At 42.4% G+C, this 72,089-nt stretch overlaps 1 protein-coding gene across 1 annotated transcript; it reads left to right on the forward strand.

Annotated features, from left to right (window-relative positions):
- The first annotated feature begins 2,872 nt into the window (after positions 1–2,872).
- GRPR (gastrin releasing peptide receptor) lies at positions 2,873–40,776 on the forward strand. Its single transcript, XM_038375894.2, has 3 exons — positions 2,873–3,796; positions 33,328–33,679; positions 38,640–40,776. The coding sequence occupies exons 1-3, from the start codon at positions 3,378–3,380 to the stop codon at positions 39,030–39,032; spliced, it is 1,164 nt and encodes a 387-aa protein (XP_038231822.1). The 5' UTR covers positions 2,873–3,377; the 3' UTR covers positions 39,033–40,776.
- Positions 40,777–72,089: the final 31,313 nt, after the last annotated feature.

The raw sequence follows: 72,089 nt of genomic DNA on the forward strand, positions 1-72,089 counted from the left end.
ACTAATAACAGAGGCTGATAGAGATTTTGTGTGTGTGTGTGTGTGTGTGTCCATTTTTCTGGGCCAAATGCATGAGTAAACTTAAGAGTAAACTTTAACTTTTGTCATACCTTTTTGTTTCAAATGGGCACAGTGAGATTTATTTCTTTTCCTACTCTCTTCCAGTAAACACTGGGGCCCTGCTTTGGCAAAGCAGTCATTCATGTGCTTAACTTGAATCATGTAAGTAGTCCTGGTTAAAGTGAAGCATGTATTTAAGTTAATTTCTGAATCAGGGCCTGAATGGATAGCAGCAAAGCTAGCATCAAGTGCTTACGTAGATCACATGGTTGAGTCAAAACCCACTTATCTATACGCTACAATGCTCCCACTGACCCTTAACCTCATTTTAGCATGCAACTCATGAGTATCTGGCAATTAAAGTTTGTCCAATTATATTTCGAAATATTCAGCTCAATCTAATGGTCAGTATTTATGCTTTTTAGCAAATGTATTATTTGATTCACCCATCCCTTCTTGTGAATAATTCTGGTAATTGATAGCTTATTGTTTTACTTGCAAAATTACCAGGGTGCAATCCAGACCAGTCAGGGACTGTATCACCACCTGCCCCATAACCCTCACAATGCTTTGCTGCTATAGCTCCTAACTTGGGCCACTCACAAACAGCCTGACAGCATGCAGGTCATACCCTGAGTGTCTGTGTATAGCATAGCCCTGGTCCAATATCTCTGACCCCAAGAACCTGTCAGCAAGCACCAGCTGCATTCTGACTTCCAACAGCCTTGATTACTATCTGCAGGGTGAACCCAACCCACTCCCAGTTCTGCTTTTCCCAAAATGTGTGTTATGCACTGTCCAGTGCTCTCCTGGGCAGTTTGGATATTAGAGGTCCACTGCCCTTGTAAAGGAGTCAATATTCAACAGTTTGCTACTTTAACTGGAGTTACCACACAGCCCAGTTTAACCACAACACTGGCTTAGTTTAGATTAAAAATAAAACAAGTTTATTTCACTACGAAGAGATAGATTTTAAGTGAGTACAAGTACAAGGTATTAAAGTCAGAAATGGTCACAGGAGAAATAAAGATAAAACGGTTCCTAGTAGCTAAAACTTAACAAGCTAGACTTGATTCAAGGTAAAATCTTTACCACAGGTTCCCAGTAACATAGCTGAACAAATTCTCAGGACAGGATCTCCCCCAGAGTCATCAAGGCTGGTTCCTTTGTCTTCTTAGGTGAAAGAGAAAGAGAGACGCCTTGGGATGTTTTTGCTCCTCAGTTTTGTAGTCCAGTCACCCTCTGACGTGTATTCTTCTGAGGATTACCCTCAAATCAAAGGTTTCAGAGTAGCTGCGATGTTAGTCTGTATTCGCAAAAAGAAAAGGAGTACTTGTGGCACCTTAGAGACCAACAAATTTATTTGAGCATAAGCTTTCGTGCATCAGATGAAGTAAGCTGTAGCTCACAAAAGCTTATGCTCAAATAAATTCGTTAGTCTCTAAGGTGCCACAAGTACTCCTTTTCTTTTTTCCTCAAATCAAAGTGTATTCAAACAGTAAAAAGGCAACAGGAAGTCTCATGGAGAAGATGGCTCCATGCTCTTTCTTCTCCCCTATGAATGCTGAAATGCAGATTTCATTGTCTTCTGCCATTTCACCCCTTTTGCTGTTTCAGGGACCCTGTTTACTACTTATATGTAAATTGAGGTAAACACACATTCCTTTGTTTAGGATAGACCTGTTTAACACCTTTCTCCTAGTCAGGGCTTTGTGGGTTTGAACATGTGCTAACAACAGCATGCAAGGAGAAGTCATAATTTTACAAATAATGTTCCTACATATATTTCACCTTGATATTATTGACCAACAAGTTATTAGTTTTCAAATGATACCTCACAAGGCATATTTTATACAAAGATTATTACAATAGTGGGTAAGAAGTGAATATAGGTGTGCTTTCGGTCAAAACCAGTTGCAAAGGTAACTTTCAAATTACATGACATCATTGAATTTTGTAGTGTGATTTAAATTTACCCTCATTCCTTCAGAAGACAGAGTCCTCATATTGTGAGTTGCATTTCTGTTATAAAGCAGTGAGGAATTAGTCATAATGGTCCCTTGATTAATTTATAAGAAAGATCACCGGCAGTACTTGGAGTGACCTAGATACATCATCCCCATGCTTCATCTAAATGTGTATTAGTGTTCTGTGTATACAATTACATTGAAGAGAAGTGTTTGGATCACTAGCATGAAAAGCACCTCAGAAATAGAAATTCCTGAGTTAAACAGTAAAATTTACCACTCCCCATGGTTGCCATGGAATTCCTCAATTATAGCGACGTTTCCACTAATGTGCAGATTTCAGGCTTATGGCAGTTGCTTAGTTTTCATAAGCGTCTACCTAGGCTAACTATAATATTGATTTTGTCTTCATTGGTCAAGTTCAGTGGAGTTGTCCTGGGGGATGATTTTATTTTATTTTATTGAAGCAGATTGAATATTAGAATGCCAGCACTCTCAGTTGCAAAGGAATAATTGCTGGGCAAACCATGGTATTTGCAGGCTAATTAAACAGTCGTTTTTCTAAGGCATTCCCTGAACCACACCCAAGAGTGAATTAAATGAGACAATGAAGCTCTTTTTGCTTATAATACTGAAAAAAACAAGGGGTAACAATAACAGTTTTATTGGTCTAAAGAGTTAACAGTGACTTCTTTTGTGATCAGGCAGTGATTAAATTGTCCAGCAGGTGGCTGGCATTCTCCAGCAGAAGCCTGCAGCTTTCATACTATTACTGTAATCATTTAAGCAAGCTTGCTATCCTCCTACAAAACAGGGAGAGTGTTGACGTCCAGAGGTTCCTGCCTATAGGATCAGAGTCTTTAAAAGAGCTGTTCCCTTCCCTCACATTTAAACCCAGCCTACAGCTGCAGGTTCTGAGAACCGGAAGAGACTGGGAAATGCAGTTTGACAGCCACAATCAAAAGTTTTTGCAAAATGTAATTCATGTAATTCAGACTGAACTCTGCTCAGAAACTGTGTGCTGATGTTGAGAATTTAACTAGCCTGGATTCTGAAAATGCCTTGCGTCTATTTGTTTCTTAATTTGGTAAATGGCCTTTTAGAACTGAGTAATACGTATTCACAAGCCAATGAATGAGAGGGAGAAAAGTTCAAGGATCAAACTGATTCCAGATTATGGAAATAGTTCTGTTCAGTGACTTTTTTAAAAAAAATCACACAGTGATGTATGACGTTCAGTCTCTTCTGTCTATTTAAAACAAGCATACAGCAAGAAAACTCAACTCAAGGACCTTTATGTAAGGATTTTTGAACAAGAAAATTATCTTCCAGTAGAACTGAATTCAGACAATGGCTTCTGAAGAGTGTTTTCTTCTAGACTTGGAAGTGGATAACTTTATTCTTTGCAACATCTCCATCAATCAAAGTGCAAATCTTTCCATCCTGAGTGATGATTGGTTCTACCCAGGTTTCCTGTATGCTATTCCAACTATTTATGGAATCATCATTTTGATAGGACTTATTGGCAATATCACTTTGATTAAGATATTTTGTACTGTGAAGTCCATGAGAAATGTTCCTAATTTGTTCATCTCCAGTCTGGCTTTAGGAGATCTACTCCTCTTAGTGACCTGTGTCCCTGTGGATGCCAGCAGGTACCTAGCTGATGAATGGCTCTTTGGTCGGGTTGGATGTAAACTTATCCCCTTTATACAACTCACTTCAGTGGGGGTGTCAGTCTTCACACTTACAGCTCTCTCAGCAGACAGGTGAGCTTCCTACCAAAAGCCTGAAATGTGATCTAGACTTTTATGGACCCACAGGCGATAAAAGGTACAAATGCAGATAGGTAAAATATATATTGTTGCCAATCTAATATAGTAGATTAATGCAATTTCAGTTTATTTCTGGTGTTCATGCCTCCAAACACGAAAGTTTTCTGAGGCTACACTGAGTCTTTGTACAGATTAGTTAACATGGTCAGTTTTATTTAATGCAAAGAAAAATGATAGCAGATTAAGATAAAGTTAAAGCCTGGTGAGAAAAGTATCCATTAGTGAAAGATAATTTGTCCTAAGGCAGTATTACAAGTTTTTTAAATAATATGATTTAGTCACAGGTGTTCACCAGGTCATATTTCAAGAAGTATGAAGAGACTGAAGTAGCAATTTACTATAGGTGAAATAATTTCTCTCTGACGGTTCAGCTTTCACACAGCTGATTTTATCTGAGGCAACAGTTTATCATGTATGTTCAAAATATTCAAAATTAAGTGCCTGACGTTAGGGACCTAAATCTGTATCAGACACCTAAGTGGTCTGATTTTCAGAGATCCTGCCCTCAAAAGATTTTCCCTGGTTCACTGATTTCCCATTATCTAACCAAAACTGATCTGTGCTATAATTTCTGGCAAACATTTTTTCCAGTTAGTGTTCAGGTTAGCTATAACATTCTATCTATCTATCTATCTATCTATCTATCTATCTATCTATCTATCTATCTATGTTTGACTTCTTAAAACTGCGGTGAGTGTAGGAATCAAGCTGGTTTAGATTTATGTAAAGCTTTTTGAACCAATTTTACAAACTTTAGTTTTCAAAAGTCAACAGACGTTTGAATTGTAATATTACTTGTAAGGATACAGCCTACTTTTCTGATATATTACAAGAATTCACTTGCAGTACAGCTGTTACATAAATGCATGCCTATGTCAAACAGCCCAGACTGTCTTATTTGCACTCTGTGCTGCAGAATTGAAGTAACAGATTAATGAATACTGCTATACCTGCTTTAAGTTCTTAAACCTCACAAAGGTACCAACTCTTCCAGTAAGAAAAATGGTGTCAATTTTGTTCTGCACAGAAAGACATTATGGGTGGTATTTTCCTTTTCATAAGGAAATCAAATATAAGCTGCTGTGCGAAGATAGAATTAACCAGGTGACAGTCTGATTGGGTTTTCCTTCAAAAATCACTTCAAATATTTTCATTTCACTGTAAAGGGAGTTTACACATCGACTTCTACATATGCTCTGTGGCTTTAAAACAAACAAACAAAAAAAACCAGTCCATGACATTTCAGAGCATGGTTGGATGTCAGTGAGAATGGAATACAGTTTTGTAGTCACAGTGATTCGACAACTGTATATTAGTGCACACATAAAGACACCATTATCAGTGTCAGTTCTAGATAAAACATACACCTTCATGAAGCCAATACTCTCGCTGTAAGAGAGGCGAGAAAATGAGCAAAGCTATACAAATACACCAGAACAGGATCCTATCCCCCTGTGCTCTTCATTTCTATGTGACAGGCAACTGGGCTCTTCACCTAGCACAGCTCATTTGAGAGGTTACTGAAAAGCAGGGATCTGTCATGATAGTATTTCTTTCTCGAGAAACTATTGAAAACTAGTATCCTTTCTATGGGTTTAATATAAATCACTCAAAACATGTCAGGAAAAGAAGAGTTCGCTGTAAAGAACAAATTACACCAAGGGAAAGATTTGTTGCTACCTAATCAGATGCCAGTAAAAGCAAATAGTGTAGATGTTTTTACTGAACAATCAGTGAACACAAGCTACTGCTGGAACAAGGGAGCTGAACAGAAAACTGCAGCTGTAGCAAGCGGTTTTCCAGAAATTGAAACTCTTAATTTCAGCCCCATTTGAACTCAAAGCCATTTGCCCATCATGCTGTGCTGATAGTTGAAAATTGCACCACATGGAAATGTCATTTTGGGAAAATGACTTAAGGAATTAAGGCACCCTTCTTTCTGGCACAATCTGCCCACTCTCTGAGGTAGATTTTGAACTCACTGTATGAGGCTGTATCCATGAAACTACTATTAACCTTAATTAGAGTGAAGAAACTTAAATCCTGTGCATCACACTGACACTGTTCCTTTAAGGGCCTTTTCTGTTTAGTTTACTAAGATTTTTATTTTGGTTATTGTCAGTGCTGCTGGGACAATAAAGTTGCAAAAGAAAGGAAGTCACATTGGCCAGTTTGCAGATGCTTAGTAATATATTGTTTATTTTCTGGAGACTGTCAGCTTATGTTCCAGAATCCAATTAAAACTTACAGAATGGTTTAAAAAAAAAAACCCATCTCTCTAGACTCTAACCCTCATGGGCGCAAAGAAAGCTGTCCAAGTGTGAACTACCTGTAAAGCAATGCAGTGATCTCTGCTCTGAATCAGCAGCCAGACTGAGATGGTAGCTTTGATGTGTATGAACTTTGTCATTCATCTCAGTAAAGTGTTGACTCTTAAACCCAGTGATTACAATTTCATTGTTTACTATTTCAGAGTTGATCCAAGTATGTTAGGAAGGACAAGGAGGGTCATATTTACGAGGAGCTGCTCTATCTACTTTGAGCCGCATCCAAGCCCCACTAAAAGTAAGCTTAGTCCACAGAACTCAGCTGGGCATCTGAGCCTCACCAAGGAGGAACATAGCCCAAGGATTCCAGCAATGTATGCCATCCACATGAAGGGGAACCAAGTTTGAGGGGCCCAGTAGGGCATCTGATGGTCACTAAGGGGAACTCAGGAGAATCTGAACTCCACTGCCCTGTTATACCAAAGCTGTGGAGCCAGGAGAGCATGAACATCTGCAAAGCCTGTTTTTATGTCTCCAGTGGAGGGGGTTTGTCATAGCATCACAAACTTTTTTCCCCAGTTCATCTTTTGCATAAGAGTAAACTCAATTCTAGTGTACCTCAGGCACCATTAGCAAAGTTGCACAGTGTATTGACAGTTAGAAAAAATACTATTATTATTGTCTATTGAAGTGGTGCCTAGACGCTCCAATTAGGGATCAGAGCTCCACTGTATTAGCTGCTGTAAGAACATATAGTAAAAATAGAGTCCCGTGCCCAGATAGCTTACAGTCATCCGATGAAGTGAGCTGTAGCTCATGAAAGCTTATGCTCTAATAAATTTGTTAGTCTCTAAGGTGCCACAAGTACTCCTTTTCTTTTTGCGAATACAGACTAACACGGCTGCTACTCTGAAACCAGTCATATCTTACAATCTAAGCACACAATGAGAAACAATAGGTAGAATCAACAAACAGATTGGGGGGCAGGAGTCACAAGGAAGCAGTGAGATGAGTATGATAGTATAATAAGCAGTAGTCACAGCACTCCATTGTGTAGGCATCATGGCAGAGATGAGTTTTAAGGAGATTGGAGAGAGGAGGGTGAAATGATTGGGGAGCTGCTCCCTTGCAATCTTGCTCTAGTATTTACATTGAGCTAATTTGATATGGAAATCGGGGATAAGGAATAAATAGGAAAACTCAGATGTTTGACCATAATGACTCTTTAACCACTGAACCACCACACTATTTTAAGCTGCTTTTAGTAGAAAAACCAGAAGAGTTACAAAAAACGTAATCAGATTGAGTGCCACATAGGGTGACCTGATTTTATAGGGACAGTCCTGCTATTTGGGACTTTTTCTTACATAGGCACCTATTATCCCCCCACCCCCCTCCCAATTTTTCACATTTGCTATCTGGTCACCCTAGTGCCACAGAGAATTTTATATATTTATTTACTTTACTGATTTTCTTTTAATTGCCAAATGCACTGAATTTATCAGGCAGGAAAAGTTTAATGAAAGTACAGTGTAGAAGGAAATGCAATTATTAAGCTCAAGATAAAATAATTGAATGAGTTGATTCAAGTCAATTTAACATACCCTGTGCTCAGAGAAAGAGAGCATCCCAATTAGCAGAGTCCATGACAAGCTTACTGCAGCACATGGCAATAAATAACTCTTTAACCTTGACAGCCCTACACACATACACACACACACACACAGATTTTTTTTTGCTAAGTGCAAAGTGAAATCGCTATTTAATGACAGTAAGAATGATGAAAATTGCACCAATGAAATGTGACTTTTCTTAACTTTTTTTCATTAATGAAAAATTAACGTTTGTATTTTATGGGCAAATGTTCATACTTCTCTGGTTTTCTGAAGTTAATTTTAACATCAGTTAATCTATGGTTTCAGCACCTCATGTGATCGCTCTCATGTCTTTCCACGCTGTTGAAAAATCCATTCCACCAGTCTCCAGTTAGATCTGGAATCTTTAAGACACAGCCCACTCAAAAAAATGCCACTCATGATAAGCTTTCAATGAAGTGTTCTTCTGTGAAAGGTCATTTTGACTGGCTTGGAGATATTTGTATTTCCTTTTGGCTTGGTAGCACCATAGTTTTATTTTTTCTTTAGGCTCATTCTTCCTTTTGAGCCTGTCATAAGGAAGAATGAGTTCACTGGGACAGTGGCATGAAGTTTGTGATCTTTAAGCAGTTTGTTTAGCATTCCCTAGAAAGGATGAACAGAACTTCTCTGATAAGTGACCAGTAGTGATCTCAGGCCACAAAGAGACACAGTTCAGCAGTGTAAGAAACAGAATGTTTTAAAGCAGGGGTGGGCAAACTTTTTGGCCTGAGGGCCACACTGGGGTTGCAAAACTGTATGGAGGCCCGGGTAGGGAAGGCTGTGCCACTCCAAACAGCCTGACCCCCACCCCCTATCTGCCCCATACCACTTCCTGCCCCCTGACTGCCCCCCTCAGAACCTGTGACCCATCCAACCCCCCCACTCCTTGTCCCCTGACCGCCCCCTCCCAGGACCCCCACCCCTAACAGCTCCCCGGGACCCCATCTCCATCCAACCCCCCCCGACCCCTATCCACCCCCCGGGACTCCCATGCCTATCCAACCCCCCCCCCCGCCCACTCCCTGTCCCCTGACCCCTATCCACACCCCCACCCCTAACCGCCCCCCAGGACCCCACCCTCTATCCAACCCACCCTGCTCCCCAGCCCCTGACTTCCCCCCGGAACCCTCTGCCCTTTATCCAAGCTCCCCGCCCCCTTATCAGGCCGCTCAGAGTGGCAGGAGCTTGCAGCCCCGTTGCCCAGGCAAAGCCAACCATGCCACCACGATGCCCCACAGGAGCAGTGAGCCAGAGCGCTGGTGACACAGTGAGCTGAGGAGGTGGGGGAGAGGGACGGTAGGGAAGAGGGGACAGTGGGAGGGGCTGGCGCAAGCCTCCCTGGCTGGGAGCTCAAGGTCTGGGCAGGACGGTTCCGTGGGCTGGATGTGACCTGTGGGCCATAGTTTGCCCACCTCTGCTCTAGAGGAACAAGCACAGGACTAGGAGCAATGAATTCTTGCTTTCTAATGGTAAATCTGATGTGGACTTCCTCTGTTGACGTAACTATGTCACTTAATCTTTCTGTTGTAGTTTTCCCATCTGTACAATAGGGATCCTACCACATAGAGTGTTTGCAAACTACCATATGAATGCTAAACTTCACTAACATACACACAAACTCCTCCAGTGATTTGCCCTCCAGAGACCTACAATTTATTTAGATAATTGAACTGTCACTTGCAAAACTTCTGGCATTGTTAGCAGCTATGCACAAACACCAGGACAAACTTCTGAGCTCTATTTCTCCTACAGTAAGAGACTAGGATGGGAGCTGAAAAGCCCCTACCCCCCCAAAAAATTGAATTGATTAAATGTGGTTGTACCCTGAAACAGGGGTTCTCAACCTTTTTCTTTTGGAGCCCCCCCCCCAACATGCTATAAAAACTCCATGGCACAGAGGGGGGGAGGGTGCTCTGGGATTCAGTTGGGGAAAGGGGGACTTATGCCCCATTGTGCTGGGGGGAGCTCAGGGCTTTAGGCCTGCAAGGTGCGGGGCTTGGGACTTTATCCCCATGGGTTGAGGGCTCCGGGTTTCTGTCCTGTGGGGAGCTTCTGCCAAGGCTCAGGTCTCCGGGCTCAGGGATTCTGCCTTGTGGGGCGCCAGGGCTTGGAGCTTCTGCCCTGTGGGGCGGCTTCTCTCAGGGCTCGGGGTGCTGGGGCTCTGGGCTTCAGACCCACAGGGTGCTGGGGCTTGAGACTCTGGGCTTTAACTCCACAGGGGAGTTAAGACCCGCAGGGTGCTGGGGCTCAGGACTCCGAGCGTCAGCCGCCAGGGCTCAGGACTCCAAGCGGCCCTGCATGGTGGACCCCCTAAAAGGGATTGCAGTCTCCCAGTGGGCCGCGGAGCCCCGGTTGAGAACCACTGCCCTAAAGAATCATCTCACAAACTATCCACTAAACCCTTAAGCCCAACCTATGAATAATAGTGTGATCATAGTAAACAGGAATCAGTTAAGTTATAGGATGTGGGGAAATTGTTTTGCTGGATGAGATGGGGCATGATACTGACTCTTTACTATTTATTTACTCTTTGTGTTCCAGTAAAGCCCAGAGGCCCCAATCAGGGTCACATCCCCATTGTGCTAGGTCTGTACAAACCAATAATAAATTCTTTAGCGTATAGACTGTTTAAAGAAAAGACACAACATTTGAATGAGAGAACAAGTGAGGGAGGGGGCACAAGGAAGAGGTAACAATAATATGAATGTGTTGTCAGGTTGGCTACACTGTGCACACATCTGCTCAGCTGTGTTGGGTATGAGCAAGGAAGGTTGTATCCTGTGCAGTTTGGCTTTGTATCTACCTGGGTGGCTTCTGGTTTCCTTTGAGCACTTCAGGAGTGCAGGGGCAGATAGGAAAGTGCTAAACGGTGTGGGGTATTTGAAGCTGTGCTCCATGGCCTATCAGGCACCATTGCTGGATACGGAAGAACAGGAAAATAAGTCGTGGCTGTGGGGTGGGAGAGAGATCAGGCTAAAAGAAACTTGGTGAGTCCTTGGAGAGAGAGTGTGTATGTTTTCTAAAGTCTGTGAGCGAACCCCGCTGGAGGAAAGCTGTTCATCAGGGTTATTGTCCTGTCTTGGCAAAGGACAGGAGTTTTTGTGATAGTGTTTATTAAATCCCACACAAGGACCGACTTTGTCTGCTTGGCTGTATGCTGGACACAACTATGTGACGAGAGCTCACACGTGTGACACTGGCCCAACCAGAAAAGTCAAAACTGTCTGTGTAGGTGATGCTCTGTGAACTAAGAAAAAAGGCAATTCATTTTATTGTCCCTGTCATTGGAGATTTCTCTGTTAATTTGTAACTGAGTTTTCCCTCTGAGCATGAGGCTGACAGGCATTTCACCTTTTTTTATTTAAATGAGCTGGGCTGCCATGCACTGAACACACACTCTCAATTTTTCAGAGATTGTTAAAACAAATGTCAAGGTTTTCATGCAGTGAGTTACAAGCCTTTCATCTTCCCAACATAATCTTGTTTTCACAAAACACAGGAGGAAGAAATGTAGTTGCAGTGAGTTTGCAAATGGCATATTTATTTTAAGCATTCTAGGACAATTTCAAATGGAGGTGCAGACCCCTTTGGAAATCTTATACATAATCTTCGGTCCCCCAGGGGTCCACAGACCACAGGTTGAAAAATACTGTTCTAGATTATCAAGGTGTTAATACTGGCAGACTGCAGGGTTGTGTGCCACTCAGTTCTTTCAAAAAGAAAAGGAGTACTAGTGGCACCTTAGAGACTAACGTATTTAATATAAATAAAATAAATTTGTTAGTCTCTAAGGTGCCACTAGTACTCCTTTTCTTTTTGCGAATACAGACTAACATGGCTGCTACTCTGAAATCAGCTCTTTCAGAAAACTGCATCGTTATAGAATACAACAGCATTTGATAAATTTGTATGCAGGAGTTACAAGCATACAGTGATGGGCTAAATCTACAAATGGGACTCAGGGTCACCACTGCAATGTCTAACTTTAGGTGCCCTGACACCTGATGGACTCCACGGCCCTGAGTTAGGTGTCCAGGTTCTCTATACAATGCCTGGGAGAGTTAGGCACCTAAGACTCCAAATTCACAAAACCCAGCATGCTAAGTGGGGAGCTGTCTAAGATAACCAATAGGAAGGTGAGGGGTGTGGCCCAAGCTCCACCCCTCAAAAGGACTTGGGCAGCTTCCTTTGCTTGGGATTCTCAGCTGTGAGCCCTATCCTGAAGTTAGGTGCATAAGCCATATCAGCCCTTTTTCACAAAAAAGTAAGGAGGTAGACCCCCATCCCCATAGACTAATGTTTGAACACTCTCTCAGGCTGAAGGAGACCTGGGTTCTAGTCCCTACTCTGCCTGATTCAGAGCAGAGAGCTGAACACAACTCTCCCATTTTCTAGTTGTGTGCCATATCCACCAGACTATTAGGTATTGTGGGATGGGGCTCTCTCCTGTTGAAGCTGTTCCACTTAGTATAACTATTGATTGAGCATGAGGGTGATGCTATGCTCCACTGGTGAGGGCATCCTCCCGTGATGGGGGAGAGTCAGGTTCAAGGCTCTCTTCCAATACATATTTAATTATTTATACAAAATGGAACAGCTTCAGCAGGAGACCTCAAGATATCCAGAGCCCAGAGGTTCAGGTACTCTCCTAAGAGGTCTGGGGTCATTTCTTGCTCCATGTCAGACAAAGAAGGGATTTGAAACTGGTTCTCCCACTGAGTACTCCCAGTGAGTACTGTAACCACTGGGCTATGGGGAGTGGAAAGGGACTTCCACCTGTATTTTGTGGTTGCGTGTCTGATCTGGTAGGGATGCTCTATGGTGGCCCCTGAGCAGTCCTTCCATATTGGGCTCTGCAGGCAAGATAGGTGGGGAAATGCCAAGTTTGAGAAGCTGCTGGGACTTGGGCATGCACAAGGCATCAGACCTTATGTAGCTGTGCAACACTGGCAGAAATGTAGGTACCTAGGGGACTTTTCTTGATGGAAACTCAGTCAGTGATGGGAGTTTAGGTGCCTACTGGATTAGGCGGCAGCTGAGTGGAAGTTTTGAGGATCGGAATTTTGGACTTAGGTGCCTAAAGTGGTAGTTAGGCACCTAAATCCCTTTGTGGATCTAGACCTTGGTTGTTTACAGTTGAAGACAGTGGTAGCTGCAGTAGTTCAGGGCTTTGAAAATCAGGCTTGAGGTGTCTAAAGTTGGGTACGCACAAATTGAGGCCACTTTTGAAAATGTTGGCCCTAACACTTGACTTTGTGTTGTCTTGGACAGCTGCAGAAATGGAATTAAAACTCAGACACACCTGACTCTCTGTCCTGTGCTTAGACTATGTTGTGTCCCTTACAGTAAGTGTGACTATACAAACAATGTGTGCTTCTCCTATCTACTGTTATAGCAGTTTATTGATCTCAAGAAAACCATGGAAGGAAAAGAAATCCATACCCTTTGGGAAGATATTTCCAAGGACTGAAAATTAGAGAAGCCAGTCTCCTTACCTGTTGAATTAACCTCTCCTGCTCCCTGTAGGCATACAGCATACTTTAGTAACTATATGTATAACACCAGAAGAAAGGGTAATGCCTGTAGATCCATTCAGCTGTCCAGTTTTATTACTAGTGGACTATAGTGTCTACAGTGGGATTAAATAAAACATGCCACAGGAAAATAAAACCATGTGGCTTGCTTTTCTACTCAGATTGGATTTCCATGCTATTATTTTAAAGGTTTGATCTTTTGTGGCTGAAAAAAGCTTGAAATCATTTTTAGCATGGGTTATAAAACTTTGATGTGCATCTGGGTTACGAATGTATTCCAGGCAATCTAGCAATAACAATTCGTAAGTTAGGTATTGCTTCCAGGGCACTAAAGCACTGTTTTCAGATAATCTGCTTGTTGTGCTATAATTTTCTGTGTAGTAACAGAAAGCTTTTGAGTAAAGTCTTAATAAACCATTTTCCGGAATAACAAAAGATTACCTGTTCAAGCCTACGAAAATTTGCTGAATGGTCCCTCACAATTACTTTCTGGATTCAGATATGAGAGCTCTGAACCTGAACGTTAACACTTCCAGTTCAGATAAGAAAATCTGAACCTGCTGAATGGCTTAGGGTTTGATCCAATACCTATTGAATTCAATGGAAAGTCTCCCTTGACTACAGTGGGAGTTGCATTGGGCCCTTAATGAATTGTTTCCTCATGATTGCTTTTGAATAGTTCTTATTATGCTGTATGCACGGTATACATGTAAATATGCATATCTCTTTTGCTTGATGTACAAAATCTTACATCCTGTGTTGCTTTCCACTGTGTCAACACAATACAAACCCTTATAACAGCCATGGTTTTAGTTTGCATTAGCTCAGTTCCCTTGTCCATCTGCACCAAGAAAAACAGCTCAAACTGCATGACCTTTCTTAATATTTTGATTACACTTCCAGTTACACCGGATGGCTTAAGCATGGTGGATCCAATTCCATTATCAGAAACACATACAATGGGACTTGTGGATGAAAATCTGAGGGCAGAATTGGTGCTAATGGGCCAGTGTGTGTCAATATTTAAGCAACAGTGGGTTATGGGTGGGTTATTGTTTAATATTTGATGTTTTTAGGCATTACTGTAACACAATCAGGAACCCTGGCTCCATTCTGCTAGGCACAGTCCAGACAATTACCAAAAAGAGCCCTGTTTCTGTCCCAGGGATCTCACAATCTATACATCAGATGGAACACAACAAGGGATAAAACAGAAAAATAGGATGTAAGTGAATTGGGAGGGTGAGCATTCTGTAAAGGGAACAAGTGTTTGTGACAGATATTAGTCATGGCCATCAATTTACTACTGGAAGGCACTTATGCCTGGATCCACAAAGAGATGGAGGCATTGCAATGCTCAGCAACGCGGCACCTAGAAAATCCAGGGACAACATTATGATCCACAAAGTCTGAGCTAGGTGCCCTATACAACAAATGGGAAGAGAGAGGCACTGTAGAATGCGATCCACCATAAGCCAGCATACAAAGCAAGGAGTTACCTAAGCTAGTCAATGAGAGATGCCAAGAGAAAGGGTGTGTCCTAAACCCTGGACCTCTCTCGGACTGAGGTGCCTAAGTCCAGGCTTCAGGGAGGTGCCTATCTCTGCTTAGTGTTCCATAAACCAGAACCCCTCTCCTGGAGTCAGACAGTTTCAGCACCTAAGTAGTTTCTTGTAGGAATGACTTAGGTGGCTGCTTCATACTACACAAAACAAGTGTTCCACTGTGGATTAATACTTACAATAGTCTGTTGGCCAGAAAGAGTGGGAGCGAGAGAGAGAGTAATTCCATAGCCTTGTGGTTAGAGCACCCACTTGGATCCTGTCCCCCTGCGCCAGTCACTCTTTCATTATTTATCCAGTGGAACAGCTTCAAAAGAAGAGACAGAGGAAGCTCCAACATTGAAATATCCTATAGTTCAGTGATTAGAGCACTCCCCTGCGAGGTAGGAGACCCCCTTGTTTAAATCCTTTCTTCCCCCACTTCCAGAGAAGGGGGATGGGGTCTCCCGCATTACCAGGGATGGCTCTAACCACTGGGCTAAAAGTTACAACATGGGCACCACCTCCTCCAGCTGGATTGTGAATGGGATTCTGCCTTTTCCAGACAGATTTTGAATGAGACCCAATCCAGCCCGCAGCCTCTGAGTACACCTAAAGCAGAGGAGTTAGGTAGATGAGCAATATCTTCCTCTGGTTCATGGATAACATAACTCTAGGGTTTAGGCAGGAGGTAGGCATCCATATGCCTAGCATGAAGCACCAGTGCACATGCCCAGAGACAGAAAGTTTGGTGCTGAGGGAGCTTTCACATGTGAAAACTTAAATGCCGAGTGAGTGTAGGTGCCTACACGGCACAGTGGGAGTTTTGTAGCTCACAGTAGAACCATAAAACTTGGATTTAGGAACCTAAAAATGAGACTTGTGGATCAGAGCCTTAGATACTACTACGATGAGGGAGGCTTAAGAACCTACCTGAAATAGAAGAGAGTTTAGCAGAAAATCATAAGCATGCAATCATGAAAAATGGACTTCCATCAAACATATTGACACATCCTGAACAATGGATAGGCACCATTGTTTTAAATTGTGATTTCTCTCTGAAAAGTGACTTTAAACATGGTATTGTGGGGGTTCCAGTGGGCTGCTTTTCACTGGTTCCATATCAGATGTGCTTATTTTACAAGTAAAATGATAGGCTCTTTCTAAATGTGATCCTTGCAAATTCAGTCTGGGATTTTAAACTAACCTGTATTTTCCTTCTCATTTATCACCACCACTAACAAAGATTCTTCAGGTTTAATTAGGCTGTTAGCTGAACAAGAATCTCTTTTCTCTTCTTTTCTTTTTTTATTTTACAGTTATTTTTATATACTCTCGTATCCATTTTTACCCATGAAGAATGCAGGATCTGTGGTTTCATGATGTGGAATGGATTGTTAATCTTCATTTGAGTGACTGTGGTGCTTGTGCAAGATACCATATGGTCAGACTAAAACAGAGTACAGGCCTCCATAAATTAAGAAGAGCAAGAACAGGGGCAGTGTAAGCTTCTCCACCACGCCACCAATGCCTAAAAACTGTTCTAGAGCAGATCACTTCCAAGAGCAGAAGGCCATTTTTGTCTCCATGCTCATTCAGTTCTTGGCCTCAGTGCTAAGACTGCCATAATTGCTAAGACTTCCAAATTTTATTATGTTTTTAAATATATGGCTACAATACCTACTACGACCTGGACTGAGACCACATATCTCATTTCACAAAAGACAACAAAAAGCTATTAAAAGACAAACGATGAAACCCTGGCTTCTTTGAAGTCAGTAGAGTTTTACCATGTACTTCAGTGGGACCAGGATTTCATGCAAAGACTTTTGACTGATAATCACAAGTAGACAGGTTTCAGAGTAGCAGCTGTGTTAGTCTGTATTTGCAAAAAGAAAAGGAGGACTTGTGGCACTTTAGAGACTAACAAATTTATTTGAGCATAAGCTTTCGTGAGCTACAGCTCACTTCATTGGATGCATTCACAAGCAGAGAACAGGTTTCAGAACGGGGCATTATTTAGGTGGGACAGGGAGGTGTGCTCCCAGACGGAACTCTTAACAACAGCACTGCATGTATGTGGAATGTGAGTTATGCAGAGAGGTGCTGCTCCCAGCTTGTGCCCCTGGGGCAGGGGCGCAGTGTTTTGTTTACAAACAGAGGCAGGGTGCAATTAAGAAAGGGCTGGTAATTAAATTAAAGATCTGGAAGTCCTTAGATGAGCCTGTAAAAAGAGGAATCCCTCTGCAGGGGTGGGAGGTGTTGAAGAGAGAATGCAGGGCACTCCAAAGGAAGAAATGCAGCCAAGCCCTCTGAGCTGAAGTTACATTCAGAAAAGAGGGAGATTTGAGGTGTGTGGGCCAAAACCAGGGAACAGCCAAAACCCAGGGAAGTTCCCACTCTACCTGTGGTACATATGTGGCCTCATCACCATAGGGTCTAAACGCCTCACAATATCTAACCTATTTCTCCTCACAGCCCCTCTGAGGGAGAGCAGTGCTGTTATCCCTATTGTTCAAATGGACCACTGAGGCACAGAGAGACTAAGGCTCAGATTTTCAAAGGTATTTAGGCACCTAATGGGATTTTCAAAAGCACCTAGAAGGTTTGGTGCTTTGTAAACCCCACTAGATGTTTAGCTGCATTTTTGGGTGCCTAAAAACCTTTGAAACTCTATCCCTAAGGCACCAGCCTGAGGTCATTCAGGAAGTCCCTAGAGGAAGTAGAACCCAACCCAGGTCTCTCAAGGCTAACTCCCCACATGTGCTGACTTTCTTCTTTCTGGGGGGGGGGTGAAGGAGGGGTGCTCCATCCTCACTCCACCCTTTCCCCCAAGGCTCCACCGTTCCTCCACCTCTTCCCATCTCCGCTCTGCCCCCTCCCCCCAACACCTCCCACACACCACTGAACAGCTGATTGGCAGGTGACTGGTGGGCGCTCAAAACTATTTCTTTTCCGTGGGTGCTCCAGCTCCAGAGCACCCATGGAGTTGGCACCTATGTAGCTCCCTATACACTGGATCAGCCTATCTTTCTGCTGCAGGCTGCAAAAAAAGAAGACTGATAGATGGGAGCAAAACCAAGAAGGCAAGTTCTCTGAGACTCCAGCAATCGTTCCCAGGCGATTGGGAAGGATGTCATGGTTGACACCATGAAAAGCAGCACAAAGGTCAGGAAGGATGAAGAAAGAAAGAGAACAAGAGTAAGATGAAAGGAGATCACAACCCCCCAAGGGGTGGCAGGTTCTGCCCCAGGCTGGGTGGTAGAGCCATGGCTCCTGTGCAATTTTAGATTTTAACTTAAAACAATTTTGTTTTGTCATTTTTTGTTCTGAGTTTGAGAAAAGGAAGGAATGAGAACATGTCATATTCTTATACAACATGAGTATCAGCTGTGTTTATGCCGCAAATTCTTAGGGTTTCAGCTGTACCCAGGCCAATTCCAGAACAAAGAACAGAAATTGCATCCACAGAGTCCATAAAGTCAAAAATTATTGTCATGGTCTGTATTATTTGCAGGGCACCATCTGTGTGCTCAGCACTGTTCAGCATATGCCAGAATATGTAGTCCCTGAGCCAATGCATATAAGATGCATAACTCTGGATAAGATGGCTCAGATATTTAACTCTGAAATGTATAGTTATTGAGGACATGTTAATATCTGTGAGTGGAGGCACTGATGGCAATAGAAGTTTTATTTAATTAAGGATTAGAAGATTTCAAGAAGAAGAGCTGCTCAAAGGTCCTATGCCAGTGTATTTCCCTTTCCTGCCTGCAATGGCTCTGATATACCTCAGAAGTCTCAATATTTTTCTCAACTTTAAACTGTGGAATGTTCTTGATATTTGGAATGTTCCTAAATCTTCTCCTGTGAGAACTTAATCTCAATCACTGTAGTGCTGTGTTTAAAAGCCTCCTGGAAAGTAATTAGCCTTTAAACAGAAGTGAAAGCAGTGTTGTCAATTCAAGATTTTTTCATGAGTCTCATGATAATTATTCTTTTCCTTAAAGCCCCAGCTCCTGGAGTCAAGTGGAGATGTGATGATTTCAGCCTTCATTCTTAAAGAAAAATGAGGTTTCTAGCTCTTGTGGCTGTGGAGAAAGCTTCAAAATGTGATCCTAGTGCATCCTAAAAGCTCATAAAGCAGAAGGGAAATAAAAATAACGCTGAATTGATTATTTTTACATAATCTCATGTTTTTAAAGCTAATCTCTTGATTGTTGGTGAGCCTGATTAATGATTTTGAACATTTGGGGTTGGCAATACTGTGAAAGTGACTTGAAACGGTCAGTTTCATTCCTGTTTAAAGTCAGTTTCTTGACTATTATTTGTAGGGGGGTAACACCCTTAGAGCCCCAGGCAGTTGCAATATAAACTCACGGGCTCTTGCTCTAGTAGGATGTTTCCAAAAGTTAAATAATTTATTCCAAATTTGGTGAACTGCAAAAAAGTGATAGAAAGTAATCTGGATTTTTCTACAATTGTTTCAATTGTTGAATTCAAGTTAGTAACAAAGTAAGAATATACATTAAAATTTTAAACCTAACCAGTGTCCCTTAAGTTACTTGAAACAAGATGTCAGAACATGTTAGTATTAGAGCTGCGTGGGTCTAATATTTATTACATTTTCTTTCTTTATATAGGAATTAGATACTGTGCTCCTGTCAGCTAATGTCTAAGTTAGTAGAAAGTAGCTGCTGGAATCACGGTTAGAATTGCCCCCCACTACCAAAATCTGAAATGGTGTCCCTGGTAGAGAACTATTGAACGGTTTGCTAAGGAATAGACTGTCCCTAGAGCTGCCATTATTTCAGTGCAATAAACTACTTCACCTCTTCCACAGATTTGTTTTCTATTTTTTAAATTAATTTGGGATAGATTTGAGTGCTCATGACAGGAAGGATCTAGAGCAATGATGTTAGCCAGGAATAGTGCAGTCACTGTTAATAGTCACTATTAAGCTCTCCTTCCCAAAATACAAATGAAATGTAATTCTGCGCTAATCACTTTTGCTGTATCAGTCCTGAGCCATTCCTGAACTGAAATTGCAATTCATCCAGATTGTACGGTGATTTTGTAATGTGCACAAGTGAGGAGTAGGATTTGAATTCAAGTCTCAAGAAGTGAACAGTACCTACTATGCTAACTCTGCCATTGAAATATCAAGTCAGTGGAAAAGGAAGAGGAAGTGATTGACATTCCAAAACATTAGCTGCCTATGTATTCACTTGTCCCAATAGAGATGTACAATTTATTAAAATCAACAAGCTTCAAATATGGATTTCAACAACAACAAAAGTCCACCCTGGAATCAAGCATTATAACCACAATCTGTAGCAAAGCCCAAGGAAAAACAGGCCCACTATGAATTGCTGGGCAGCTGTCAGGAGTGTCTTGGTGAGTTGCACAGTCTAGCAACCATGTGTGGAAATATATCTATTTAAGAGATTTGCTGATTTACTTATCTACAGATGTATAAATATTCATACCGTTCATTCCTGAAAAAAAACAAAAAACAACAACAACAACAAAAAACAACCCAAGGTTTATGGTATTGTTCTGCTCATTGCTGCTGCAGATGTCCAGTCAGATTTCTTTTTAATTTCTCCTGTGAAATGCTACTTTACTATCAACAAGACTCCTTCTTATATTTAATTAATATAGTAATTCACACATGTATTAAGATTAAACTACTTTCCCAACTGCTCACGGCCTTTTATATATAAATTAAGCTAGCTGGAATAATGCCAATACGTTACATTTCATGTTTTCTAGGGAACTCTTGCACTGTGACAATAGAAAACTGTAGTTACATATCTTTAATAATTTTTAAATTTTCCCTTTATATGCCAGAGCTCAGCTTGGGGTGCACATATTATGTTTAGCAAAAGGGACAGAGGGGCCAGTTCAGGTGAAATTTTAAAAATACATTGAACCTGAGCCTTTTTGACCTTTGGAAAAGTTGACTTTTTAAAAATTGTTCTTTTTTTTCTATTCTTTTCAGCTGGGAGCTCAAATATGGGAAGACAGTAATAAGAGTTGTTTTTTGCTTCATTACAGCAGGACACACTAGATACTTCATGGGAGTTTGTTTTCTAGATCTGTGCAAAACTTAGCAGTTTCACTTCTCAGAAATTCACCTCAACATTAGTGAACACTTCAGTCCACCTGAATTAATACCCTATCCCCTGAGTTTTTTCTTTAAGTTTCAGGATGAAATGAACCCAGCATCTCAAAGTAAAACTCAAACTGTGTGAGTTAACATTAAAAAATAAAAAGACTCATGATTTCAATGTAAAACCTGATACTAGCACAAAATTGGCTCCAACTCAGCCTGAAAGGTTCACAAAGTATTCAGCAAACCTGGTATAGTCTGAATGTTGAGTTTGTATTAAAACAGAGGCCAGGCAAATTTTCTGGAATTTTGTTGTAAACCTTTTGCCCAGGAGTCCGGACTCCCTTGCCCCCCCCCCAACATACCCAAGTTTTCTGTCCAATTTATAAATTGTAGAGGATGGTCTACAGTTTTGTTTTATAGACTGTCCAAAACCTAGCAGCAATAGGATTCTTTTTAGCTGGTAATATTTGGGCCTTGTTCTAAGACCTTCCTACAGACCCAGCCCAGAGGAATGCTCTGTCTAGTAGATATGATGCAGAGTTTTCTCCTCATGTCTCTCCCCAAGATGCATGCAGAGTCTCAGAGTTCTGCCATATAGGAGTAAGGCTTCAACCCTGCCTGTGGTGGGAGGGGAAAGGCCAGGGGAATGGTGTTCTGATGGGAAAACCAAGTATCTCTGGAGGCATTGGGAGACAAGAGACCAGGAGTCTGTAAGGGCACATGTGTACCCAAAATCTGGTGGAGTGTTGGAACAAGTGCAGTCTGACCTAGCAGTCACACTCAGTAAGGCAGATATGTAATGCCTGAGAAGGGGGACATTACTATGCATGGCTGATAGGGGACTGGTGCAGGAAGTAGGTGGAACAGAGGTTCTGGGAGGGGTCTGTGAAATGCAGCAGGCTAGGGGACAGTACACTACATGTTCTGATCATCTATTCTGAGTAAAGATCATTTCCTGAGCTAGATCTCCAAACGCCTATCATATCAGAGGGCAGATGCAATCTTAGATACTGCCCTTTGAATAAGCGTAATGAGGAAATTTTTCTGGTTGCCATCAAGTCAGTGCATGTTAGAGGGAGATCTCTGTCTAATTGTCAAATTGAAAGGAAGTGTGACTTCTGATCAGTAAGATGAGCTTTTAGTACACTAAATAGGCATCGTTCTGAGACACACTGTTGAACATGTTTCAGAGTAGCAGCCGTGTTAGTCTGTATTCGCAAAAAGAAAAGGAGTACTTGTGGCACCTTAGAGACTAACAAATTTATTAGAGCATAAGCTTTCGTGAGCTACAGCTCACTTCATCGGATGCATTGGTGGTTTTCCACCAAATGCATCCGATGAAGTGAGCTGTAGCTCACGAAAGCTTATGCTCTAATAAATTTGTTAGTCTCTAAGGTGCCACAAGTACTCCTTTTCTTACTGTTGAACATCTGGCTCACCTTCCATTGTGTGTTCTTTACTGGAAACTACTGACTTTGGGAAACATTTGCTGTTATAAATTCATATAAAGCTTCATGACAAGTCATATTTATCAGGGAAACTGTAGGCTCCAGTTGTTTATGGGGATAAACCAGGGCTATGAGTAATTTGAGATTTGTGAATCCGTGATATCTTATACATGTGTACCAGAATGGAGACTTTGGAATGGCTGTATGGCTCCTATGCACTCTGAGTGTTTAAACTAAGCCCTACCCAAGCCTCCATTTTTGTAAGTAGGTGTGTAAATAGTTGTAGGCCCCCATTTGTTGCCATGCTCGTTTGTACCCACAACTTAGGTTGCTTGGAAGTCTGTGTCTTTGGTTGCATCCACAAATACGAAATTCAGACTTAAATTGTGAGCAAAAACAATTGCAGTACAAAATTACATCTTCAGTTATGTGCACACTCAGAAATGGAGAGCAGTGTCCCGATGGACAGAGACTTTGGGTAGTTTAATATGGACACTAATGACTTCAGCTTCTCTGAGATGAGGCAGCCAGACTCTTCAACGAGCTGACATTGTTTAGTCACCTTAGAGAGGTGCCACAAGTACTCCTTTTCTTTTTGCAAATACAGACTAACACGGCTGCTACTCTGAAACCTGTCATTTTTAAGTTATTTTGCAATGGATGCAACATCCATAGGTAGCTCCTCAGCTGTAAGTAGTGAGGAAAAAAACACTAGGGACTTAGATTGCGGCAGCAAGGACAGAACGTCTCTCTCATTGCTGTGGAATAGAAACTGCCCCTCAAATCTCTACAGTTAGGGGTGTCTGAGCAATAATATACTGGGGGGCAGATCCTCGGCTGGTGTAAATTGTCTTAACATTGTAGAGGAGCACAATGGAGCTAAGCCAATTTATACCAGCTGGCAAGGAACAGAGTTCCCAATGTGGAGATTTGTTACAATGAGTGCTTTTAGAGAATAGGTGTGCAGTTCTTTTTTCTTATGGCACACATATTAGTCTGTTTGTGTCTATAGGTGCTGCATTAGTGCTGTTTGCATTGCACTGACTAATGTTTGTGTAGCTGAAGCTGGAAAGTACATCAGTGGTGGTATTATTATTGGCAGTATTATTACATATAGGAATGATAACACAATTTCCCAACGTTTTCCGTGACATATTAACCTCAGTAGGAAAAAACCTAACCATGCAGATCCCTTGTCTATGGCATTTATTAGAAAGGTAGGGCAGTTTTAATGGTTGGAGAAGCAGGAAATAATTATCTAATCATCACAATACAGATCCAGCCAGCTGCAAATAAACAGAGGCCTGCTGGAAGTCAGTCCAGACTAGTAGGGTGGCCAACCCTCCAGGATTGCCCTGAGTCTCCAGGAATTGAAGATTCATCTCTAATTACAGATGATGTCATGATACGAAACCTCCAGGAATATGTCCAACCAAAACTGGCAACCCTAGTCTAGAGACACATACTTAGAGAGATCTAAGTACTGTTGTGTCCTCAACAGCCTGTCTTCTATTCTTCTCCCGGCGTGGTTTTCAATTCTGGCAGTTATAACAAATTCAGAAGACCCAAAATTAAATAAATCAGACCACATATTGGAGGGAGTCAGTTAGCCACGGCTCACGAAAAGGGGTGAGGCTAGGACTCTCGGTGAAACACGACCGAATATTGTATGTGTAGCTATTATCCTGCTTCTAGGGCAACGACAGGGACTACACTGGGTCAGGTTTCGCTAGGCAGATTCTTGTCTTGTTCAAATTTGAGAAAAATTCATCGTACATAATTCAGTCAGACACAAGTTTATTGGCATTTAGAGTCAGTAGGCCAGATCCTGGGCCTTGACTGGGGAGAGCTGGGTGCAGCTCACAGGAGAAGATACAAAAGGGACCTTTTAGATCTTCCAAGTGGCGACTTCAACACTAGACCAGCCCCCTGGCACACATTAGAGTAGCCATGTTCTAAACTACGCTGGCTGCCCATGACTCTCCCAGGCTGTTCTAGCAGCCAAGAATTGCCAGGGGCAGGGACATTCTGGCCAGGCCCCCTTTGAAAAGTCCAGAAAAAAGGACTAGCGCTGAAGCTGTTGTAGCAGCTCTTTGCCACCCTACGGGGTGCCTAGGGAGGGGAAAGTGTGAAATGGGCTAGCTGAGCTGGCTTTAGGGTAGCTTTGTACTGCTGCAGCACTGGCTGAGCATCCAACCCTATGTTTTCATGATTGACTGCTTTCCCGCTATGTATGGTGCCTGACGAATGGGTTTTAAAAGAGTAATTGATTTTGTTTAAAGCCTCATCTCTGATTTCTTTGTCCTGGTAGATAATAGGATCCCAAGGCACATAGCACTCAGGCAGCCATCCTGCATATGAAGTCATTAGTGGCTTCTGTGTGATTCTCTGTTTAATGCATTCAATGGGTACAGAACAGTTCAAAGTCTGAACAGAAGCATAGGTCAGTCTCATTCATACTTCCAATTGAATCAGCAATCCAGGCTTTTTCCTTTGTGCAGATTGACAACTTGGAGTGCTTGGCACTGACTAGCATCAAATTTTATGTGATTGAGTCTTCAAAAGGCATGTTCTCCTTTCCAAATGTTGGACTTTATTACCGCCCATGAATCATCTCTTGCTTTTTAATCCTTTGTGGGAATTCCTTTAGGCGTTTTTCAATTGAAAAATGTCAGTATCACACAATAATTAGGGATATTGAATTTGAGAGCAAACTGGGGTAGCAGCACCAGGAAGGTGGTGGCTAGATTTGTTACTGAGATCTGAATGGTGCCGAACGATGCACACCTCAAGCTGCCATTGAGTTGAGGGAGTTTGTGTGCTTGTGTATGTATGTATATAATGGCAGGATCAGGCCCTGAGTGTGTGTGTGTGTGTGATGACAAGATCAGGCCCTTAGTTTCACTGCATGGATAGCAGAGAGCACATTATATTAAGAGCTTCAGTTAGGCCCTGCTTCAGCAGGGTACGTAAGCTCACGGCTAACTGTCAATATTACCACTGAAGTTCTATTTGAAATTAATGAGACTACAGTGACCCAGGAATCTCTCAGTGCCAACTGGCAAGGGACACAGAGGGGGTGTATGTGGGTTACAGGAATCTTCTGCCCCAGCCCTGAGCCCCCTCCTGCACCCCAAAACCCTCATCCCCAGCTCCACCCCGAACCTGTACACCCAGCCAGAACCATCACCCCCACACCCCAACCCTCTGCCACAGCCCTGAGCTCTTTCCTACACTCCAAACCCCCCCAGCCCCACCCCCACCCCAGAACCCTCACCCCCAGCCAGAGCCTTCACCCCCTGCACCCCAACCCTCTACCACAGCCCTGAGCTCCCTCCTACACTCCAAACCCCCCCCAGCCCCACCCCCATACACATCACCTCTATATTGGTGCACATAACAAAATTCATTCCGCACATGGACATAAAAAATTAGAGGGAACATTGATCTCAACCAGGCTTGGCTGAAAATGCTGGAGAGACCTTTGGGTGAGAAACTTCTTTAGACAGGAAGTTAACCTGTTAGTTAGGTCTAAAAAGAAAGCATGTTATGATTTTATTTTACAATAAACCATTTGAATCTCTATTCTTTGATAGATAGATAGATAGATAGATAGATATAGTGAAAACAAGAGTAAGTGTAAGTGCTGTGGTGTTAAACCAGCTGGCGATCCTGAGTGTATTGTGACTTTGGGAACAGCTGACCTGGTAATTAGGCAAGTTTCCAGTGGATCAGGGACGGAGCACTGCAGGGAATGCTTTGAGGGCCCAGAGGTTGGTGTGTGCCTATTGCTACCTATACAGAGAAGGCGAGGCCTGTGGAGGCTGGTAGGCAGTGCTTGTGCTGTCAGAGAGCTGATCTACAGCAGGCACAGAAAAGACTGCTCCATGCTAAAGGCAGGTGGTGGTAATGGTGAGGGGCCTCACCCCGCTGGGTACGCTGGGGAGTGTCACAATTACTCCCATGCTTAAAGTTAGGTATGTGCTCAAGTACCTCGCTGTCTAACATAGAGAGTAGGAGAAACGCAGATCCCCATTATCCCCTGTGGTCAGTTATTTGCTGCGCATGTGTTCTCGCTGCATGCCGCACTGGTTCTGTCCAGATAGTCCGTACAGCAGGCTTCGATCAAACTGCCCCAAAAGACCACAGACTTCATTCAGTGGCAGAGGCGCTTGGCCAGGTTTATTGCCAAGAAAGCACAGTATTAATGCCCTATACGTGCTACAAGTACACTTAATACATGTATGCACATGACAATGGATCAGCTCAGTGAATGGCAGGACTTTCAGTTCCCCCCTCAACCATCCAAAGACATCCCCTTTTTGACCCCTCTTTTATACGCCGATACAAACAAATTACGCATTGCCCCTCTGACGTGGTTAGTTGCCACCCTTTATCTTGTACCTGTTGGTTTGATCAAAACATCTCTAGCCATCACCCTGTCAGCCGGACCTTATCTTTAAGAGGGGGTCAGTGTGTCCATGTATCATCTTCAGGGAGCGTGTTTATACCATAACCTTGTATCGGAGTATTCTGGTACTAGCCTTCTGGAATATGTTTACATAAACTCTTAGTGCCTAGAAATGCTTGTGGTTTTGCAATGACAGCTCTGGTCTTGCCAAGTTCATATATCGGATAGTGAACCTGCAAGCAAGCATCTGCTTTGTAACAGGGCCTGACTTTTGCTCATAGCCAAACTTTTGCTAACTTTGCTTTATATCAGCAGTGCCTGACTATTTTAGTTCAGGCCTTAGGCCTTACACCAGGCCCATTATACCAGGCCCTATGTCTCAGGCTCTCTCTTTCTCCTACATCCCGCCAAATATGTGGTATTAGTAACCATAAGAAGCAAAGATGTTGATTCCTGTACTTTTACCCATTCATGCGTCTGATCCAATGTCTTCCCACTGATTTCAGTGGGCAGACTCCCATTGACTTAATCGTACATTAAGTTAGAGACAAAAGGAGCCCCACCGTGGTTTGGGGCAATATATCACTGGCTGCACAACAGTCAACGTGGATGTGTCTGTAGATATTTTTGGGTAGAGACCATTTTGAATCTAGTACTCAGCTCTGAAGAATGTTTACCTGTTGAACAGGTGACCCAACAAACAGGATGCTATAATGCTGACTGACAATGAAAGATTAAGAAAAAGCCTTCAAGAAACTTCATGAATGGTCCCTCAACACAAATGTTCTAGCATGGGTATTCAGTGTTGAGGGTTTCCCATCTGTAGATCTGGTTACAACTTGACAGAACAGGAAGTATACCCACTTCTGTTCCAGGGTAGGACACACCTCAGGATCAATATCAGACACTTTTCTGTTTCCATGGAACAAAGAGCTCCTCTTTGCCTACCTGCCAGTACCCCTGATTCCCAGGGTCATTCTCAAGCTCAAGCAAGATCAAGGCAAGATGATCCTTATAGCTCCAGCCTGGCTGAGACAGATTTGGTACACAGAGTTCTGCAAATTGTCCACTCATGAACCTTTATTGTTATCAATAGTCAGAGATCTCCTGACACAGAACCACAGCTGGGTGCTACATGTTATGGCATGGTCCATCAGTGGCTGAATGTAAAGGAGGCACATTGCTTAGTAGCAGTTCAGGAAGTGCTCCTTAATAGCAGAAAGCCATCCACAAGAGCTACTTACCTGAGTAAATGGAAGTGTTTTTCCATCTGGGCCATCTCCCATAATTCTGGACCATTTTGGGTATCTTAAGGAGTCAGATCTAGCCCTTAGTCAGGGCGCATCTGTCAGCCATCTTGGCATTTCACCCTTGCACAGATAATCAGACTGTTTTCACTTGCCCAATCACTACCAGGTTCCTTTAGGGTCTTGATAGATTGTTTCTATTTGTCAGAGACCCAACACCTTCTTGAGATTTAAATCTGCTGTTGTCTTTGCTTATTGACCCTCCTTGTGAGCCTTTAGCATCATGCTCATTTCAACATCTGTCAGCACAGATAGCCTTCTTAAAGACCATTACCTCCATCACAAGGATGAGAGAACAGAATGCATTGGTCACAGATCCACCCTCCACAGTCTTCTACAAAGACAAGGTTCAGCTGAGAATATACCCCAGGTTCCTTTCAAAAGTGGTGGCCAATTTCCATTTTAATTGGTTTATTCACTGGCCAGTTTCCTTCCTAAGCCACATACACATAAAGACAAGGAGAGGCTCCATACTTTGGACATTCAGCAAACATTGGTGTTTTACCTAGATAGAAAAAAGCCTTTTTGTGTCTCTTCCCAGCTTTGCATCTTTTATGGAATATATGAGAGACCACCCGATTACAACTCAGACTCTCGAAATGGATCACCAGCTGCATTACAATGTGCTATACTGGCAAAGGAGCAATGCCTCCTGAGAAACACACAGTGCACTCAACAAGAGCTCATTCGAACTCAGCAGCATTTGTGGCACAATCCCAGTTATGGGCATCTGCAGAGTAGCGACATGGTTTCCATTCATACACTCTCCAAGCATGTCAATTCATAGAAGCATGCCAATGTTGGGAAGCAGTTCCTCTTCCGATGAGACTCCCTACCCTGCCTCTTGGGGTAATATCTTGGGAGTCAACTAGAGTATAACAGGCATATGCAAGCACTTGAAGAAAAAATGGTTACTCATCTTCTCATAATCATTGTTCTTCACGATGTTCGAAAGCATGTGTCCATTACATGACCCACCCTCCTTTCCTGATGCATCAGAGCCTACTATCGGTTCCTGTGTGAAGGACCTGAAGGGGGGATGGGGCAATTCCACCCTTTATATGCTTGCTTCAGAGTATGAGGAGCCCGGCAGTGGGCAGAGCCACCCAGATGGGTACCACTACGGAAAACTCTCCAGCACCGGTGCACGTGATGTGCAGACACCTAAAGTGTAATGGACATATTCAACACACCGCGAAGAACAGTTATGAGAAAGTGAGTCGCCATTTATGTTTTATTCTATGATGACCACTTAACCCCTAACTCTATAGGGATTCATTTTCCATGAATTCTTTTAAAAGGGGATTGGGCAAATAAAAATATCTAGATTTTAAGTATAGAATAGGATATAAATTCCATTATCATGAGTATGATTAATTGAATAATACTGTATAAAACCTGTAGATATTATTTCCTAAATGCCATCTGTTACGTCTCATTTATTCACTTTAAATATATTTATGAATTGTGAATTTTTAAATGCACCCATTTCAATCTGGAGTTCTTTTTATATGTGGCTATTTTGTTATATGGGCTTTTCATTCTACATACGAGCTTCAAATATATTTTGCTTGTGTGCTGAATTGGAAATTCAAACTTTTAAAAAAGTTTGAAATTTTGGAAGGAAAAAGTGTACAGAAACACAAAATCTGTTTCAGAGTAGCAGCCGTGTTAGTCTGTATTCGCAAAAAGAAAAGGAGTACTTGTGGCACATTAGAGACTAACAAATTTATTAGAGCATAAGCTTTTGTGAGCTACAGCTCACTTCATCGGATGCATTTGGTGGAAAAAACAGAGGAGAGATTTATATACACACACACAGAGAACATGAAACAATGGGTTTATCATACACACTGTAAGGAGAGTTTCAGAGTAGCAGCCGTGTTAGTCTGTATTCGCAAATGGTTCCCGTAACCCACCCAGCAATATTGTTAATCTATCCAACTATACTCTTAGCCCAGCGGAAGAAACTGTCCTATCTCGGGGCCTCTCCTTTTGCCCCTCCACCCCCACGAACATGATACAGTTCTGTGGTGACCTAGAATCCTATTTTCGATGTCTCAGACTCAAGGAATATTTCCAACACACCTCTGACCAACATATTAACCCACAGAAACCTTCCTGCCAACACTACAAAAAGAAGGATTCTGGGTGGACTCCTCCTGAAGGTCGAAACAGCAGCCTGGATTTCTACATAGACTGCTTCCGCCGGCGTGCACGAGCTGAAATTGTGGAAAAGCAGCATCGCTTACCCCATAACCTCAGCCATGCAGAACACAGTGCCATCCACAGCCTCAGAAACAACTCTGACATCATAATCAAAAAGGCTGACAAAGGAGGTGCTGTCGTCATCATGAATAGGTCAGAGTATGAACAAGAGGCTACTAGGCAGCTCTCCAACACCACTTTCTACAAGCCATTACCCTCTGATCCCACTGAGAGTTACCAAAAGAAACTACAGCATTTGCTCAAGAAACTCCCTGAAAAAGCACAAGAACAAATCCGCACAGACACACCCCTGGAGCCCCGACCTGGGGTATTCTATCTGCTACCCAAGATCCATAAACCTGGAAATCCTGGACGCCCCATCATCTCAGGCATTGGCACCCTGACAGCAGGATTGTCTGGCTATGTAGACTCCCTCCTCAGGCCCTTCGTTACCAGCACTCCCAGCTATCTTCGAGACACCACCGATTTCCTGAGGAAACTACAATCCATTGGTGATCTTCCTAAAAACACCATCCTAGCCACTATGGATGTAGAAGCCCTCTACACCAACATTCCACACAAAGATGGACTACAAGCCGTCAGGAACAGTATCCCCGATACTGTCATGGCTAACCTGGTGGCAGAACTTTGTGACTTTGTCCTGACCCATAACTATTTTACATTTGGTGACAATGTATACCTTCAAATCAGCGGCACTGCGATGGGTACCCGCATGGCCCCACAGTATGCCAACATTTTTATGGCTGACTTAGAACAACGCTTCCTCAGCTCTCGTCCCCTAATGCCCCTACTCTACTTGCGCTACATTGATGACATCTTCATCATCTGGACCCATGGAAAAGAAGCTCTTGAGGAAATCCACCATGATTTCAACAATTTCCATCCCACCATCAACCTCAGCCTGGACCAGTCCACACAAGAGATCCACTTCCTGGACACTACGGTGCTAATAAGCGATGGTCACATAAACACCACCCTATATCGGAAACCTACTGACCGCTATTCCTACCTACATGCCTCTAGCTTTCATCCAGATCATACCACTCGATCCATTGTCTACAGCCAAGCGCTACGATATAACCGCATTTGCTCCAACCCCTCAGACAGAGACAAACACCTACAAGATCTCTATCATGCATTCCTACAACTACAATACCCAGCTGCTGAAGTGAAGAAACAGATTGACAGAGCCAGAAGAGTACCCAGAAGTCACCTACTACAGGACAGGCCCAACAAAGAAAATAACAGAACGCCACTAGCCATCACCTTCAGCCCCCAACTAAAACCTCTCCAACGCATCATCAAGGATCTACAACCTATCCTGAAGGACGAGCCATCGCTCTCTCAGATCTTGGGAGACAGACCAGTCCTTGCTTACAGACAGCCCCCCAATCTGAAGCAAATACTCACCAGCAACCACACACCACACAACAGAACCACTAACCCAGGAACCTATCCTTGCAACAAAGCCCGTTGCCAACTCTGTCCACATATCTATTCAGGGGATACCATCATAGGGCCTAATCACATCAGCCACACTATCAGAGGCTCGTTCACCTGCGCATCTACCAATGTGATATATGCCATCATGTGCCAGCAATGCCCCTCTGCCATGTACATTGGCCAAACTGGACAGTCTCTACGTAAAAGAATGAATGGACACAAATCAGACGTCAAGAATTATAACATTCAAAAACCAGTTGGAGAACACTTCAATCTCTCTGGTCACTCGATCACAGACCTAAGAGTGGCTATACTTCAACAAAAAAGCTTCAAAAACAGACTCCAACGAGAGACTGCTGAATTGGAATTAATTTGCAAACTGGATACAATTAACTTAGGCTTGAATACAGACTGGGAATGGATGAGTCATTACACAAAGTAAAACTATTTCCCCATGGTATTTCTCCCCCCCACCCCCCCCCCCACTGTTCCTCTGATATTCTTGTTAACTGCTGGAATTAGCCTACCTGCTTGTCACCATGGAAGGTTTTCCTCCTTTCCCCCCCCTGCTGTTGGTGATGGCTTATCTTAAGTGATGTGAGCTGTAGCTCACGAAAGCTTATGCTCTAATAAATTTGTTAGTCTCTAAGGTGCCACCGGTACTCCTTTTCTTTTTGCGAATACAGACTAACACGGCTGCTACTCTGAAACTCTCCTTACAGTGTGTATGATAAACCCATTGTTTCATGTTCTCTGTGTGTGTATATATAAATCTCTCCTCTGTTTTTTCCACCAAATGCATCCGATGAAGTGAGCTGTAGCTCACGAAAGCTTATGCTCTAATAAATTTGTTAGTCTCTAAGGTGCCACAAGTACTCCTTTTCTTTTTACAAAATCTGTTATGCATATTTACATAATGTAGCATGTAATTTCTTTCTTCATAACTTGTCTTCTATAAATCATCACATGCTAGTTAATTTGGATACAATTAATTATGGACAAATGGAAACTGTGTCCTAGACCACACATAAGTAATTTAAATGGGTAGAATATCTGTTACAATTTTGAAAACACAAGGTCTGAGTTTCAGAAGTGCTGTGTACCCTCAACTCCAAAAGAAGTCACAGCAGCTTTTACAAACTCTTTAAGCAATATCTAGTCTAGTTTCCTTGAACAATACTGAATGAAGTACTATTCTATTTGTAGTAGTAGTACGGTGTTTGTGCTTTAAAAGTACACTCATTTGTTTTACTTCCTCTTAATGCCACTTGTACACATACGTGGATTTCAGAATATATCTGTACATGTTCAAAATCAATACATCTGAAATTGAATTAACTGGTGACAAGTTGAGCTGATTGCAAAATTTCAGAAATGTTAAAAATTTCAACCAGCACCAGTTGAAAACTGTTGTTGGGATTTTCCAAAATGAAAAGGGGACTCAGTGAAAGGTTGAACAAACATACATTTGACCCAGTGTGACTATTTTCAATATCATAGTTAGTAACAGTTTTTTCTCTTTGCTCTTAGGTATAAAGCGATAGTGAGACCGATGGATATCCAAGCCTCCCACGCGCTAATGAAGATTTGTGTGAAAGCTGCTATGATCTGGATTTTATCCATGCTGCTGGCCATTCCTGAAGCAGTGTTTTCTGACTTGCATCCTTTCTATGACAGAGACACTAACAAAACATTCATCAGCTGTGCTCCTTACCCACATTCTGATGGACTACATCCAAAAGTTCATTCAATGGCATCATTTCTGATCTTTTACATCATTCCTCTATTGGTCATTTCAGTGTATTACTATTTCATTGCTAAAAATTTGATCCGGAGTGCTTACAATATACCTGTGGAAGGAAACATACATGTTAGGAAACAGGTATGAATTTATTTTATTTGAAAGTATATTACCCTTGTGGACGACATCCACCTTGATTGCATTGGCCTCGTTAGCACTACAAAAGTACTTTTCTCTCTCTTGATATTCACCCCTTCTTGTCAACTGTTGAGAATAGGCCACTTCCACTTTAATTGAATTGGCCTCATTAGCACTGACCTCCCACTTGGTAAAGCAACTCCCATCTTTTCATGTGCTGTAATATTTATACTGCTTACTGTATTTTTCACTCCATGCATCTGATGAAGTGGGTTTTAGCCCACAAAAGCTTATGCCCAAATAAATTTGTTAGTCTCTAAGGTGCCACAAGGACTCCTCATTGTTTTTGCTGATACAGACTAACACAGCTACCACTTTGAAACCTGTTCTCATTTAGTGGCTGGAGATTTGTGAATCTACTACTGCTTCCAGCTAAGGGCACTTAAGGTATATTTATACTGGAGATGGCGTTATTTCCAGCTCAGGTAGACATACCCTTCATAGCTTTGATCAAGATAGAGTACTAAAAATAACAGTGTCCATGGGGGCACAAACAGTGAGCTGCGCTAGCTGCTCCAAGTACAATCCTGTCTGAAACCCTTGGTATGTACTTGGGGGACAAGTTGCTTGCACCAGTGTGGCTCCACTCCTATTTTTAGCACACTAGATTGATCAGAGCTAGCACAGGTATGTCTCCTTGAGCTGGAAATGACCCCTCCAGCTCCAGTGTGCTGCTACCCTTAGATCTTGTCTAAATGAGAAAGTTACACTTCTTTAACGTGAATTGCTTTTAAACTTTTAAATTAGTACAGCCCCCTGTGTGGACTTTCCTATTTCAGTTTACATGTGGATTATTTCAATCTGGCTTAATTCCCACTTGATTTCAAGTAAACTAGTGTAAGCCATGCTTAAACTGAAATAAGTGTTAGTACAGGGTTTTGCTCCAGTTTCAATAAATCAGTTTAAATCCTCATCTTAAATTGAGCTGGTGCAACTTTCTCATGTAGCAAGTTTCTTGCTACTTTAGCTCAATCAATAGAGGCTCATGCTTTTATGTTTTAGGCTCCAAGACTGCTGTTAGCCTGAGTGGGGTCAGTTGTACAAACAATGACTTTACCCTCTGTCAGTAACAGATCTGAACTGAATTTTTTGAACCTTTAGAAATTTTCCCATCACTGGTTGAAATTTTCCCACCACAGGTAGCACCATGTGGGTGAAAAGATGTGCTTTCAGCATAGTAAATGGGGGGGATTTCACAAAGGACATATCTTACATTACTTTTGAATGTTTATAAGTCTTTCTCCCACCACTCCCACCTTTCTGCCTGTTTGGTGACTGCTTTGATTACCCACTAACATGCACGAGAAGTATAAAGAGTCACTTCTCGTCTGTCCTTTCCCCAAAGGTTTGTATACAGAATTATAAAGATAGCAAAAAGTGAGTCTGCTCCAGCAAAGTCAGTCAATGATTTCACTCCTGCAATGCTTTCAGTAGTGATAGGTCTCTGTCTTAGATAAATGATATTGATTTCTTTATTGCATTGTTTCCTTTCTTCATAGTGCAGATGTGGGCCACAATAGCTTCAGTATCAAATTAAGGATACATTAAAAATAAATATGTACAGTTCACTCATGAGAGACTTATCCCACAGGGTTTAATTTACAGTTAGATCTTTGGGGACATTTGACTGTCATCTGGTACATGTCAATCTTTTCTGAATTCAATAGCTAATTTTCAGCTTATGCAATTAAAGGAACACAAAATAAAGTCATGACGTTCTATGGCAGTGTTCTGTTGCCTGCTTCGTGTTTGCTTCTATCATGGGAAAAGATCTGCTTTTTGTGACCATCTTATTCTCAATTTACTTATAATGCTTTGGGATATGACTATCTGACTCAAATCTTTCATGTGAGTAATGAGAATATAGCATTTGCCACATTGGGTCAGAGCACAAAAAGCCTCAAATCTTGCCTCAAGCAGTGCCAAGCAGTACCTAATGATTGTTCAGTGCTATACATTAGGGGTGTGAAAAGGAGCACAAGTGTGTAAAGGAGTGGCTGATCCGACTTTGATACACTTTATAAACATCTATACCTCAAATGAGACCCATTTAACTCTCCTTAAATTTTACAGAGGATGAGAGCTGGGATTCTGAATATGACTACTCAGCAAAAGCTGTGCACAGGCTAGTGTATACCGGTGTTTCTCTACCAGGGATACATATACCCTTGGGCAGGGGAGGGCAAACTATGGCCCATGGGCTGCATCCGGCCTGTCAGGGCTTTCAATCCGGCCCATCACATTTCCAGCAGCCAGGCCCCCGCCTGCCCTGGCCCCGTGCCACCTCCCGGAAGCGGCCAGCACCACGTCCCTGGTGGGGGGGGAGGGTGGGCAGAGAGCTCCGTGCGCTGCCCTCGCCTGTAGGCACCGCCCTCCACAGCTCCCATTAGCTGGGAACGGGGAGCTGCTGCCAATGGGAGGTTCAGGGGTGGTACCCACCGGTGAGAGCAGCGTGCGACATGCTGGTTACTTCCGGGAGTAGCACAAGGCTAGGGCAGGCAGGGAGCCTGCCTTATGGCCGCTGCACTCCGCTGCCACCCGGAGCTGCTCGAGGTAAGCGGTGCCGGGCCGGAGCCACACCCCGAACCCTTCCTGCACCCTGTACTCTCCACCCCACACCCCAACCCCCTGCCCTGAGCCCCCTGCCACACCCCACACCCTTCCTACATCCCAACCCCCTGCCCTGAGCCCCTTCCTGCACACCGCACCCCCCCCACACACACAGCCTGCACTCCCTCCTGTACCCTAACCCCCTGCCCCAGTCCTACATTCATGGCCTGCATACAATTTCCCCACTGAGATGTGGCCTTCGGGACAAAAAGTTTGCCCACCCCTGCCCTTTGGGGTACACACAAGTCTTCCCAGGGGGTACATCAACTCATCTAGATATTTGCCTAGTTTTACAACAGGCTACATAAAAAGCACTGATGAAGTCAGTACAAACTAAAGTTTCATACAGACGTTGACTTGCTATACTATACACTGAAAGTAAGTACAATATCTATATTCTAGTTGCTTTATTTTAGAATTATATGGTAAAATGAAAAAGTAAACAGTTTTCAGTAATATTGTACTGTGATACGTTTGTATTTTTATGTCTTATTTTGTGAGCAAGTAGTTTTTAAGTGATTGATTGAAAGATTGAGAACCCCTGATCTATCCAAGCTAGGAGGTAACAAAAGCAGTGAAGACACCGCAGCAAGAATTTGAGAGCAGGTAGTGAGACTCTGGGTATGTAACCAGCTTGCTAGCCCATGCTGTGCTGTCTTCCTTGCTATTGTTACCTACGCCAACTGAAGTCAGGCATGGGTAAGCGAGCCTGTGGACAGCTTTTGCTATGTAGTCATACCCATAGTTTCATCTCTCACCCTTCTCAACTGAAGCAACCAGAACCGAGCCCATTACTCTGCAAGGGCCTGAATGTGCCCAGCTGCTGCCCGGATACGGAAGAGCAGGGAGGCCCCAAGTGGTGTTCACAATTTCAAGACTTACATGCAGAGCAAGTGGAGCTAGCGGCAAAAGCCACTCTAGGAAGGGTGGGGAGGAGGTAGGACATGACCACAAAGCGGCATGCATACAGCAGCCTCTTAAGGCAAGTGGTAGTGCACTGTCTGTGCCAGCAAGGTCCAGGAGGCATTGCATCTCCCATGATGCAATACTGTCTAGAGGTTCCCTGGGTGGAGCAGCTGTATCTTCCTCTTTTGGATGGTGGGTGCCCTCTAAGGTCTTGTCCTCTCTAGGGAGATAAATATGTTTTTACAATGAGAGAGAGAGAACACATTGTATCACCCTAGTGCAGACTGGGCAGGTTGTAGCTTTACTTAGATTTAGCTGCTTGAGGTGAACCCTAGGCCCCCCTCAGGATTTCCCCTTCACCTCTAAATCAATGTAAGACTGTAGCTTGTCCTGTTTGTGTAACACGTTAGCTATCATGTGGTAAAATTACAGCTTTTCCTAGTGTAGGCCAGGCCTCAGGGAGTTTGCCCTTTCATTGAGCGTCGGCCTTCTCCCATCATGGTTTGAACTGGAAGATTGGCACAGCCATTTCTGAGATGGCCCTGTGACAAGTTGGGGGTTCTGTCTGTGCAACTTATGAATGGTGGATGATATTATTAAATTGTATCATGAAATTTCTGTGTCACAGAAAGCCTATATGTATGTGGATCCATCATTGCTGACAGGACATGCAGCTGGTACTCACTAGATGAAGGACAATGGGGAATACTTAACGTTAATGATGGTTGTTTGATCATACAAAAGTTATCCTAAAGAGTAACTGCAACTTAGGGAAAGCCATTTTTACCCTTCTTCTCTGAGGGGAGGGTTTTTCTGGAGAAAAGTTACTAAACATAGAACAAAGAAACCCAGGAGACTAGGAGTGGTTTCAATAAGGAAATATACAAGAAGCTTGGAGGAGGAGAAAGGAAGGCTACAGGAGCTGGGGAAGAAGACTCCATGAAGGAGAAACAATGATCCCACCTACATGACGAGCAGGGTCTGCTGGCATTATATACGTGTATGTTTACCACATGGCCCCAAGTAGTAACATATTTGTACTCTGTGAAGTATGCTAGGTAGCCCCTATCATGGCTAATATGTTGCTGATTTTTGGATTTCTATAGACCATGCTGGGGTTAGTGATACTCTGTCACTGAGCATTAGGTTCACCTGAGTTTTATCTTTAGGATAGAAGAGATGTTTTAGTTGTTTGGTTTCTTACTTTTTGGGCAGCTGACTCGCTCAGTGCTAAAGTCCTGTTCAGTCCAGACTCCCCTGCAGTAACTATCTCATTCCCCCCCCATCCACTCCCTGGTGACAGGAAAAGTAATTAGCTTCCAATTTCACCATCTTTTGCCAAAGTGAAGAAGATTTGCTAATCTACTTTTCTCTTTGTTCTTTTCAGATCGATTCGCGTAAGCGTCTGGCCAAGACAGTGTTGGTGTTTGTGTGCCTCTTTGCTTTTTGCTGGCTTCCTAATCACATTATCTATTTATACCGGTCCTACCATTATTCAGAGGTAGACACCTCAGTGTTGCACTTCATCACCAGCATCGGTGCTCGAATCCTGGCCTTTGCTAACTCTTGCGTAAACCCTTTCGCGCTCTACTTGCTCAGCAAAAGTTTTAGGAAACAGTTCAACAACCAGCTGTTGTGCTGCAGAACCCATCTCCTCATCAGGTCCCAAAGCATGGGCAGAAGCACCACTCGAATGACCTCCCTCAAGAGCACCAACCATTCAGTGGCCATGTTCAGCCTCATCAACGGCAACCACATCTGTAATGAAGGCTGTGTATAGGGTACATAGCAGGGGACAGCTTTGGAAACTGTTGTGCAGGGTAGTTAGCATGGCTGGCTGCTCTGTTTTGCGGGGATAGTGCGTAGCATACATGCATAGAGAAATCAACTGCATACAAGAACTTCCAGGTACTTTAGGGCCTGACACCGTCATAGTGAACATCTCGTGTGATGTGCTGAACACCTTCAGTGCCCACCGATTTAACAAGAGTTGAGTGCACTCAGCCCCTATAAGATCAGCCCTTCATTGGCTTGGAGTCAAATCTTGAGATCCATAGTTTTGCCTCAGTTCTGATTCAGGCAGACTCCAACCATGGTCATATAAAAAAACTGTAAGGGACTCAAGATTTGTCCCTTTGTTTGCGGAAAGAGCTTCATGGAGTTTTTTTTCTCTGTCTTGTTTATTGGCTGAAGTAAATTCATCTAAATCAGAGAGAGACCCTTTTAAAAAAAGTGAAGTGTAGATCATTTCCTAAAGCTGTCAAATATTTATAAATGTTTGAATACAGTATTCATAGTGTAAAAAGATTTTCACAGTGTTTACTGGGGTGTGCTGGCCCCATCTGAAATGAGTAGTATCTTGTACACTATCAATGTACCATTTGAATAAATGTGAGTTAGAAGATGTTTACAGTTTGAGTGTGCACATTTTGCCATATTGCAGAGGGAAAAGCACAGCACTTTGAGAGTTACTGACAATTCTGCTCTTCTCTTCGGGGGCAAAATAATGGGGGTTACATTATTAAACATGTAATACAGAATTTGAGTTGTGTTTGATTAAGGATGAACAACAAATGCCAAATGAAGCACAGAAGTTCTTCATGGGGATGTATTCTAATATGGGGATGTACAGTGAATGTCATTACAAACTCAGGGCCTGGTCTCAAACCCATTACAGTAGATTTATACCTGTATTTCCACTGAAATCATAAAACTGGTGGAGAATCAGGCCTTCAGTATTTTCCACTGCCGAGTGGTTGGGACACCATGGCATCCATTATTCTCAGAATAGGAAGATAATGTGCCACGGACACTGCAGATTGCAAATCCTGCATTAACATAAGGCAAAATCCAATTCTTATTGAAACAGGTGGGATGCAGATCAGGCTGTACAGTTACAAGCCACTTAAAGCAAACTGATGCAAGTGAGAGCAGAATTTGACCCTTGGAGCAGTGAATGCTGAGTTAATGGTGCATCTTGTTGGGGGAGAGGGAAGAATCAAAGACAAAGAGAGAATGAAACCAGCAAAACGTTGTGGTAAATTTGTTAGGAAAATGCAAAAACATAATGTAATGGTTGGGGTATAATCAGAGCAAAACCTCCCCATGCCCATTGAGTTCGGTAGGAGGTGTCTGCCTGCCTTCAGGGGCAGATATTGGATGTTCAGCAGTTCACAAGGGTTGGTTTCCTTCTGTTTCAGTCTACGGGAGTGCATGTCCTCTAAATTTTAGTTAGGGGGTTATATTAACTCAGCATTCACAGCTGTAGAAACTACTTTTGTCTGGTTTAGATGTGAAACCATAGATTGTCCTGGGATCTCATGACTAGGGCCCTACCAAATTCATGGCCATGAAAAATGCGTCACGGACCATGAAATCTGATCTCCTCCTGTGAAACCCTATACTATACAGATTTCAGGGGGGAGACCAGTATTTTTCAATTTGGGGGACCTGACCCAAAAGGACGTTGTAGAGGGGTCACAAGGTTATTTTAACGGGGTCGCGGTATTGCCACCCTTATTTCTATGCTGTCTTCAGAGCTAGGTGGCCAGAGAGCAGTGGCTACTGGCCGGGCACCCAACTCTGAAGGCAGCATCCCACCAGCAGCAGTGCAGAAGAAAGGGTGGCAATACCATTCCATGTCATCCTTACTTCTGTGCTGCTGATGACAGTGGCTCTGCATTCAGAGCTGGGCTCCCGGTCAGCAGGCGACGCTCTCCAGCTGTCCAGTTCTGAAGGCAGCACCGCTGCTAGCAGCAGCACAGAAGGGTAGCAGTACCGCAGCCGCCCCCAATAACCTTACGACCCTCTCACCCTCCCAACTCCTTTCTGGGTCAGGACTCCTACAATTACAACACTGTGAAATTTCAGATTTAAATAGCTGAAATCATTACATTTATGTTTTTTAAAATCCTATGACTGTGAAATTGATCAAAATGAACTGTGAATTTGGTAGGGCCCTGCTCAGGAGATTGGGCCCATGGTCTGGGAACCTTTGAGAGACTCTGGGTTGCATTTCAAGCAGTCCAGGAAATACCAAATGAGAGGAATATATGTGGTTTTGGATTTTGCAATGAATATTTTCCATGATGTAGCACAGGGGTGGACAACCTGTGGCCTGTGGGCCGCACTCAGCCTATCAGGGTAATCTGCTGGCGAGCCGTGAGACAGTGTTTACATTGACCATCCACAGGCATGACCACTCGCAGCTCCCAGTGGCCCCAGTTTGCCGTTCCTGGCCACTGGGAGCTGCAGGCGGCCGTGCCTATGGACAGTCAATGTAAACACTGTCTTGCGGCTCGCCAGCAGATTACCCTGATGGGCTGAGTGCGGCCCACAGGCCACAGGTTGTCCACCACTGCTCTAGTAATTAAGTAAATTCAACTAATGTGAATTAGTAAACACAATGAGGAAACTGTTTAGAGCTTAACCGATTTTGAGTAGTACTTTACAGCATAAGTAGTCCCACTGACATCAGATGGACCTACTTGTAGATCAGGGTACTACTTAGGCCTTGTCTACATTACAGGGGGGAGATTGATCTAAATTATGCAACTTCAGCTATGTGAATAATGTAGCTGAAGTCGACCTGCTTAGATCTACGTACCGTGGGGTCCACCCTACGTGATGTTGATGGGAGAGGCTCTCCTGTTGACTTCCCTTGCACCTCTCATTCAGGTGGAGTACAGAAGTCGATGGGAGAGTGATCTGCATTCGATTTAGCGAGTCTTCACTAGACCTGCTAAATCAACCGCCGATGCATCAATTGTTGCGCATTGATCCCCCGGTAAGTGTAGACAAGCCCTGAATGTGAATAACCCATCAGACTCTGGTACTAACTGACTATTGTTAGTTTTCACCTTTCTACTGCAAGTACAGGTACTGATATTGATGAGGGCGGCAGTGGAGAGATTTGCTGTTCTGATTTAAAAATGCTTTCCTCAAAATGCAAACGGCAGGTAACAGTTTGTTCTTCAAAAGCAAATGCATTAATTTTGGTGCACAAGATAGATGGGACAGTATAGTGAAAGAAGAGAGTTCTTTCTAGTTACAAATTCATGTATGACAGTCTGTTACTATATTCTCCTGATGTCTCAATTTTGTTCTTCACGTCTAAAGCTGGTCAAGGGTGTGTGTGTGTGTTTCTGCTGAAAATTTCAACTTTTCATCAAAAATTTGAAAACCTGAAAAAGTGTTTGGTATTTAGCAACTGAAAACCAAAATAGTTTGGATGAAAACTGAAAAGGTCTTGGGGTTGGGCAGAAAAAAAATCAGGCTTTGGTTTTCTGCCAAAAATATTTCAGAAAGCATTTACTTGCCTCAAAATAGTCTCCGTTTAGTCAAAAACCCAGTTTTCCATTGAAAAAAGCTTTGATCGAAAATTTTCAGATAGCAAAGAATTGAACTGGGCTGGCCCAGACAGATTTCTCAAATGTGTTTTCTTTGAAATTTGCAAAGAATTTTTTTTTTCTATCAGACAAAGAACAAATTTTCTCTGCAGCTTTCTTGCCTGTGTGAAGCTGGCATTTGTTTTTGGCCCGTTACTGTGCTAAAGTAGCAGAAAAACACAACCTGGGACATAAGGAAGGACAGGGACTTTGAGAGGGCTTTGTTTGTTTGTCTGTTTGTTTGTTTTTAAGGATGATGAAATATTTGGGGTTGTATTTTTTGTATTCTATTACTTGTCTCATTACCCCAGTTTCAAAAACATGATGCAATTTGTTACAGAACTGCAAAGGTCTGAATCCTGATCTCATTGAAATCAATAGCAATTTTATCATTGATTTCAGTAAGCCCATGGATTTGGCCCAAGATGTAGTTTCAGGAAATTTTGGTTTTTGTTTTTTGTTTTGCTTTTTTAAAAACAAATGGGACTTTACAAACAATTAGCACTAAAGAGCAACCTGGGGTTACACAAGGTATACATCAGGCCGAAATATTGCTTAATCAGACTGTCATGCTTTACACAGCAGAGGAGTTTTGCCTTTGACTTCAGTGAGGCCAGGGCCAAGATTTCATCTTAAAATTGCATTGTCTTAGAATTATTCTTTTAGAATTGTTCATAAGAAAAACATCAGAAACAATCTAAAAAGACAAGAAAACCTCTGTGATTGAAAGGTACAAATCCAGCTCTCTCATTTGCCATGCAGCTCTGCACCAGTAGTACAATTGTAACCCAGTGTTTCTAAATATTGTATTAGGTCAAATATGTAATTATTGACCCTCAAATGTTTGTGCTGCATGGCAACAATTACTAATCAAGCATATGGTGGAATATAAGTGTGATACTGTTGAATCCAAATATTTATTTTGGGCAGAAAAGACTGCCATTTTACCCTGAGCAGTGACTTCTAATTTTTCATTTAAAGGAAGTTTTTTAACCTAGCAAGGAAACGGGAAATATGGCATATTGATAAACATATAGGCAATTTTCATAATTAATTTGATCAGTATGGAACTAAAGCTATGGCCATAGAATAGAAAGATGACATTTTCCATGCATGATTTGGCAAAAGATACTTCCATTATTGCTTGTGCCTCTGTCCCTCTGACAAAAAAATCCAATTTTAAAGCAGAAAATCTGTGTTTATTCCATGAGAAAAAACTGTCTTTCAGTCTAGCTCAGGTTTGGCCTCTAAAGGCATGAAATTCATTGCTGCCTAACTGAGCAATAAGCAATCCATTGAATGTTGAAAGTGTGGTTATTATTGCCAGTGTTATGCATCATTATCACAGTGCAGCTTAGAGTACAGATTCTGTGGAGTCACATAAGATGTGCCTATATAGTTTTTTAAAACATTGTTTAACCCATATATAGTATTGGTCAAGAGCAAAGAGGCAACTGTTCAGGGATGCAGTGGAATATACAGAGGACATCGTTTAAAAATGGAATGCTTACCGCACCTCTATGGCAGTATTTGTGATAAACTCTACACTTCATCCAGTTTCTAATGGTACCACTGTATATAATCTTTCATGATAAAACACGTATTACTTAGCCAAGGAACCATACGAGATTACAGTTAAAGAGGTAGTTGATTTGAGGGTCACTTAAATCTGTATTTAGGATCAGAAAAACACACAATTTGCCATTACTGTGAGGATGTGGTTTGCCAAGTATTTGTATTTTAGTTTGTATAGTTCATGAGTCAGTTTCTGATTTTAGTTACACCAGTACTATTCACACAAACGTAATTAAGGCTAGTTTAGGGCTATAAACTGTAGACCAGATTTTGCTTTCTGTTATGTCAGTGTAACTGAGCTGGGATTTATAAAACTGACCCAGCCCCAGTTACATTAATCAGTGCCAATCATACTAACAGAAAACACGTGGCCTTTAAATTACTAGAACTAGGTGTGGAATCTGAGTTATAGATATTGGGTATAGTTTAAGCCCTCAGTTCTACAAAGATTTACATACATTTAACTTAAGGCACATGCACAGGTGTTTGCAGGATCAGGACCTAAGAAATGATACTGTATTGAATCAAAACATATACCACATTTGTAGAACAATTTGATAGATCAATGTTAATCTTTCTATGTTACATTTAATAATAATTAGTTCACTGGGAATTACAAGTCTGTGTTGTGCCACAGTTATCAAAGAGACTTTTTTACAAGTCTCTATAAAATCACATTCAAAATCTCTCATTTTTTAAAGTATATAATTGCTTGTTTCTGGAAATAGCTACTTTATATAATGCATGTGATTAGTTTGCTTGAATATTTACAATAAGTGGAGCCACGATGATAGAATTCCTATGGAATTAAGGATTAAATCCATTTTAGTATAAATGAATTAATTATACTTCAGGCTAATTAATGATGAATATCCTTTTGCTGAGAAGTGTTGCTGTTTGTTTGCAAGACAAGTCAGACTCTAGGGCCCACACAGTATATTGATTTGAATGAATCTTGTATATTTGTGAGCACTTTTCACCCTGGAGGCAGATGAAAATGCTATTGATAACCCGATCATCACAGGACATAAGCATTCAGTTACAGGGACCTGTTTTCTCTTGTTGTTGCTTTTTACTGGAAAGTTAATGTGAGAAGTCTGTGCACCAAGAGGCAGACTGAGGGCTTGTCTACCATTCTTCGACACAACCATCCTTGGTGTCATTTTCTGAGTTTAGATGTACAAGTGCTGAAAAAAACCCGTACCTATCTCCAGGTGTGTATGATTTTAATATCTACTTTGAATATTTATTGCCTTATAAAGTAATATATGCATTATTAAACCATCTGGCTAGGATTACCGTATTTTAGTTATTGCGTACAGAGATAATGACATTTATTTTATTTGAAACATGCATCGCTTTCTCTTTTCCAGAGTGCTGTGTAGTTTAGATGTGAAATCTGTTTACCAATTATTTTTCATATAAAAAGAAAACTTGCATTGATTGTAATGTTTCAGCTCCTTTGAAATAAGACTCAGAAGCCAATTTTTAGGAAAAACAAATGCTAAAATATGTGTCCTTAGTTTCATTTGTATGTTTCTGAAATATTTTCTAGTTTTAAATGTGCTTTTTAAATGCTTATGAACAGCCTATACATAAATGTGGACTCAAATCAAATGCACTATCAAAAGATAAATATTGAATTACATTAAGTTTTGATTGAACAGCATCCCTGTAGCTAATAAAGCATGACAGATGAAATAAAAATGTATCTTCTCGGTTTAGAACAAATCTCCTGTTTGCTAAGTGTGTATTGTGTTCAATTTACATCAGCTGTCAAGCATTTCAGTGACTTTTCCAATATTGATCAAATGTGGAAGTTAAAGGTTGGATCACATAAAATCCTTAAGCTTTCCTTTGTCACAGGGAGTTCTTACATTGGGGTGAATTTGGTCCATGTGTCCATTTTATCTATGATGCTGATTTATAGCAGCTGAGGATCTGGTCCTTAATGTTTTACTTTGCTGGTAGTAAAAATATGCCATTTTAAGGATTATTAAAACTAAGCATTAAAGTACTCCTTAGGTGGGGTCCAGTTGGCTACCAAATCTCTGACAGCTGTGGTTGGCATCTAGTCAGAAGAATGGCATTCATTAGAACAATTGAATTTCCATGATAATCAGTTACAGGTAGCAGAGTTTAACTGAGTTAGTCTGCTTGATTAATGGACAAGGCACCATTCTACATTAGGGAAATTGTCAGTAGCTACACCAATGGGAGTCTTTCTATTGACTTCAGTGGGCTTTGGATCAGGTCTACTGAAAGAAATTGATCAGCCTTTGTTTAACTTTTATTCTGCTTTGACTGACCATCCATTGCATAGCAATTTCGGCTTTTGTAGAATCAATGGCAGATTGTGTTTAACAGAGTCCCTGTTGACCCCTGATGATCAAGAATGCAATAATGTCCTTCACTAAACATTTCCCACACTTGATACAAAACAACACTGTCAACTGGACTCAGAAATAAAGAGTGAAGGAGGCTGCATGGCAGTAGAGTATCAGAGTAACAATACAGTTTGTTCAAGTCCTGCAGATTTCAGTCCCTTCTCTTTGGCATGGTTTGATTCATGTTTATATTCCAGCTCATACTCTTTGTTCCACTTCTAACCTAGTAATTCCATTTGTATCATATACAGCATCCAGATACCAGGTTTGTTTTTTGAAGGCATTCTCTTCAATACAGTATTCACACTAGCTAGTTTACCTAATTTTTTACCTTTGAACAGTGAGCATTACTGTTGTGTGCGCTGTATTGCTACTCTTTTATATTGCATTTTGATACTAATCAGGGTGCTTTCAAATTAATAAGTGCTATAATATATAAGAAGAATACTATATTTGAAGTGGAGTTTTCAGTCAGCATATGCACCCAAACTAAGATATTTCAATGTGTGTGATGTGAGGGAATATGAAACTTGATAGTCACAGATTCCAGGATCTTTTTAAACGCAAATTTAATTCAGTGGATTGCACAAAACAGAAAGCCCCTTTTACTCCATGAAACACTTACTTTCTGCACAGAGGTGTTGCAAGCTTCCTCATAGCACAGCACTTGAAGAAGGTCGATCTTTGGAACTGTAGAGGAAGATCAGATTCTAAGCTTATTCCATCCTGTTCCTTTCTACTGAGACAAGCAAAAGTTGTGTCATTATGGTAGTGTTTTGGTAATCTTGTGAACAACTATCTACTTGGAATTAAATGAACAGTCACCTACGGCTAGATTTTTAAACAGGTATTTAGATGCCTAAAGGTGCAGATAGGTGCCTAGTGGGATTTTTAAAAGCATCTAGGTACCTAACATCTATTGAAGTCATTGAAAGCTGACCCCTAGATACTGTGATGATTGGTCCATTAGAAATGTCCTGATAGATTACAGCAGATAAAATTAAATTGACTTTTGAACAATCTTATGAAAAGTCTTTGATCCATAACATAGGTAAACTGTTCTGGAATTAATGTATCTATAGAGATAATAAATACAATAAGAATTGCCTGAGGTCAGGTTAAACTACTTTGTGACACTAGAAATGCACAAAAGCTAGGGATTGACCCTAAAAGCAGAACACTTAATAACTTATTCACTAAGCATTACTGAACCCTGATGTGCAGCTGATCTACTGGTGAATATGTTGGAGTTCAGTTAACATTAGTTAGTAGTACACATGCATTTATTTCTGTATGATAGGTGTTGTGAACTCTTTCCAGGTAACAAGGCCTGGATTCAAAGCTAAAATAATTTGTTAAATGTAGGTATTTTCTGCAACAAAATTTGGGATATATTATGATTTTAGTTGATGGGATTTGGATTTGATATTTAAAATGTCAATCTAGCAGTCCTCAGATTAGATTTCTGCCAAAAGCTTAAAACAAATATTAAATAGAGTCTAGATCTAGTGATATTTATTTTTCAACATGATCTGCATTAAGCTCTCCATTAATTAGTACTAACAGGGCATTGATTCATGGCTATTTAAATAATGGCTGCATTAATTTTTTCCTAGGAGTTATACTACGATGCTTCAGGCTAGTTAATCAATTCTATTTCATGACTATGATCTAGATCGGATCCTTATGTTTTCCTAAATCCCCCTTATTATAAGGTGTGGTCCTGCAAAGTACTGTGTGCCCTCAACTCCTGTTGAATTCTGTGTGAGCTGAGAGGAGAGCACTTGACAGCTTGCAGAACTGGGCTTCTACCTAGACAGATTATTTTCTCCCAAAAAATATGAATTTATTAACAGAGACTGTGTCTAAAACTATTGAAATCCAATGAGCAACTCCAGTAAAACTGGAATTGGGTCTTTTATCCATTGAAAGTAAAAACTTTTGGAAAGAAGCCACTGCACACAAAAATAAAATAAGATACTTACGAAAACAAAGCTTCCGAGAACATGAGAGGAGCAAAAAGCGGAATCCACTAACATCTTCCTGCACCAAACAAAACCATTGGATTTAGCACTTAGACATTGTGGTGACAGGCAATCTAGAAACACCTAAAGTAGATTAGATGCATAGAAATGAGTTAACCCCCATTATCCAGTAACATTTTGGTTAAAATAATAATTTTTTTTAGAAACAGGAAATTAGTTGTTTCTAGCCAAAATGATTAAATCAATTTTTAACAGGTATCACTAGAAATTTTCTCTACATTCAATTTTTCAGCCCAGAAAGATGTTATTTTAGTCTCTGCAAATAGGGTTTATAATAAAATTACGCAAAGACTGACTTATAAATACTATTTTCCTTTAACCAACAAAGTAGTCTTACATGGCAATGACTAAATTACTGCCACTACAGCTAGTTGCAGTGTACCAGTACATGAGTGATTACATTTCAAATGTCTTAGGTAAGGAACATTCACTCTTAAGAAGAGCCAATGAAAAAATACCTTCAACAATAACTAAATCTAATCTCATTTAAAATAACCCATCAATCACCTTCTTGTCACGTCCAGGGCACCAGCAGCAGACCAGTGATTAAAAGACGTAGGAAAGGAACAATGCACTTAATTATTTTTCAGTTCAACGTAAAATAGGACAAGCAAAAATCTGAGTAAAAACATAAATTGAAGCACTAACCAATGCCATTGCATTGCTCACATAGGCTCTGATTCTTTTCCCAGTAGAGTCAATTGGAGCTGGGCCCACACTTGGCAACAGGTTAGGGCCCCGATCCTCAAAGGCATTTAGGAGCCTAACTGCCTTTGAGTTCAGTGGCAGTTAGGCACCTAAATATCTTTGAAGAGCTGGGACCAGGAGCCTATAATGGTCCAATTGTTATTAATTTTATTATTTTATGCTTACTTTGTAGAGCAGGGCCCCATTGTGCTCTGAACTGTCCAAACACACAAGTAGATATTGTACCTACCACGTAGAGCTTCCAATCTAATTTGAAACAAGTGAATAATAAATAATGGCAGGAAACAGGCAAGGGAAAATGAGCGCAATAAGGTCAAGAAGTTCCATATGTGTACAGTTTGATCACTCCAAATCATTTGAAAGTTTATCTTAAAATAAAAATATCAGCTATCCCAGGCTGCTTGTCAGTCTATCATCAGTCAATGGTTGGCTGATTTCTTGAAGGTGCCACACATAAAGATGTGAAGATCTGTGACGTGAAGATGTGAAGAAGGGAAAGTAGTAGTCTCATGGGGTACTCACTCACCACAGGTGGCGCCTCCTCCTGGCTGTTCTGGGGATTATCTGTCTTCCTGGTCTAACACCTCCCCTTGCAGTCTCAAGTTTCCCACTTGTATGCTACTTCTTGCTACTTCTTGTGTCCTGCTGGCAGCGTAGCACTCCATGATGAATAGGCAATGGCTAATCCTAGCCTGCCTCAGCACATTCCAAAAAAGGCTCTAAGGACCCAACCCCTTCACAAAGGTGCCAGCTTTTCACTGAGCTGCTTAGCCGCCACAGTGGAGCAGTCAGGGGCACTTTTGAAAGATCCCTTAACTAATGAATGCATGCATCTAAGAAGACTTATAGATAAAATTCTGTTAGAGCCAGCACCGTGTGTGGGCTAAAATTCCTATGATAATTCAGATCTATTTCAACCTTAATTAACAGAGCTCTCATTGCCCTTTGCATAACTGTTCTTAGTGTAAACTCCAGTGCTTGCAATTTCCACTAGATTAAATGGATAATTGTGATAAGACATGCTGCCATGTATCTATTGTGAGATAGATGAGACCCTGAGATGAGAAATACATTCGTGCACGTCACAAGCACTAGGTACCGCCTTCCAACATGTCGGCAAAAATAAAACTCATTAAGTATCTCTGAGTTGCTCATTACTCAGATTTGAATGACACACCTATTGTTCATCTGTCTTCTGTGTCTTTCCAGAACTCTTCATCATGTCATTTTGAATCTCTCCAGAGACAAAATGTATTCATTTCTCTAAATTATATTTTTGGCTTGTTACTCTTTTATATTGGTCAAAAACTACATAGGTCTCATTTTATTCTGGAGGGAGATTTTAGTTCCCCAGACATAAAGATTTCATTAAAATAAAATTTTAATCTATACTTCATAAGTAAAATGTGTCCACGTGGATGCAGGAGATGAGGCTGGGATGCAATATGCTGCAGCAGAAGCTAGGACCTGAGCCAGGATAATGAGCTGGAATCCTTATCTGATATAACTGTAAGAAAAACATTTAGGATTGCTGTTCATTATCTTAATTATCTGCTGTGCTGACATCTCTGCAGGTGTACTAATCATCAGTGAACTCTGTGGTTTGGGCAGAAATGGGAGTTAATCACTTGTGTTCTGCTTTCGTTTATCAGATCTTGGTTTCAGTCATTACTAATGACAAATGATGGAAGGGTCAATTCAACGTTCCATCCTCACAGATGGAAGGCCAGCAAAAGCAAAACGGACTTTTTTCTAGTCCCACCTGCCCTTTGGGAAATCAGACAATGGAATTAATGTCTTTGCAAAACATCAATGAAAATGGTTCTAATATCCATGAAGTAAGGTTTAAAATTCACCATACATGACATAGTATTGTGTTTTTTATCCATGCTGGATGAGATAGAATGTATCCTATAACAAAGTCTCTAGCAACCTCTGATTAGGGAACTGCAAAATTTGTTGCAATGTTTACATTCTGCTGTACATTGGAATGACTGCAGTATTTTTAATGTTTTACTTTTTGCAGAACCCCATGGAAGAGCCTACAAGCTACTACATTTTACTTAGTTATATCCTGGCAAAATTCTCCATAATAACAAAGGACCCTTTTTACATGGGTGACATATTTTCCAGTGAGGTTTTCTCCATTTAAGCCTGGATCCAGTGCCCACTGAAATCAATAGGAATCTTCTCAACAGCTTCAAGGGGAATTGAATGAGACTATACAAGCCTGATCCAAAACTCATTGTAGCTAATGGAAAAATCTCCATTGGTTTCAATGCCCTTTGGATTAGACCCAGAGTTTCTTGCAAAATCTAGTAATAAGCTGTGCTCCATCAAACCAGTGCTGAGTGATGGTTGGAGTTTTCAGAGGTGTGTTAATTATCTCTCCATAACTACTTCATTAGTGTGCGTCGCCATGGCAAAATAATTACAAAATTAGTTATTGAGATAGCTAGGGGCAGCAGTAACTTTGAATTAGTAGGAAAGTTAAGTAGTTTCTTCAACATAATAGATCTTACTGTATTGATACAAGATCGTCCAATTTAGAAGGGGTGTGAACAGTTTTTTTTAACCAGAGGCAGTAATGATTTCTCTAAAACAGCAGCTAATACTGGAAAATCCATAAGAGAGATCAGAATTCTGAAAGGAACAATCAAAACAAATTGAAAACATTAGAATGTTCCAGTGCTTCTATTAACACACTCTTTGCTATAAATACCACTAGAACAAACTCACCGTCTCTCCACAATTCAGTAGCACCACATCCTACGACAGTACAAGATTGCAATCTTCAAATTTATTGAGAATGTGCTCTGTTTCTATTCTATTTACAATAATGATCACTAGGAAATATTACTGTTTGGCCATTATATCTATTTGTGACACACTATCATGAAAATAGATATATTTTGTGTCATCATTGTACAGTACTTTCTCATAAGGATATTAAACTAGTACTTAGCTCTCCTATATACTTTTGGAAAAACAGTAAGACTTTTAAATATTATTTTGATTGTCTGCCTATGCTAACTTTTTCCTGCACTTTATGGATGCCCTGTAAACAAAAGAGAGTAGGGTGAGTATAAAAGAAATTGACATTGGAAAGATCAGATATTTGACCCTGCGGGCTCCTGTGTGCAGCTGAAAGAAGCACAGAGAACAAAATGGCTAGCACTGAGTGGCTGCTGAGCACCAGTGCAAAGTGGTTTCTGAATAGTGCAGAGAAATAGGTCCAGTTCACAGCAGTGTCAACACACCATTCTTCTTGTATTCAAGATGAGCATTGCTGAGTGTTGGGGAAAGCGGCCATGGCAGCAAAGGCTGCTTTAGCTATAGGTAAGCTTGAAAACTGCCTCAGGTGACAGATTTCTGGGCAGCAGACTTGGCCCAGCCACTTATCAGCCATGCCGGAGAGGCAGTTGAGCCAAAGCTGACAAAGTTGGTGCTGTGACTCTGTGCAGCAGGTTGCAATGCGACTCACTCACATTTGGCCTGGCGGAGATAGCTGGACCATATTTGAGTGGAGTGGGGGGCAGCACACTGAAGCATTGCTGAGGGCAGCAAATTGGCTTGTGCAGCTTCTGCAATGGCAGGGGGCAGAGTTGGATCAGTGCAATTCAGTGAATGCAAATTATGGGTCAGCTGGTGTAAACTGGCATAATGCCACTGCTTTCAGTGGAACTGTGAAGGATTTCTGCTAGCTGCAGCAGATCTGGCTCTCTGAAGGCACCGGATTAAAGTTATTAAGGTTTTGATATTACTTACTCCTGCTTGTTATCTGGGAGTAGTGGCTCCTCTGAGCACGCCTATGAGCAGGGGCAGCCAGGAGGGCTGGACCATAGGAGAGAAAAGTTCTAATAAAACATTCTATTTCACAGGCAGGTGGTCAGTGCTGCATGGCATATACTGGACACAGAGTTCTTGCCAGCCCCAGCCTGTAGTCTCCTCCAGGTTAGATTATGAGAAGCAGCCCTCCTGGTGGCTCAGTAATGGTCTCGCACATTCATCCATACCCCAAAGGAGGGAGCTGCAAGCAGTGCAACTGAAATTGTTTTGCAAAGTAAACTACACAAGGCTTCACATAGAATTTAATCTCTAGGGATATTAACTATAATCAAAGAGAAAACAACACGAGGGGGGAAGTACTTGAGAAACTCTGAGTTGAATTCTGCATGTAATGGGAAAAAGTTTTCAGATTTCTGGAGAGGGTGTGAGGTGGAGTCTATCCATTTTGCAGGCTCTTCCCTCTGGCACCTGAAGCTCTGTATTGCTCCTTAGGCCCCATTTCTCTCAGGCAGCATAGCTCATTCCTTTGTGCCTGTTCTTTATGGAGCAGAAATTGATGCTGACTAGAACAGCATTAATTTACATGTATGTTAGCTGAAATCTGAAGGGAATACGGCATACAGAGCGTCTGCTCCCCAACTCCACTTCTTACCCCCAAGAAGCCCCTGAATATGTTCAAGTCCTATCCATAGAGACATACTGACTGGTGTTTCTGTGAGTGAAAGGAAAGAGTAGCATATCTTAGCAGCTCCCCTTTCTCCTTCTCTGGGTTCATGGTCCTTTTGGCTCCTTTTTTATATGTTTTAATGTCTTCAATGCCTCAGTGCATGGAGCAGAGGGATCTAGGCCATTTAACATAGAAAATAAGTTGTATGTTCTCCTTTCTGCAATTTTCACAATGCTGGCATGGCAAAGTCAAAAGGATCCATTCATAAAGAAGAGAAAACACCTCCCACCCCTATTTATTTTGGGACCTAGAAGAAGGTCAGTAATCTGCTATTGGTCACAAAGAAAGACTGGACTGCAGGGTCTGGTTCACTGATGAGCTCCTGGTAGAGCACCTCTGTGATGTTCCCATGGTGTTATCTGGACTGGTGATCTGCTAGGTCATTCCAATCCTCAACTCTGGGAGCCAGCCTTACCCTGCTCTGATGTGAGAACCCCCACTCCCAGGCTGTTCACACACAGCCTCTAGCATGTAAGCTGCTTGGATTGTGCAACCAAATGACACTAGCCAACATCTTCAGTCCCAGACACAACCCTAGGATCCTCCGTCTTGCAGTGTCCAGTTATGCCCGCTGGACGCTGCAAGCTTATATGAGTTCGTCAATTTAACAAATAAATTTATATGCACCAGGTTTGTTATCCCAAGGGGAGCTTCTGACATGCTTCAAACCAAATGCACTGCTTCAGGTAGAATAAACAAACAGATTTATTAACTACAAAAGATAGATTTAAGTGATAATAAGTCAAAGCATAACAAGTCGGATTTGGTCAAATGAAATAAAAGCAAAACACATTCTAAGCTGATCTTAACACTTTCAGTGTCCTTACAAACTTAGATGCTTCTCATCACAGGCTGGCTGGTTGCCCTTCAGCCAGGCTTTCCCCTTTGATCAGTGCTTCAGTCGCTTGGTGGTGATGTCTGTAGATGGAGGTGGAAGAGAGAGAGGAAGAGCATGGAAACGTCTCTCCCTTTTATCATGTTCTTTCTTCTCTCTTGGCTTTGCCCCCCACCCTTCAGGGTCAGGTGGACATACCTCATCGTAGTCCCTCACTGACCAAGGGAAGGGAAGGATGACTCACTCCAGAGTTCAACGGATCCTTTGTTACTGCCTAGGCAAGTGTCCTTTGTTCCTGTGAGGCTGGGCTGGGTTTGTCCCATACATGCCCTGATGAGGTGTGAACTGCCCTTCTGTTCCTGGAGAGTTTTGCCTGGGCTTGTTTAAGCCATGAGGACACAATTTCAGCCTCATAACTATATACATGAAACTACAACCTATAACATTACTATAACATCACTATAACAACTATGCTCAGTGCATCATGAGCCTTCCAAAGACACCTGACATAACAACTTTGCATTGAATACCACACAATCATATTATAAAGATGAACATGGGGGTGCAGGGTGTTCCCCTGAGATACAGAGTGTCACAACCTCAAACACAATTTGGACCTCAGTCAGTAACCACATTATGTCTCCAGGACCCTTCATTCTCCTTGCAGCCTCATGTAGGAGCTAGCCTAGTGCAATTGCTCTGCTCTTCTGAGTAGCAGTACCCCTCAGAGTGCAGCATAGAGTACTGGGATACAACAGAGTTAACAGAATTGTACTGCTTTCTTATAACCTGATTGCCCACTCAGCCACTGACATCCTTCCTGGCACACCCAGCCTTGGACTAGAGGAGCCCACAAAGCAGAGGCCACAAGCAAGCACCCCTGTGTATATGTGTGTAGCCATTCCTGAGCTAGACGTACTACAGCAAGCAACCCCAGAAAAGGAAGGCAGAGGAGAACTGGACCCATGAACATCCGCCCTCTGCAACTATCTAAAGGACAGGGTGCATGCTGAATGCTGCTTCGGCATGCTGCTGCGACAGGATGCTCTTTCTGTGCAATGGAAGACTCCAGGAGGCCTTGTGAGGACCAATACTTCTTGGGGCTCCACCTAGGGCAACATAATGCCATGTGTCAAGGTTCCTTCCCCACTCTGAACTCTAAGGTACAGATGTGGGGACCTGCATGAAAGACCTCCTAAGCTTATTCTTACTAGCTTAGGTTAAAACTTCCTCAAGATACAAACTTTTCCTTGTCCTTGAACCCTATGCTGCCACCACCAAGCGTGTTAAACAAGAACAGGGAAAGAGCCCACTTGGAGACGTCTTCCCCCAAAATATCCCCCCAAGCCCTATACCCCCTCTCCTGAGGAAGGCTTGATAAAAATCCTCACCAATTTGCATAGGTGAACACAGACCCAAACCCTTGGATCTTAATAACAATGAAAAAGCAATCAGGATCTTAAAAGAAGAATTTTAATTCAAGAAAAAGTAAAAGAATCACCTCTGTAAAATCAGGATGGTAAATACCTTACAGGGTAATCAGATTCAAAGCATAGAGAATCCCTCTAGGCAAAACCTTAAGTTACAAAAAGACAAAAACAGGAATATACATTCCATTCAGCACAGCTTATTTACCAGCCATTTAAACAAAAGGAAATCTAACACATTTCTAGCTAGATTACTTAGTAACAAGTTCTAATACTCCATTCCTGTTCTGTTCCCGGCAAAAGTATCACACAGACAGACAGACCCTTTGTTCCCCCCCTCGCTCCAGTTTTGAAAGTATCTTGTCTCCTCATTGGTCATTTTGGTCAGGTGCCAGCGAGGTTATCTTAACTTCTTAACCCTTTACAGGTGAAAGGGTTTTGCCTCTGGCCGTTCTGTATACAGAAAGGTGGTTACACTTCCCTTTATATTTATGACACCAGGGTATTCCAATGGGAGCAGTTATTAGCGGCCACCATCAAGCCTCAAATGCTGATGAATGTTAGGGGCTGGTGTATGCGTGTATTTCATTTTAGAAGGGACACTGAGGTAAGGTGCCATTCGCAGCTCAGCAAGTCCCCTGATTAAGTACTAAGCACCACTGGTACATTTTAGTGGGGGGGGGCACTGCTGACAAATAGGTGAAAGAAAGAAATCAGCTACAGATATAAAGACATCACCAGGACCCTTCAGAGAAGCTGTGTATTATGCAGGCTGCACAAGGCTTGCCAGCATGGGTGGAGAAAGTGCTGACTTGGTGACAACAGGAATGACGAAATTCTCATTTGCACTGGGGCTGAGCTAAGGGAGCAACAAAAGACAGATGTCAAAACACGATTTATCTTGCAACACAAGTTTGACAATCGTGCTGGAAGGCATGACTTTGAGGCTTCCTGTATTATATTTAAAGTGGAGAGTACAAAATGACAGGGAAGATATATATATGGAGCAGATGAAGAAAAACTGTCACCAAATACAAAATAAGAAATCAGTAGAGATGGAACTTTGGAAGGTCACCATCAAACAGTAAATGAGCTCATGGCCTGAGATAATAGCAGATTATTGTGTGAATATAGTAGTTACACAATGATCAGCTGAACAAATGCAGAATGACTTTTAAAACTTTCAGTAGGCAATCTCAAAAAACATCCCTCTTTCTGAATCCCAGGAAATAGCAGCAAAAATACCCCAAGAGAAGGCAGAATGACCAAGTACCTCTGCAACCTTCCTATGAGAAATTCCTCTCCTATCTTACCCACCCTCAAACAGATTTTTGAGTAAATAGATGGACCTTGCACTGTGCTTCGACGGTCAATAAATTTGGGTTATGGGGGACTAAGCAGAGGAGTGAATTGCAGAGCAGAAGGCCTCACTCTGGTGGAGCCCTGCCTCCAGTCCCCTGGAGTTCATATCAATGGACTGTCAGTGAACGATGAAAGGTGGTCTTCTAGGTAGCCCAAATTTGGATTATGTGTCATGGAGGGTTGGCGTGTTGAGAGGGGTCACCGTCGTTTTCCCAATGCAGGGTTGACACACCCATCACATACAAATCCCTGCAAATCAGGACCAGATAGCAGCCCTCCCTCTTCTTCTTTCTCCTCTTTTTCTATCATTGAATACCTCATTTCACAGGGAAATAGCTTCCTGATTAGGTAGAGTATCGGGTGTTCTTCTCCTTTCTGCTCCTGAGAAAGCATCACTCCAAGGCCTATCTCTGAGGTGTTGGTCTGAAATATAAAGCACTTCAAAAAGTCTGGGCAGAAAAGGACTGGTTCTCGACTTAATCAATCCTTCCAGGTCTGGAAAGCATTTTTGCAGTCCCTAGACCATGGTTCCCTCCTAGGCTTGGAGTTTTTCTATCATGTCCAAAAAGGGAACTGCTAGGATTGCAAAATCAGGCACAAAGCACCTATAGTAACCGGCTAGCCCAAGAAACTACCTCACCTGCTTCTTGGTTGAGTTTGTCAGGCAGTCCCTCAGTGCTTGAACCTTATTCATGAGTGGATGCAACCGACCCAGTCCCATCTTGTATCCCAGGTACGTTATCTCCCTCTATCCTAGGTAGCATTTGGATGGTTTCACAGTTAGCCTGATTCCCCCAAGGGCTTGCAACACCATGGTGAGGTGTCTTTGATGGTCTTCCCAGCTGGCTCTGTATATCACTATGTCATCAATATAAGATACTGTGTATTGGTCATGTGGTTGGAACAACTGATCCATAAGCCAATGGAAGGTAGCCATGGTCCCATATAATCTGAAAGGCATAGTTGTAAACTAGGAAAAGGCAGCATGGTGAAGGCTGTCTTCTCCAAGGAGGCTGGGATCAGGGGAATTTGCCAATACCCTTTTGTCAGATCCAGAGTAGATATAAACTCAACATTCCCTAACTTCTCAAACAGCTCATCTATCTGGGGTATAGAGTAGGCGTTGAATCAGAAGATCACATTGACTTTCTGGAACTCTATGCAGAAGCTCATGGATCTGTCAGGTTTTGGAAGGAGGACAATGAGGCTCCTCCACTCACTGTGTGATTCTTTCATGACCCCCAGGGTCAGCATTGCCTCAATCTCTTCCTGGATGGCTCCCCACATCATCCTGGGCAGTGGCCGGTGATGGTCTTGCACCTTCTGCCCTGGGCTGGTGGCTATATGAAGTTAGTCATATTTGTCTGTCCAGGGTGAGATGATAGTACTGCTGTATCTATCGGACAGGAGCTCAGTTGCTGCTGTTGCTGTCCACTGAGCTCCTGTCCAATGGATACAGTTGTTGAGTGGGAGGGGTTCAACGCTACTGGCCCCAATTCTAGTTCAGCAGGGTAGAGAGCAATCAACAAGTCCTTCTGAGCCTTCCAGGCCTTTAAGAGGTTGACAAGGTACACTTAGATGCTTCGTCACCACCTGGGTAACCAAACGTCATAGTCTACTGGCCTGACCTTTTGGATCACCCCTGCCAATTGGCCAACATCTTGAACTCGGACAAGGGGAGCAACAATAGTACATGGTCATGGAGGTCAAAGATCCATAGCTAGGTCCCCTGGTTGTATCTTTGCTACTGGGTCTCCTGGGCTTTTATCAAGTTCCCATTAAACCTGTTCACTTAACCATCAGTTTATGGGTGGTAGACAGATTTCTCTAGGGCACGAATGTTCAACAGCCTGCACAACTCCACCATGATTCAAGATGAAAAGTTGGCCCCCCCAATCCATTAGTATCTTCTTTGGCATCCTGACACAGGTGAATATTTTCAGGAGTTCTGTCGCTATGGCAGTCACAGTTATTGAATGCAACAGGATGGCTTCAGGGTATTGGGTCGCGTAGTCTACCACTACCAATATGTGGTGGAACCCTGACCCTCATTTCTCTAAGGATTCCCATCAGGTCCATACTGTTCCTTTCAAAAGGCACTCCCACCACTGGGAGGGGGATCAGTGATGCCTTTATTTATTCATTTAGGGCCAGTGCATTGGCATTCTAAACAGGAGGCACAAAAATAACTCACTTCCTTGTGAATGCCGGGCCAGAAAACTTTAAGGGTCACCCTCTGTAAAGTCTTCTCCTGCGCCAGGTGTCCAGCCCATGGCACTGAGTGAGATAGATGCATCAGATCCCGTTGGAACTTCCGGGATACCAGTAGCTGTTGCAGTACCTCTTGGGTTTGCAGATCCTTGGTCATCTGGTATAAGCGGTCATTGTGGACTTTGAAGTGGGGCCCTTGAGGTATCCGTTGATCGTTGCCCCCTTCCTCCTTGGTGTTGGTCATTTGTTCCCATGCACAACTCAGTGTTGGGTCTTCCCTCTGCTCCGTCATGAAATCTCCATCGACCATCAGACAATCATGTCCCACTTCCTCCAGTGCATCTCTCTCTACGGAGTGTGGTTCAGGGCCTTCCAACGGGTCAGGGGGCTCTCCTTCTGGCTTTTCATTCTCCTTTGACCTAGGAGTGCCCTCAGCTATGGTCTTGGGTTTGTTTCCACTGGCAGTCAGATTCCCCACTTCTCCATGGCCTCCCCAAACCATGCCATCATGTCCCAGGACCAAGGGGTATGCTAGCATCTCTGCCAGGCTGACTTGGCATGTTTCCTCATGATGACCAACCTCTAGCTTTATCCTGGGGGTGGAATATGGCTGTACATCCCCGTGAATGCACTGCAGATATGTCGGAGCTTCTGTCCAGCCGAGTGATTCACTAGTTTGGCCTGTACAATTATCTGGTTGCACCCTGAGTTGACCAGACATGTTACCAGGGTGCCATTTACCTGTATAGTGATCAGAAGCTTTGGCTGGCCTCTCTTCTGGACCTGCGAGCCTGCCACATAATTGTAATTATGGCCATAATTACAATCCATGAAGGGGCAATCACTTCTGAAGTGCCCCTCCTGGCCACACTCGTAACATCTGTCTCTCATTGTCTCCATTGTGGAGTTCTGTCATGACAAACCAGGCCCGTTGGGTTGGGTTTCATCACACTCATGGTCTTGTGCTGGGGTTGTCTCTGTGATCCACTGGTTATCCGCAGCGTAGTACGGGTCCATGGTCCCAATGGCCTGGAAAGTCGACAGTTCCTCTGCAGCAGCCTGCAGCACACATCCTTCCTCCTCCTCAGCCAGCCCTGACTGAGCTGGGCTGCCTCCTTTTATCGGTCTCCTCCACCTGCAGCACGCACAGGAGGGGCAAGGGGGCATGGTCTCCTGGGCCCACAGTAATTGGTCACCCCTCATTTGCTCAGTGAGGGATTGATACACCCTGTCAGACTATGCACTTGGAAACAAAAAGGAAGAAAGTGCAGCATACAAACTACAGGTATATTATGCTCAAATTGGCTTGCACCCTGAGCAGGTAGGCTGCCTTATTCCACACTCACTGAAACAGAACCTATTTCAGTAATCCAAAGACAGGGATATCTGAAACTATAAGGTTGTAATTTATTTCAAATCCCCGAATCGGACAGAAACATTTTCCAGGACTTTTTTAGTCTTGTGTATAAATGAAACCAGGTAAAGTCCAGAACAGGTGGTTACAGAATGTTGGATGGTTGTCTGTTAGGTTTATATTCTTTCTCCATATTACAAGGAACAAGACCGGGAGTCCAATTTTGTTTGTCCTCTTTACAATCATTGTAGAACCTAGAGCATAATAATTAGAAAGAACAAAGCCATCTGAGGTTTGTGCTACACTAGATGGAACTTCAGGTAACCCTCTATACTAATGATGTTATGCTTAGCATTAGAACACCAAATTTTTGAAATAGTAATGCCCTGAATGAAGAACAAAAATTTGGAATGAGTTTGAAGTTTAAAATACATATATATAAAAGAAGCTATGGGAACAGATATAGCAGCTAGTGATAAGGTAAGTATGAAACATTAATTCTAATTTACATAAGATAAAAATTCTCATAGGGGGTTGGGAATATAGATATCCCACCCCAATTAGAATATTTATTTGAATGGATTTATATTCTACTTCTTCATCTTAAAGATGACATAGAAAGTTGGATGGATGTATTTGTTTCATGGTTAGGAAGAATCACTCCATTCAATGGAAGGGAATGCAAAGACTTTGTTGATGATCCAAAAGAATTTTTTAATTCAATGGAAATAACCAAGCGTCTTGGAACTCCCAAACATTAGAAGTTACTATTAAACTAAGCAATGATGGACCATTATTGGCAGGCTTTGAGCTTTGCAGTCGAATCATTGGATTGATGAAAGCAAAAACTCTGCTAGGACAACTGTTTTAAATACATACATACAAATAGATTGACCCAGGAAATTATTTATTAATAATTCAGTTACTAAACTTGGCAAATCTGGAATCCTGTGAATTCAAAATATTTTCGGACATCATTTCCATCCTTCATGGTGCATATGCAAAAGCTAGCACTACAGTAGGTAGTTAGATGGCTGTCCTGCCGCCCATTCTCACACCCTTTGCAGGAGGGTTTTTTGGTTTATAGCCCAGGAAGCACAAGGACTATAGGTGTGCTCAGGTAGTGCTAAAAATAAGATTATTAACTTGTTTAACTAAGCACATGCTAAATGCTTTGCTGGAATGGGACCAGAGTGCCCAGCACCTTGCAGGATTGAGCCATCAGTACACAGTAGCACAAGAAGGGGTAGAAGAGGATACATCCCACTGCACAACCATGGAGCAGCTGGGCACAATCTAGCCCTTACTTTTATAAGGTAATTAGCCAGTTTTAAAGGGCTACCACTGTGCAGGTCTTAAAAAGCAAAAGTAGTCGTGTGCTACAAACATTGTTTGCTGTGTGGATCAAAATGATGGATGAGTAGATTTGATAACAAGGCTGAAAGGGAGTGCAAGGAAAGATCCTTGTGCACATCTCCTTTATATTCTTTGATGCTGCTTGAATATAAGAACAGACAGTGACAGATATTAGGGACACAGGGGCTTTTTTTGAGACTACTGGATCACCTGTATACATTTTACATGTATCTGTATGGGCTAGACTTTATATTTTAACTCTATGGAGGAATTACAGGGGTTTCCCACAGGAACTAAAATCACTGGGGGATAGTTAATGCAAATCCCTAGGCAAGTAAACAAGTCTGGAGAAGACTTGCCCCCTAGGATAAATTGCATAGACTGATTTGAATTTGCTGAAGTAGGCTAACAAAGAACTGAGAACTATTAGAAAGTGACCAGCCTGGCATGGTGAGGGAGATCACTGTTGGTTGATCCAGGAACTGATGACACTGTGACCAAGAGAGACACCCTGTGGGAAGGATTTGAAGTATTTTGTTACAAACAAGATCTCAGTGTAGAAGATGAGTGACTGCCAGTGCAAGTGTTTCTATCCTTTTCATCTGATTTAGACCAAGATATACAGATGGAAACTCAATTTAAAGCATTTTTCTTTCTGTATGTGCATACTTTCCTGACCTTTTCCATTAAATATTCAAATTTAATTAATGGAATGGAGAATTATATTTTCCAATTAACAAGATCCAGTTGCTGGAAGTTGAAACCTGGGGTGGGTTGATTTAAACCAAAACTATTTAAATAATCAATTTTCATCATGATTTAAATCAGCAAGCCAGAAACCTTGATTTAAATCATTTATTTTAATTGTGTTTACATTTGTATTTTTAGTTATTTTCCTAAAGAAAGGATGATTTTCATTGGTTTGTAATGATGACATTATATTGATTTGCAACTAAATTTAGTGTTTACTCTAAATGTGGGGCTTCTTTTTGATAACCAGAAGGGTACATTATTATCTGTACATTTATTTAGGCAATTGTACAGCTTAAACATTTTACTAGATGATTAATTTTTTACTTGCAATTTGTGTCATGCTGTCTGGAGTGGCTCATGACCATGAGTGCCAACCTCAGAGCAGACTGTCAAGAAGCAGGGCAGACACCCAAACTGGTTGTATGTTCTATAATTAGATTTCACCAACCCAGTAACAAGAATGAACACCTAAAGCACTGTAACAGTCTTACCATGGACAGTTCTCTTGGGAATTCAAATCTATCTTGCCACTCAGGCAAGCTGGACTTAGTGATAGATAGTTGCTATATACCAAAGATAATAAAATATTCAGGTTATTCCCAGTCCAAAAGGACCAGTCACTTACCCCAGGTCAATTTGCATCTTAGATTTCATACCAAAGAAAATGATTGTAGCCAATCCTATAGTAAACTATCTAAGGATTTATTAACTAAGAAAAGAAATGAGAGTTATTACAAGGTTAAAGCAGGCAAGCATATAGACACAAATGAGTTACTGTCTGTAGTTCCAAAAGGTGACAGTTGCATCAATTATTAGCTCTGAATCTCTTTTAGGGCTAACCCAGGTTGACCTTGGAGATCTCTGCTTCTGTTTCATAACTCGGATCTGTGAGAGTCCAAAGAGCAAAAGAAATGAAAAATTTTCTTCTCAGTTATTTTTATTTCCTTCTTCTAGAATTTAAAGTGCTGGGATGAGCCCTTTTGCACTTAGCCTCTTCATGGGTTCAAGGGGGCAATTAACAAAGTCTTTGTATTGTGATGTCCAGCAATGGCCCATTTAGTTTTGATAGGCCTTCTTGATGGGCAGGACATGATCCCTCCTGACTGGATTCACAGTTTCGGAGCAAACATTTTTTTACAGTAACAAAGCAAAAACTTAAATATTACCATATAGCAGATGATAAAGAAATTATAAATGAGATTAATGAATGCAGCATTTTACAAGAATTCCATAAAGTCTAAACACTAAACACATTTTCATAAGTCCAATACCCCTCTTAACCATACTAACACACAAACTGGTTTCCAGCAATGATTTTTTCAGGGCTTCTCTGAGACCTAAAACCTTAGCAGGAGCTGGCATCTGGTCTGCCAGTATCACAACATGGATGGAAATTCAAATTCAATTAAAAATGCACAGAACAGCATTTTAATTTTTTTATTAACTAAATCTACCTTAAATATGCTGGATACATAAAAAAGTAAGTTTATCAAAACATGTTTTGCATTTAAAACGACTGCTTTATCAAACAAAGGATGTATTATCTGTTAGTGAATTGAACTGATTTTTTCTGGTCATTGTGTCCTTCAACATTTTAGAACTAGGAGACTTCATCCTCTCATACCTAGTTTTCATTTATAGACTGGACGAAGTCATAGACAAGCTTTAATACTTTTTCAGCTCCGAATGAACTTTGAATGAACTAGTCATTGAAGTGAACTAGTTGAATGAACTGAACTGAAAAAAAAAAATCTCTGCACCTACAGAAGAGAGTACTGCTATCAAGACCTGGTTTAGCACCTCAACCAACTCTGCTTCCAGATGCTTAGCCAATGATTACTATCAGTTCAATGGTATGACTTTCTTTAAAACTTCACAGCAAACATGTACTGTTTAATATTATTTTTTGTAGACAACACGTCTTCCAATCTTCTCTCGCACTGGCCATCCTTCGCCATGCTTGTCCATACCTCCTTGTTAGGAAATCATCCCACCTCTTTGTAGGCCGACCACGTGGCCGTTTCTGTTCTCACGGATACCACTCGGATATAACTGCAGTCCATCTGTTGTCGCTGAGTCAGGCCACATGTCCCACCCACCGCATTTTGCTGAGCCTGCTTTCAACAACAACGTCTTGCACTCCAGACTGCTGCCTAATTATTTTGTTGGGGATGCGATCGCAGAGTGAAATGCCCAAAAATGTTCGTTCCATCGTCCTCTGTGTGACAGACAGTTGATGTTCTTCAATCTTTGTCAGTAACCATGTTTCGCTGTCATATAACATCGCTGGAAGCATGGTTGAGTTAAAAAGATTTGCATGAGTTGTTTTGCTGATCTTTCCTTGGAGGGTGTCCTTAATATCATTAAATGCACACCATCCAGCTTTTTTTCTGAGCAACAGTTTGCCTTTCTGATCATGGCACATGTTGACTTCCTGGCCCAAATAAATGTATTTATCAACCTCTTGGATCTGCTCTCCTCCAAGAGTTGTTTGGGTTCTTGGCAGAACATCTGATCTCATGTATTTTGTTTTCAACCGGTTCATTTTTAATCCGACTTAACTACTTTTCACGTTTAGTTCTTTAAGCATTCTCTCAAACTGGGCTGTATTTTTGACTATCAGCACTATATCATCTGTGAACCTGAGATGGTTTAGCCACTCACCATTGATATTAATCCCGCCTTTCAAGTCTGCTCTTATTTTTTGTATTTAATTTAAATAATTTTGATAGATTATAATAAGATCAAGGCTTAATATCGGTTGTCAATTTCAAATTTAATTTTAAACAGGTTCTTTTTAATAAATCTATATTTAATTTAAATAATAAAAAAATAAAGTCCAATTTCAATATGATTTCAACAATTTCCATCCCACCATCAACCTCAGCCTGGACCAGTCCACACAAGAGATCCACTTCCTGGACACTATGGTGCTAATAAGCGAAGGTCACATAAACACCACCCTATATCGGAAACCTACTGACCGCTATTCCTACCTACATGCCTCCAGCTTTCACCCAGATCATACCACTCGATCCATTGTCTACAGCCAAGCGCTACGATATAACCGCATTTGCTCCAACCCCTCAGACAGAGACAAACACCTACAAGATCTCTATCATGCATTCCTACAACTACAATACCCAGCTGCTGAAGTGAAGAAACAGATTGACAGAGCCAGAAGAGTACCCAGAAGTCACCTACTACAGGACAGGCCCAAAAAGAAAACAACAGAACGCCACTAGCCATCACCTTCAGCCCCCAACTAAAACCTCTCCAACGCATCATCAAGGATCTACAACCTATCCTGAAGGACGAGCCATCACTCTCACAGATCTTGGGAGACAGACCAGTCCTTGCTTACAGACAGCCCCCCAATCTGAAGCAAATACTCACCAGCAACCACACACCACACAACAGAACCACTAACCCAGGAACCTATCCTTGCAACAAAGCCCGTTGCCAACTCTGTCCACATATCTATTCAGGGGATACCATCATAGGGCCTAATCACATCAGCCACACTATCAGAGGCTCGTTCACCTGCGCATCTACCAATGTGATATATGCCATCATGTGCCAGCAATGCCCCTCTGCCATGTACATTGGCCAAACTGGACAGTCTCTACGTAAAAGAATGAATGGACATAAATCAGACGTAAAGAATTATAACATTCAAAAACCAGTTGGAGAACACTTCAATCTCTCTGGTCACTCGATCACAGATCTTAGAGTGGCTATACTTCAACAAAAAAGCTTCAAAAACAGACTCCAACGAGAGACTGCTGAATTGGAATTAATTTGCAAACTGGATACAATTAACTTAGGCTTGAATAGAGACTGGGAATGGATGAGTCATTACACAAAGTAAAACTATTTCCTCATGGTATTTCTCCCTCCCACCCCACCCCCCACTGTTCCTCTGATATTCTTGTTAACTGCTGGAATTAGCCTACCTTGCTTGTCACCATGAAAGGTTTTCCTCCTTTCCACCCCCTGCTGCTGGTGATGGCTTATCTTAAGTGATCACTCTCCTTACAGTGTGTATGATAAACCCATTGTTTCATGTTCTCTGTGTGTGTGTATATAAATCTCTCCTCTGTTTTTTCCACCAAATGCATCCGATGAAGTGAGCTGTAGCTCACGAAAGCTTATGCTCTAATAAATTTGTTAGTCTCTAAGGTGCCACCGGTACTCCTTTTCTTTTTGCGAATACAGACTAACACGGCTGCTACTCTGAAACCAATAAAAACCATCTGATTTGTAATATCAATATTTACTCACCCTGGTTGTAACTAGACAAATTAAACTAGAAATAAAGCACAAATTTCTAATAGTGAGATAACAACTTGCCTACAAATGTGGTACATTACCCATGACTTGGAATCTTTAAATCAAGATTGGCTGTCTTTCTAAAACAGTGGTTTTCAACCCATAGTCCATGGACCACTGGGGGTCTGCAGATCATGGCTAAGGTTTCCAAAGAGGTTCTCACCTCCATTTGAAATTTTTAAGGGCCCACAAATGAAAAAAGGTTAAAAACCAATGTTATAAAATATATGCTGTATTCTGACCATAAGTTTTTAGGTTTGACGGTAGAGCTGAGCTGTTGGAGTCATGGCTGTGGAGATTTGTAAGGCAATGAAGACTGTAGTTTACCCACAGATGATTGGCATTGTGATGGGGCGTCTGCCCCACTCTGGTGAAGAAAGGGTTAAAAGCAGCCCTGGGGAGGCTATTCAGCAGGAAGCCAATCAGGGCAGAGCAGGCACATATATAAAGACATCTTAAGGGCAGAGGAGTCAGTTCCCTCTTAGGAGCCTAGGGAGAAGGGACTTGGTCTCTAAAGGGCTGTGGGAGGCAGGGCAGGGCAGGGCAGGGCAGGGCAGGGCAGGGCAGGGCAGGGCAGGGCAGGGCAGGAAAGGAAAGGAAAGGAAAGGAAAGGAAAGGAAGAGGGAGCTCCTGCCTCACTGGCTGAAAGAATGAAGCCCTGATACAGGGGCAGAGAGGGTGCTAGGGCTACCATGAACTGACCCAGGAAACGGACTGTGGGGGTTGAAGGATATGTAGTGTGTGGCTGCCGCCTAGAGTGTCCTTGGATCGGGACCCAGAGTAGTGGGCAGGCCTGGGTCTTTCTCCCCTTGCCCCTGAGGGGAATGGTCAGTAAAGGTCTGCAGATTGCCACTGAGTCGAATGGCTAGAATCTTGGGTTGCAATCGGCCATGGAAGTGAGTGGCTGGACAGAGGACAGCTGTTCTCCTGGAATGGGGGAGAATGGAATGGGGCATGGCTGGAGGGCTGTGTCCTGAAGGGGACACCGTAATCCATGAGGTGACAAGGGTCCAGAGCAGAAGTAACAGCAGGTGATACACCACCAGAGGAGAGTGCCCTGCAAAAGACTGAGCTAATTCCCAGAACAACTAGCAGAAGGTGCCACAGTGGTGAGTTGGAACTATTACACGTGGTGGAGAATGTGGGCACATGGTCACCCCTGATACATGAGGAAGAGAAAGGACTGTGGACTATTGCCTGTTTAAGAGGCTCAGAGTGGAGACCATGGGGATGGACTCTTATTGGAGAGCCTGGGTGGTCTGGCTCATCGAGCAGCAGTGGGGGTTGTACTGGCTGCTGTGGGAGGGGTTCCATGGTACTTACTGGAAGCCAGGCACCATGGACTGGAGGCCAGTGTCTGGGCCAAGAAATTGTTTTGCCTGTGGGCAACCTGGACACTTCAGAAGGGAGTGCCCATACCGGGATGGAGCGTGGAGGCCCCACCCAGAGACTAAGGAAGAGAAGCCTGATAGAGGCCTCTCTCTGAAGCAAACAGAAGGGCAATGGACATGTTGGGCCTGTAGGAAGCCAGGGCACCTGAAGAGGGAGTGCCTGTATGGGACTTGCAGGGCCCAGGCTAACTCCAAGGGAGGAGTGACGCCAGGGATAGGTGTGGAGAAGGCCATGGCCAAGGGAAAGCATGAGGGGTGCTTCCAATGCCACCAAGAGGGCCATATAAAATGGCATTCCCCCGAGACAGAATGGGGAGATGTCTGGGACACGGGCTCAGGCTGAGATTGGCCAAAAGACAGTGGCGGTGAGGACTGGGATCCTCAGAGAAAGATCAGCTGGGGCAGAGTGGCCCCAGATAAAAAGGGGAACCCACACCGGCGTGGGATGGGCTATGGTGGGAAATCAAACAGAAGAGGGAACCCACACAGGAGCTCAGAAGGCTACAGTAGGGACCCAAACCCTGGAAAAAGGAAGCGGGTTGCTCCAGTCGGTGGATAACTTGCAGCAGCAAAGGGATTCCCTGAGGGCCCAGCTGAGAGGAAAGCTGGGGAGATAGAATGCATGTGGCCCCCTCCCAGGAGTTGTTTTAAGGGGGAGGGTGTGTGATGGGGCCTCTGCCCCATATTGGTGAAGAAAGGGTTAAAAACACCCTGGGGAGGCTGCGCAGCAGGCAACCAATCAGGGCAGGGCAGGCACATATATAAAGAGAGCTGCAGGGCAGAGGAGTCAGTTCCCTCTTGGGAGCCCAGGGAGAGGGGACAGTTCTGATGTGATAAGTGCAGCAGACAGCTACCAGTGCATAGAGGGGCGACAGGGTCAGGAAAAAAGGGTTCAGTACATTGTGGGAATGGGGGTGGAGGACTATTGAAACTCAAGATATACATACCCCTTACCCCCATTCATAGTGCAGACTGGCACAGGATGGGGCCAGGCCACAGCTAGCGTGTGAACTTACCCACCTACCTCAGGCATGCTAGCTTGCTTGCCCCCTGCTTACCTTGAGACGTGCTTCAGAGGTTCCAGTGTGAACAATGGGGAGGTTATGGAACGAGTCCATGCATGGAAATGTGTACCATCTCTACTATGGACATACCCTAGAATGGGGCTGTGCGGGATACATTTTCTTAAATTTGCCTATTGCTAAACATTTTTTTTTGAAGTTTGGCCCATTGTGTTGCTTGTTACATTTTTAAGAAACTTAATGAAACCTTTTTTTTCAAATTGTATGGTCGTATGCTTTGTTTTGTTTTTTTTTTAATTGGTACCTAAGGTTAGGCTCCTGAGTCCATCTTTAGGCACCTCAATAAGTGGCCTGACTTTTGCTCCCATTGATTATAGAAGCTTAACTCTGGAAACCCATTTTTTAAAATCTTGGCTATTAAGTTTTGGATTTTGACTTGTAGTATAATGTACCTTCTTGTTTGCCCAGTTTTAAATAGAGGGGGTATACCTTTTTAATCCAGGGGTGTGTAGTTTATTTATGCTTTGGCAGACTTGCTAGACAATTGTAGTGTATTCATGTAGGAGGTCTGTCTCTTTAATTGCTCTGTTTACCTGTTTGTTCTAAATGCTGGTCGGTGATACAAAACATCAGCCGGTTAGTGTGTTTAACAAACTCTCCTAAAGAGCATCAATAAACATTTTTAAAATATCTCCTTGAATACTAGGCCTGTGTATCTGTTTGCATCGGTATCTATCACCATGTTCTCTGTAGTATTGGAGTGGGGAGAGACCATATGAACATTTTAAATAGCTCTTGGAGAGTTGGAACTACATGACCTACCCAGTTCCTCATGAGACAATTTAGTTTCTTTCTCCCTTAATCAATACAGTGTAAATAGGGCCTTATCAAATTCATGGTCCGTTTTGTTCAATTTCACGGTCATAGGATTTTTAAAATTATAAATTTCATGGTGTCAGATTTAAATCTGAAATTTCACTGTATTGGAATTGTGGGGTCCCAATGCAAAACAGGATCATGGCAATGCTATTGGGGGGGGGGGGTCGCGGTATTGCTACCCTTACTTCTGGCTACCCAGCTCTCAAGGCAGCAGCACAGAGGGCAGCTGCTGGGTGGGAACCCAGCTCTGAAGGCAGCACACCAGCAGCAGAGCAAAAGTAAGGGTGGCAATACTATACCATGCCACCCTCACCTCTGCGGTGCTGCTGGTGGCAGCGCTGTCTTCAGAGGTGGACTCCCAGCCAACAGCCGAGGAGCTTCCTGGAGCCTGGGGAGGTTCACGGTAGGGTTGCTAACCCATCCAGGATTGTTCTGGAGTCTCCAAGAATTAAAGATTAATTAAAGGTAATATCATGTGATGAAACCTCCAGGAGTACATCCAACAAAAATTGGCAACCATAGTTCCCAGAGATGGGTCTGATTCAGCCTCGAGAGCAGACTGTGCCGAAGAAAAAGAAGTCCTATCCCCCCACAGCCCATGCAGGACTTGCAGCTGGAGCCCAGCAAACAGTAGGAGCCCCTGGCTGGGGCACCTCCAGCCCTGCCTCTCCTTGGCTCCAGGCCCAGCCCTTGGGAGTTAAAGGGGCCTTGAGCTGGCTAGGGGAGCGGGGGGGGTGAACACAGCAGCCCCCAACCCCAGTGCTCTCAGCAGTCACCCACTCACCCACCTGTAAGGCCAGCCCTGCCCCAACAAAAGTGATAACTACCACCCATATCATGCCACCCTTACTTCTGTGCTGCTGCGTTGCCTTCAGAGCTTGGCTCCCAGCCAGCAACTGTCACTCTCTGGCTGCCCAGTTCTGTGAAATCTGATCTCCCCCATAAAATCTGGCTATTGTAGGGGAGACCAGATTTCACAGTCCGTGACACGTTTTTCACAGCCGTAAATTTGTTATGGCCCTAAGCATAAAGCAGTTTTTTACTTTGAAAATAAGAGTATTTTCAAGTACAGTAAACAAAGCAAAGAAAATCAATCCAGAATATACTTTAGATAATCAAGACAGAAGGCAATCACTTTAAGGCCATTAAGCAACAGTGATGACAAAACTCTAGAATCAGGTAGGCTCCATTCAATAATTATGTAAACAACAAAGGGAAGCCATTCACATATAATGTAGTGTTATGTATAAAATATCTTGGTGTACTGATAACCATTGATTGGATGGAAGTATCCAAA

The sequence above is a fragment of the Dermochelys coriacea genome, chromosome 1 (assembly GCF_009764565.3).
Source record: "Dermochelys coriacea isolate rDerCor1 chromosome 1, rDerCor1.pri.v4, whole genome shotgun sequence".
In the NCBI taxonomy this organism is placed as follows: Eukaryota; Metazoa; Chordata; order Testudines; family Dermochelyidae; genus Dermochelys; species Dermochelys coriacea.

Excerpts from the sequence above, each read along its gene's own strand:
- GRPR (XM_038375894.2), top strand. The coding sequence starts at position 3,378 with ATGGCTTCTGAAGAGTGTTTTCTTCTAGACTTGGAAGTGGATAACTTT. Across the intron at positions 3,797-33,327 it reads ACAGCTCTCTCAGCAGACAG|GTATAAAGCGATAGTGAGAC; the intron begins GTGAGCTTCCTA and ends CTTTGCTCTTAG. Across the intron at positions 33,680-38,639 it reads ACATACATGTTAGGAAACAG|ATCGATTCGCGTAAGCGTCT; the intron begins GTATGAATTTAT and ends TGTTCTTTTCAG.